Genomic DNA, 70,761 nt, shown 5'->3' on the forward strand with positions numbered 1-70,761 from the left:
GAATTCACTTTACTGGCAAACTATTCACTCTACCACAGGAGCACAGTAGCCACACTGTGTACCATCTACAAGATGGTCTGCGGAAAAATGTCAAATTCCTTGGACAGCACCTTCCAACGTTGTGATCTCTACCACCTAGAAGGGCAAAGGCAACAGACTCATGGGAACACCACCACCCGCAGGTTCCCCTCCAAGCCACACACCATCCTGACTTGGAACTTTATCACTATTCCTTCACTTCTCTGGGTCAAGATACTCGAACTCCTTCCCTAACAGCACTGTTGGTGTACCAACACCATGTGGACTGCAGCAGTTCAAGAAGGCAGCTCACCACCACCTTCTTAAGGGGAAAAAGGGATGGACAATAAATGCTGGCCTTATCTGGAATGCCCACATCCTGAGAATGAATAAATAAAAATAAACTCAAGTCTTTCTTCAAACTAGTTTCTCACCCTTAGAATCCTCCTGGTGAATCTACACTACACGCTCTCTATGGTCTTAATGTCCTATATATAATGGGCGCCTGAAAGTGTACATAGTGCCTTAACTGTGCTCTAACTATTGTCTTGTGAAATTTTACCATCTCTATTTACCCTTACTGTTTGTAACTCAGTGTCTTTAGGAGAGGAGCAAAAAAGGAAGAAAAAGTTATGAATTGATTATTCAAATAAGCTCTTAAAATGTGTGAGAGTAACTTTCAGCCTATTTGGAGGTGAACAACTGGTGGTATCAGACTGAATGCCCATTATATATTGTTGAAATGAATAGAAACTAATTCTGGCAAGGTGTGTAACAGGAGGCCGTTTAATAATGGCAGATTACTCCACTATCCAAGTTTAACCTTACCCACTATAACAAAACTGGAGTTACCAACACTTGTAAAATCACCATCATTGTCATGTGGTATTTTATTGATGAAGAATTAAAATGCCCCATCTGTCCAATGTAAGCAGTTGCATATGGAAAAATCTAACAGGTGGCAAGATACTAACCGCATAAGATGTAGATGGCATCGTCGTTCATGAAAAGTAAAGCTCATGTGGTTTGTTTTTGTTTTGAGACAGCTTTTTTTCCCTCCTCTCCTAAGTTAATTCTCTAACTGATAGGCACCAGAGGGACTGGAACTCATTGCTTGACACAGAAAATGATATGATTTAATTTGATCCGTTTCCTTTGGTTTCATTTATAATTTGATGTTTATTGTTGGTGCCACTTTTAAAAGGGATGCTTTTATTAGATTAATTTGACAGATGACACCTGGTGCAACCCAGTGACATTCTGCTTAGTTAATAAGAAGTCCTCTCCCTGCACTCCTCTAATTCTGGCCTCTTGCACATCCCTGATTTTAATTGCTCCACCATTGGCAGCTGTTGTCTTCAGTTGCGTAGACTCCAAGCTCTGGAATTCCCTCCTTAAATCTCTCCCATGCCTCTCTCACGTAAAAGATCCCAATGCATTAATTTGAGGAAGAACAGGGTAATTCACTTCAGTGTCTTAGGCCAAGAATTATTGCTCAATCAACATTACAAAAACAGATTATCTTGTCATTATAGCATTGCTGTTTGTAAGAGCTTTCTGTGCACAAATTGGATGCCACATTTCCTACAACAGTGCTTACACTTCAGAAGTGCTAACCAATACATTTGACCCAGCTTTCAGCCACCAGTCCAAATGTCTCTTTGTTTGCCTCAGTGTAAATTTTTTTTGATAATGCTCCTGTAAAGAGTCTTGGGACATTTTATATGCAGTTGTTTGGTAGTACAGAACTTTAATATTGCTGAAAAGAGGGACATGTTGGTCTTGCAAGAATGCCAAATTTTAAACAATCATAACAATATATGCTACAAGAAAAAAAGAGTGCTGATTGATTGGCAAGTATACTCTGATTGGCTCATAACCTGGCTCATTTACACTTGCTAGAAGTGACATGCATTCATACGCAAGGACCTGTTCTTTGCAAAAAAAAGGAATATGTTCAAGCCTGATGCCTTTTTTGAATTATGGGGGAGTTTGGAGAGCCAACAGTTTCCTGATGCTTTCTTCATGGCCACACCTCAGCCAATCAGAGTCAACTTGCTAACAAATCAACACCATTTTCTCCTGTCGTATAAATTGTTGTGATCATTGGAAATTTGGCATTCTTGTGTTTGTCTTGATGAGAGCAAAGCAAGAAGCTTCGGCAATAGCACACAACGCTGTGGGTGTACCCATGCCACATGGACTGCAGCGGTTCGAAAAGGTGGCTCACCACCACCTTCTCAAGGGCAATTAGGGATGGGCAATAAATGCTGGCCTAGCTGGTGACGCTCATATCCTGTGAAAAAAATTCAAAAGTCTCTCTTTTCAGCAATATTTGATTGTGCTGAAGGTGCTATACAAATAATGTAAGTTGCTGTTGAGGGGGGAATCGGTGAACTACAATCTCCAGAATGCATAGCGTGGTACGCATGCGTTGTTGTTGATCTGGCAAAGCGGTTTACTATTGGATGAGGTGCTGGGGCAGAATGGCCAATGAAGCGGCGAGATGCTGGAGGGTGGGTGCGCGGGCCTGCGCCGTTCAGCTGGAGCCTGAGGAGAGTCGTGGGAGAGGATGAGCTTCTTGAGGGCGGCGGTGCGGGGCTGCAGGTACCCGGGGGAACCAGGGCGGGAGGGATGTCCCCCAGGAGCCCGGGAATTTACCCCTCTCTCTGGGGCGGGTCTGTCTCCGGGGGCCGCAAACCCCGAGCGCCCTCCACTTTCACTCATCTCTGGGGTCTCTGAACCTGCCCGAGGCTCGTGGACAGCGAACGACCTCTGACTCTTCGACTCTGAGGGGCATCGTAGCCCAGCACTCCCACATTCCCCGCGCAGTCGGACAGGGGGCCGCTGCAACCACCTCTTACCGCCCCCTACTGGTCAGAGTCTGCAGTAGTGGGCGTGATGCCACCCACAGTTGAAGAGTCAGCCTGCACTCTGCCTGAACTGATACAATGGGGGGGAAGTGGGGTTGGGGGGGGCGGGGTTAGTGTCTAGTGATGGAAAATGGCAATCATGGGAGAATCGATGCTAGAGGGCAATTGGCCACCTGTTGTCAGCATAGGAGGTAATTAGGAATATTCTTCATGGTTGGGAGGGGGAATCGGTTATCCTGGAATGGTTATGGCACAGGAGGAGGCCATTTGGCCTGACGTGTTTGTGCAGGCTCTCTGCGAGAGCAACTCACCCAGCTCTCTTTTGAAAGCTATGATTGAACCTGCCTTCACCACACTCAGGCAGTGCATTCCAGATCCTAACCACTCACTGCATAAAATACTTTTTCCTCATGCTGCCATTGGTTCTTTTGCTAGTTGCCTTAAATCAATGTCCTGTGGCTCTGGATCCTTCTGTCAATGGGAACAGTTTTTCCCTATCTACCCTGTCCAGACCTCTCATGATTTTGAATACCTCTATCAAATCTCCTCTCAACCTTCTCTAACGAGAATATCCCCAACTTCCCTAGTCCATCCAGGAAACTGAAGTCCCTCATCCCTGGAGCCATTCTTATAAATGTTATGCACCCTCTCTAAAGTCTTCACATTCTTCCTAAGGAATTGTGCCTAGAACTGAATGCAATACCCCAATTGCTGAACCAATGTTTTATAAAGATTCATCATAACATATTTGCTTTTGTACTGTGTGCCTCTATTTATAAATCCCAGGATCCCATATGCTTTTTTAAAACTACTTTCTGAATCTGCCCTGTCACATTGTGCACTTTGTTGTGTAGAAATTGAAACACAGGAACAGACCATTTAGCCCAACTAGTCTATGGTGGGGTTTATGCTCCATAGGTGTTTCTGGAAGGGCAGGTCACTACAGCTGGATGTAAAAAAATTAAATAGTAAATTCTTTGAACAAAAAAATTGTTCTGAACCTTTTTTCTCCTTTTTTTTAATGCTGTGCTAATTAACACATTTGATAAATGATGTTGATAAACAACTGGTCAGGAACTAAATTAGGAGTTATTAGGATGGATAAAAAAAAAGAATGAAAGGGATAAGATAGATAGCAGAGATCTACTTCTGTCGCCATGTAGGAGTCATATGTTTCTCTCCCTATGTTTATATCTTGATGTTATAAATTCCAAATTTATAATGAAGCTTCCTATGTAAACTTGTCATGCTGTAATTACACCTCCCACCAGTGTGGGTGTAGTATAATTTATATAGGAAGTTTCCATTATATATATATATATATATGTGTGTGTCTCTTGCCAGCACAATATGGCCGTCTGTGTATGCGCATGGTCCGCGTAGACGTCACTGCTGCACCCAGCCTGCCAATTATTCTGTAAAAGTGCTCCCAAAACATGGGGTTTGTAGGCAGGAAATGTATGCAGATCTTAAGTTTTTTAATATTTTATAATTTCAGATGAATGGCAGAAAAATGATTAAATAATTACATTTCCACTAACAATGTTCAAACAGCACGGGCACCAAACAATAGCTGCACTGAAGCGGCTCCCACTCCTAATATTTTAATTATGTTGAATAATTGTCAAGAGCCATCATTAACAATTCACAAAAGAGGCAAGAAAAATATTGCTGACGCTTCAACTCGAAACAGAAAACTCTGGAGACATTCAACGCAAGATGCTGCCTCAGTGTCTCCAAGATTTTCTGCCCGTTAATTTGCTGCTTTAAATTATCGACTTTACTTCTGCATTAAAATGGTGCAAACCTTTTTTTCTTTGACACTGAATGGATTTCAATCTAGCAGTGTCAGGTCTGTGAAATCCTGTTCTGCTGCTAGTCTGATACAGTGTGCCAGTCTCAAAGATGGCTGCATGAGCCTGTCAGACAATAAGCATGGCGGAGAAACACCAGAACTGCACATGTGCGGTGTTGGCAGTAAACGCAGCCTTATATATATACAGGTACACTCTCTCAAAACCTGCAGCCTCGGGACTGAGGCCGCGCAAGATTTTGGATTTGCTGGATTTCGGTTCACGCGCTTTGGGCAACGGGCGGTTCAGGCCAGTGTGGGTCAGGTGGGGGCAAGGGTTGCTTGGAGCACGGGAGTAGACCAGCGCGCAAGCGGTGAAGCCGGTAACAAGTCCAATGCCATGCCACGCCGTGACGAATTGTCCAGGTAAGTTAATCTAATTGAGTAAAATAGAACAAAATGCATGGCACATTCTAAAATTGTCCGGTTGCTCGGCCAACTCCAGTTTTTAGACAGCTGGATTGGTAAAACCTGGCACCAAATAGATACGGATGTAGAAATTTTAATATATGTAAAGTTAGTGAGACATTTGAGTGTAATGCCTGATTTATTTCTGGGGTCATGAGCATATAGAAACTTTTGCAGAAAACACTAGAAATGAAGTGGAACAAAAGCAAAATACTGTGGGAGCTGGAAATCCAAAATAAAAACAGTTTTTTTAAAATTCTTCCATGGGATGTGGGCATTGCTGGCTGGGCCAGCATTTATTGCCCACCCCCAACTGCCCTTGAGAAGGTGATGGTGAGTTGCCTTCTTGAACCGCTGCAATTTATGTGGTGTAGGTACACCCACAGTGCTGTTAGGGAGGGAGTTCCAGGATTTTGACCCAGTGACAGTGAAGGAACAGTGATATATTTCCAAGTCAGGATGGTGAGTGACTTGGAGGGGAACTTCCAGGTGGTGGTGTTCCCATCCATCTACTGTCCTTGTCCTTCTGGTAGTGGTCATAGGTTTGGAAGGTGCTGTCTAAGGAGCTTTGGTGAGTTTCTGCAGCGCATCTTGTAGATGGTACATACTGCCACTGTTTGTCAGTGGTGGAGGGAGTGAATGTTTGTGGATGGGGTGTCAATCAAGTGGGCTGCTTTGTCCTGGATAGTGTCAGGCTTCTTGAGCATTGTGGGAGCTGCACTCAGGCAGGCAAGTGGGGAGTATTCCATCACACTCCTGAATTGTGCCTAGTAGATGGTGGACAGGCTTTGTGGAGTCAGGAGGTGAGTTACTCTCCGCAGGATTCCCAGCCTCTGACTTGCTCTTGTAGCCACAATATTTATATGGCTCGTCTAGTTCAGTTTCTGATCAGTGGTAACCCCCAGGATGTTGATTATGTTGGAAATACTCAGCAGGTCAGGCAGCATCTGTGGAGGGAGAAGTAGAAACCTTTCATGAGAGGGCATCTACCTGAAACTCTGTTTCATACTCCACAGACATTGCCAGAAATGAAATGGGTCAGTTGGAAGTCAGCGATAGACTGATTGTGCCTGTTTTGCTCCCTTTTGGTCTCTTTCCGAATGAGATTGCTAAACGGGCTTACAATCAAAAAATAAATTAGACTGGAGACTGTATCCAAATGGAGTTGAGACAGAGTCTTCCAGCTGGCAGGACAGAAAGTGAGAGACAGTCTTGTTCCATTTGGAGTTGAACTTGGCAAGCAGCCAGGCTAGTTTTTATATGCCCATGTATTAATGGGCTGAGCACTGCAGGTTTCAGTTAAAAAGCCTAGTGGCAGTTAAAGTGCTGTTATCTAAGAGGATGAATATAGGCAGAAGAGGGAATGCTGCTGGGGAGTGAAATGCCATTAAAAAAAATTAAATAGAATGGTACAGTATTTACAGCACAGAATTAGGCCATTCAGCCCAACAGTTCTATGCAGTATGTATGCTCCACACGAGCTTCCTCCCACCCTTCCATTTACAACCCCATCAGCATAACTTTCTATTGCTTTCTTCCCCAGGTACCTATCTGGCTTCCTCTTAAATACATCTATGTATTCCGCCTCAGCCACTCTTCAGCTTCTCAACACCCTCTAGAGTAAAGAGGTTCCTCCTGAATTCCCTATTGGATTTATTAGCAACTATCTTATATTCATGGCCCCTAGTTCTGGTCTCCTCCGCAAGTGAAAACATCTTGCTCCTGAGCTTCAGTTTGATTCTTTTATCAATTATCTTAAATCTGTGTCATCTGATTACCCTCACACTCCCTGCCAGTGGAAGCAGTTTCTCCTCATTTACTCCTATCAAACACCCTAATCTCCCCTCCCCTCACACTCCTGCCTCAGATATTGAAATGAATCAGTGTTACTGATGTGCTACCACAGTGGGACAGTAGAGGAAACACAGTGGTGTTTGCCACAGAAGGCTGTGGAGGCCAGGTCATTGAGTGTATTTAAGACCGAGATAGATAGGTTCTTGATTGGTAAGGAAATCAAAGGTTACAGGGAGAAGGTGGGAGAATGGGGTTGAGAAACTTATCAGCCACGATTGAATGGCGGAGCAGACTCGATGGGCCAAATGGCCTAATTTCTGCTCCTATATCTTATGGTCTTATGGTGCACCACCAACAATTCAGTGATCATTGTATGATCCTAATGCAGGAGAGAGTTGAAAATAGTTTGACAATGTACTTTAACATATAAAAATGGACCAAGTGACCATCTCCTAATCCAGCTACTTTATTTTATACATATTAAAAAGCCCTACACCTGCACACAACTTCTATCATTATAAATAGCTTTTGCTATGTTTTTAACGGGAACTGCCTATATACATTATACAGCAGCCCCACTGGTGGGAGGATGTAATTGCTGTGACAAGTTTACATTGAAGCTTCTATTATAAACGTACATACAAAATAGGAGCAGAAGGAGGCCATTTGGCTTCTTGAACTTGCTCCGCTATTCAATAAGATCATGGCTGATCACTTTATGTTTTGAATTCCACACTCCTGTATACCCCCAATAACCATAGATTCTTGTTAGGCAAGGGAATCAATCTACCTCTGCCTTAAAAGTATTCAATGACCCCAGCCTCCACCGCCCTCTGAAGCAGAGAGCAGGGTATAAAAATAAGTCTGTGAAACACTCTTCCCCAGAGAATGGTAGAGGCAGGGTCACTGAATATTTTTAAGGCAGAGGTAGATAGATTATTGACTAACAAAGGAATCAAAGAGTATAGGGGTAGGTGGGATGTGGAGTTGAGGCCACAATTAGATCAGCCATGATCTTATTGAATAGCAGAGCAGGCTTGAGGGGCCAAGTGACCTCCTCCTGCTCCAAATTCACATGTTCATGTAAGGAGAGAAATATATGACTCCCAGATGGGGACTGAAGTAGATCTCTACTATCCACCTCTTTCTCTCTCTCTCTCTTTCCCTCAATCCTAATAACCCTTAATTTAATTCCTGACCAGATGTTTATCAACATCCTTTACCAAATGTATTCATTAGCAAGGCATTAAGGAAGGGGCAGAGAAGGTCGGCATATTTTTTGTTCAAATAAATCCCAAATGTTTACATTGAAACTAAAGCTCTCTAATGCATCCTCTGTCATCTTTGTTGCTTCCTGCAGGTGGCAGCCAGCGCAGTTCTTGGCGCCTGTTGTGCCTTCGAGCTCCAGCCTGTGCAAGTTCTGCAGCTCCCTCCTGTCACGGCCCAGTGGCCTCCTGATCCCGAGCTCCTTGGCGGGGCGGGCGGAAACCGGTGGCCTGAGCTCCCGGTTTTTCCCTTGGAGCCAGGGGCAGGTCCGGACGAAGAAGCGCGGCACTGAGTACCAACCAAAGACTATCAAGAGGATACGGACTCACGGCTGGCAGAAGCGCATCAGCACAAGGGGTGGCATCGAGGTGATACTGCGCAGGATGCTCAAGGGTCGGAAATCATTGACTCATTGAGTGTCATGTAACTCTTGTAGACGTGAACCAACTAGGAACAGACGAGCTGAGAGATTATACTGCACTCTGAATATCTTTGTACATATTGTATTAAACTCTTTGGGCTTATAGGATGTCTGTTGTTCTTTTTTGGGGCATTATCATTCAGGAATAGGGGAACCCAGACATTGCCATTAGTTACACTTTTTTTCCTTTCAGAAGGAAGTAGCTTTGCCCTGGATGTTGCAAGGACACTGGGGCCTCTGAATGACTGGCGAATGGTTACCCTCGCACTCCCTGAAGTGGAAACAGTGAATGTGACCTATGCGATTTAAAGACCAAGAAGGAAATAGGCTGAAATAGAATCAAATCAGGTAGAGAAAGGGAGGGAATGAAAGATTGGATGACCGGTAAGACCGAGAGGGAAAAGCAAGAGAAAGAACAGAAAAGTAAGAATTACCTACCTGAAGAATGAGACTCGACAGTTCAAATTGTTCCTTTTCTGAGCCAGAGAGGTTGATCAGCATGGTATCAACATACATACGTATGAATTAGGAATTGACCATTCAGCCCCTCGAGCCTGCTCCGCCATTTGATAAGATCATTGCTGATCTGACTGTGGCCTCAACTCTACCCTTTGATTCTGTTGTTAATCAAGAATTTATCTAACTTAGCTTTAAAAATGTTCAATGACCCTGCCTCTACTCTCTGGAGAAGAGAAATCCACAGACTCCCAACGCTCTGAGAGAAGAAAATCCTCCTCATCTCCTCTCTTATTTTTAAACTGTGTCCCTTAGTCCTAGTCTCTCCCACAAGGAGAAACATCCTTTCAGCATCCACCCTCAGGATCTTATATGTTTCAATAAGATCACATTATTACATTTTAGAAGGGTATTTACACTTCCGTTCCAACCCTAACTTTCTGCAGCAAATTTAACAGACGATTAGTGTGGAAACAAAGAAAGCTCATAAAAATAGTAGAGGGGCTGAGGGTGAAATGTTGTTTTTGCTAAGAAGATAGAGGAACAGCTTGGATCATCTGGAAAGTTCTTCAGATTCGCAACCCCCAGCACATCTCTTAATATTTATTCATCCAGCAAGATTTGGGCAATTACAATTTGCCTTGCCTCAACTGGGATGAAGGGAAGGGGGAGAAAATCATCTGATCTCTATGTGGCTCTCATTGGCGACACGTGAATATCGTGTAGTTGTGAGCTTTGCTGTGATGCCCCAACAGCCGAGTAGTTCATTGACATATTGCCCAGGCTCATATATGCAGAATGGTCACTTAGAAGGCCTACACTCAAGAGATTATTGTCAAGCGTAAGTTATGTTGAGTGATTTTTATAACTGCCCTTAAGCAAAACTTTGAGTGAATCAGGACAAATAATTTTAATGCTTCTGAATGAAACCTTTTGCATTTTTTGAGACTCAATCTCAGCAGTGAACGCTCCCAGATATGAATGCATGTCAAGATAAATTATACGAGGCCCTGCTCCATTCCAGGGGCCTCACATGCAGCTGTTGGCTGATTTCTTTTCCAATCATTAATTATTCAGCATATAGCCGCTATGTGGTAGGTTGGCAGGGGGGCTTGCAAAATTTGCCATGTCCCCAATAATGGGCTCTGCTTCCAACCCTCAGGAAAAGAAATCCCTCATCTGTATTTAATGTGACAGTTTTGTTGGTCACACCAGCCAACTTTGTGAAATTTTAGGCACTAGTTTTTTAGTCCCAAAGCCATGCCATATTGCTTGTGGCGCGACTGGCCAGACTCGTGTCTGACAGCAGTGTTATCAAACAAATTAGCCACGAGCCACTTGTGGGATTCCAGATGTTTTTTTGATTTAGTAAATTTTTGATTAGTAAGTAAAAGAATGAGCAATAGCCTCCATTGTTTAGCCTGTGATCTCGATACTTGCATTTGTATAGTGTATGCGTGTGTACTTACACCTTTCTTGTGTCTTTTTTTTGTATAGAGGAAAAGCAGTGAGTGTCTTTTTCTTGGTTATCTATTGAAGTGGGGTGCAATACGGGTCAGACTTCAACAACATGGAAAGACCAACCATGTTGGTCCTAGGCCCAAGCATCTTCAGCTGCTACATCAATGACCTTCCTTCCATCATAAGGTCAGAAGTGGGGATGTTCACTGATGATCGACAATGTTCAGCACCATTCATGACTCCGCAGATACTGAAGCAGTCCATGTCCAAATGCAGCAAGACCTGGATAATATCCAGACTTGGGCTGACAAGTGTCAGGCAATGACCATCTCCAACAAGAGAGAATCCAACCATTGCCCCTTGATGTTCAATGGCACTGCCACTGCTGAATCCCCCACTATCAACATCCTGGGGGTTACCATTAACCAGAAACTGAACTGGGCTAGCCATATAAATACTGTGGCTATAAGAGCAGATCAGAGGCTAGGAATCGTGCAACGAGTAACTCACCTCCTGACTCCCCAAAGCCTGTCCACCATCTACAAGGCACAAGTCAGGAATGTGATGTAATACTCCCCACTTGCCTGGATGAGTGCAGCTCCTACAACACTGAAGAAGCTGGACACCGTCCAGGACAAAGCAGTCCGCTTGATTGGCACCACTTCCACGAACATTCACTCCCTCCATCACTGACGCACAGTAGCAGCAGTGTGTACCATCTACAAGATGCACTGCAGGAATTCACCAAGGCTCCTTAGGCAGCACCTTCCAAACCCAAGACCACTACCACCTAGAAGGACAAGGGCAACAGATACATGGGAACACCACTACCTGGAAGTTCCCCTCCAAGTCACTCACCATCCTGACTTGGAAATATATCGCCGTTCCTTCACTGTCACTGGGTCTAAACCCTGGAACCCCCTTCCTAACAGCACTGAGGGTGTACCTACACCACACGGATTGCAGTGGTTCAAGAAGGCAGCTCACCACCACCTTCTGTAGGGCAACTAGGGATGGGCAATAAATGCTGGCCTAGCCAGTGAAGCCCACATCCCAGGAATACATTTTTAAAAATGTTGTATGGGGAGGGCTCTGCCATTGTGTTTGGCTCGTCCTGTTAGAATAAAACTATGGGACAGGAGAATATAGGAAGCCCATCCAATAAGAGCACCTCCAACAGTGCATGTCATGACAACAGGCAAGCAGGGTTCTACAGGGCGGAGAGAGAGAGAGGGAAGGGGTATGGATGGAGAGAAAGGGGAAGGGGTTCTGGATGGATTGAGCAAGGAGGGAGGGGTGATCTGAGTTGTAGGGGAACGAGTCTGTGGTTCAAAGCCTGTGGAGTTGTCCTAAAACATTGGAGTTGGATGAAAGCCAGCTCTACAGTGATTCTCTGTCAGACAGTAAGTTAAACCTGGCGACAGTGGTTTGGCATCAAAGGTAGCTTGTTTCTGAATAGAATCAATCTGTCCTTCACTCACTCTTGTTAAAAGGTCACCGTGAATGAAATATACTTTGGTGCCTCCTTTCACAAGGGTCGCAATGGATGCTGAAGACCCTTCAATCCATTTCTTCTCACCCTGCTGGCATAACAATCATACTGTCTCCCCATTACAGCACTGGCTGTTTCTTAAATGCACCCAGTGCCAATAAATCTTACAGCACAGGAAGAGGCCATTCTGCCCATCGTGCCTGTGCCAGCTCTTTGGATGAGCTATCCAATTAATCCTACTCCACCGCTCTTTCCTTATAGCCCTACAATTTTTTTTCCTGGCCACAGTCACTGTGGACCCTGTCACCAGCTGTCAATCACCCATTTACTGATGCCTTTCTTAAACTTGCCCTTCGTAGCCCAAACCCCGTGCCCTCCTATCCTGCACCCTTGGGAGTCTCTAAAGAAACTTCCAGTTTTACCTTTTCTTTCCCATAGGGTATGTTCCTAGTAGTTGTGTTTTCCAGGCAGCATACCTGTAGCTGGGATTTAGCGATGTTGCTTTCTTATGCCCTGCCTCTCGCTCTAGATGCCGCCTTATCTGATTGCTTTCTTGTTCTTAGCACTGGCATCTTATCCTTGCCAGCCATGGCTCAGTGGGTAGCTCTTTCTTGCCCCTCAGTTAGAAAGTTGTGGGTTCAAGGCCCACTCCAAAGACTTCAGCACAAGATGTAGACTGACACTCCCAGTGCAGTACAGTGGGAGTACTGCACTGACAAGTGTCGTCTTTTGAATGCGATATTAAGTCAAGGACCCAAATGCCCTGTTGGCTAGATGCAAGACAGAAATCCCAAGGTTTGATTTTGAGGAAGAGGAGTTATCTCTGGTATCCTAACCAATATTTATACCTCAATCAGCATCACTAAAAACAAATTAGCTAATCATTATCACATTGTTGTTTGGGAGCTTGCTGTGCGCAATTTGGCTGCTGTGTTTCCTCCATAACGAAAGTGACTACACTTCAAAAAAGTGCATCCTTGGCTGTAAAGAACTTTGGGAAATCCTGAGGTTGTCAAATGCGCTATAGAGAATGAACTCTTTCTTTTCCCTTTATACTTTCCCCATAGAGGACAGAATTAAGGGCCTCTTAATGGGCAACACCTTCCACCTTAAACACCCACTCCTTCCACCACTGTGGCTGCAGTGTGTGCTATCTAAATGATGCACTGCAGCAACTCACCAACCTTCCAAACCTGCGACCTCCATCACCTGGAAGGCAGAGGGCAGTGGGTACATGGAAAGTCATCACCTCCAAGTTCCGCTGTAAGCCATTCTGACTTAGAAATACATCGCCATTTTTTCACTGTCATTAGTTCAAAATCCTGGAACTCCTCATCTAACATTGCTATTGTAGCACTTTCATCCCACAGTCTGCAGCGGTTCAAGAAAATGGCTTAACACCACCTTCTCAAGGGTAACAAAGGATGGGCATTAAATGCTAGCCTTGAAAACGATGCTCACATAGGAACATTGAAGGAGGAGTAGGCCATTCAGCCCCTCAAGCCTGCTCTGCCATTTAACTTGATCAAGGCTGATCTTCTACCTCAACAACATCTTCCCACATGATCCCCGTATGTCTTAATGTGATTAATATCTAGAAATCTATCGACCTCTGTTTTGAATATACTCAATGACTGAGCCTTCACAGCCCTCTCAGGTAGAGAATTCCAAAGATTCACTACCCTCAGTCTCAGAATAAGAGGTAGGACATTTAGGACCGAGATGAGGAGGAATTTCTTCAGTCAGTGTCCCCTGGTTCTAGACCCCCCCAACCAGGGGAAACACCCTTCCTGCATCCACCTTGTCGAGCCCTGTTAAAATTTTGTACATTTCAATGAGATCACCTCTTATTATTCTAAACTCTAGGGAATACAGGCCCAGTCTCCTCAATCTTTCCTTGTAGAACAACCCCGCCATCTCGGAGATTAGTCTGGTGAACCTTCAATGCCCTTTCTCAATGGCCAGTATATCCTTCCTTAGGTATGGAAGAATGAATTCTAAACAATGTTCCTAACCCCCACAGTGAGGTGCACCTCACCTCTGCATCAGCTAAGAAATTCTTCCCAGCTCTCTACATGCTCATCTCTATCGATTAGTGTCATTCAGCTATGTGATATTTAATTCTGTAGCTTATAATATCCTAATAGGCTTGTGCCTGGTCCAAAGGTGGATAGAGGGTGGAACTGAAACTTGGGCTCTGAGGTTTGAATAATAATGTACCCACAGCAGGTGCAAGAGTGATGAAAAACAGACTTCCCATTTTACAAATCTTTCTGTCTCCATCCATGATCGCCTATTTCCACCTCTATCACTTGCCTCTGCCCCACCTCAGCTCATCTGCTGATGAAACTCTCACCCATGCTTTTACTGCCTCTAGTCTTGACTATTCCAATGCAATTCTGGCTGTCATCTCACCTTCCATCCTCTGTAAACTTGAGCTCATCCAAAATCCTGCACCCTTTATGCTAACTCACATCAACTCCTGTTCACCAATCATTCCTGTTACTTGTTGGTTTACATTGGCTCCTTGTCAAGCAATACCTCAATTTTAAAATTCTCATTCTTGTTTTCAAATCCCTTCAAGGCTTCGCCCCTCCCAATCTCTGTAACCTCCTCCAGCCCTACAGCCCTCCGAAACCTCTGCGTTTTGGCTTCTTGAACATTCCCAGTTTTAATTGTTCCCCCATTGGTCACCATTTTTCAGCTGCCTAGTCTCTAAATTCTTGAATTCTCTTTTAAAACTTCTCCACATTTCTCTCTTTTGGTGCTCCTTAAAATCTACTTCCGTAGCCAAGCTTTGGATATCTCCTTATGTGACTCGATGTCAAATTTTGTTCAATGTTCCTGTGAAGTGCCTTGGGGGCAGTTTATTACATTAAGGGTGCCGTACAAAGGCAAGTTACTGTTATCTGCTTTGAATTTCATAAACTTCTGGATGCTCTCAAAATTTAACAGTCCAGACCAAGACTAGACAGATGGTGACACTGGTCGCAGTTGGGCAGAGGGAATGGAGAGGGATGTTGAGGGACAGTAGCAGCCTCCAGAACAGAAGGGAAACAGGCTAACTTCGCTCAGCATTATTCCATAGAGAAACCTTGGACCGTGTCTCTGCTGATTTCATTTCCTCCTTCAATAAACAATTTGGAGATGTGATAAGAGAGAGGGGATGTAAAGTTAGCTCTTGGAGCTTATGCATTCAGGTCTACTGGGTGCAGGCAGCTGAACAGTCAATCCCAGCCTTTGGGTTATGTTTGCTTCCAAGTGGAATGAATTGACCATCTGAAAACAAGCCTGATCTCACTTTCCTTCAAAGACTCAAGCCTATTACCTAAAATTCCATATAATGGAAGGGGAAGAAATGGAATTGAACAGAGAGGAAGGCAGACCAATCATGAAGGTTTCTTTTTTTTTTTGGTTAATCTCTAGCTGACACATTTTGACCTTGCTGTGTCCAGCATTGATAGAGGTACAGAATATCCCTCACACAAATTAACAGCAGTGACCTGCGATGCGCAATTAGTGGGAGCCAATGTATAAACCACCTCCTAAGCATCAAATTAAACTGCTGCTGGCCATGGGCCAACAATAGGCCATTAAATCTCTCATAGGAGGGGAGACTAGATATCACCTCCATTAATAATGCAAGAAGATAACTATAAAGGAAATTACATAAACTATCAATGGAGCCTTGGGTTATGGAGCTGATGCATAGGGAGAGGAGGAAGGTCCAGGTTTAATTCCTACTCTGTGCTGTGTTAACAGGTCTCAGCAGTACAGTGGTGCAGCGGTTAATGTTACTGATTTTTTTTTTTTGAAAAATATACTTTATTCATAAAATATCTGAAAGAACATTACAAAACATTTCTAAATGGCCATCACAAAACGTGCAATCAGATTCAACTTTTACTCATGGTTCACGAGGTGCTTCAGTACAATCAATGAATATTACAATCATTTCAATTTGGTCATTACAGACAGTCAGACAGTGCAATGGAATTGGAGTTATCAACATACATCATGTTGCACCCTGAGGTGCTTCAATACAATTATAATACAATTAGGATTCAATGCATACATTCATTGTGAGCTGTACAGCCCGAGGGGTCTATACCTTTCCCAGCCCCTTGGTGCACAATGGCAGAAAGGTCTTAGACAGCGACCTTTCCTGATGTTACTGATGAGTAATGCAGAGCTCTGGATGAATGCAGTAATTCAAGGAACGTGTGCATACAGTTGCAGAATTTTGAGCATTGGAGTTCATTTTAAAGAAAATCTAATGGCTGTGAAGCTCTGGGATTGTTGTAAAATCCCAAATGGTTAATTAATACAACAATGAATACAACAAAAACTTATGTTTCACCCTTAACGTGATAAAACATCTAAAGGTGCTTCACATGAGCATTACAAAACAAAGTTTGACACTGAGCCATGTAAGGACATAGTAAGTCCGATGGCCAAAAGCTTGTCAAAGGGGTTGGTTTTAAGGTGTAGTCAGGGAATTCCAGAGCTTAGGGCCCAGGCAACTCAAGACATGGCTGCTAATGGTAGAGGAATTAAAGTTGTGGATGTTCAAGAGGCTGGAATTAGAGGAACACAGATACCTCAGAGGGTTGTAGGAGATTACAGGGTTCTGAGGGGGGGTGGTGAGGCACTGGAGGGATTGCAAAACGAGGATGAGAATTTTAAAATCAACAGGTTGCTTGACTTGGAGCCAATATAGGCCAGCAAGCACAGAGGTGACAGGACTTGGTGCAAGTTAAGAGAGGGGCAGACAGTTTTGGATGAGCTCAAGTTTATGGTGGGCAGAATGTGGGTGAGCAGCCAGGGCTACATTGGAATAGTCAAGTCTAGAGGTAACAAAGGCATGGATGAGGGTTTCAGCAGCAGATGAGCTGAGACAGGGGTGAAGTTGTGCGATGTTACGGGGGTGGAAATAGGAGCTCTGAGTGATGGCGCGAATATAAGGTCATAAGGCCATCTTGCAGGGTCAAATGTGACACCGAGGTCGTGAACAGGCTGATTTACTCTCAGACTGTTGCCAGGTCAGGAGCTGAGGAAAGGAGTTTGGAGCAGAAACTGAAAACAATGGTTTCAGTCTTCCCAGCAGTTAACTAGAGGGAATTTCTGCTTATCCAACACTGGATATCCTTTAGGGAAGGAAACCAGCCATGACCTGGCTAACATGTTGACTGACCTCTGAAATGGCCAGTCAAGACAACTAGTGATGGGCAATACATGCTAGCCTTGCCACTGATGCCCATATTCCAAGAGAATTAATTAACTAAACAAAGTGATTATTGACATCAGTGTGCCAGCCAGTGAGTTGGAAGTGGGGTGGGATTTATGGCAGCTTATCTTTCAGCAGGCAGCCTATTTACTCAACACTTCTGAAAACGAAGGCAATTTTGAGCGCAATTTGAATCCCGGTCACCAGCTGTGGCCAAAGTAGCAAATAGGCCTGTATTTTAAAAATTAAAACACACAGTCTCCACTGGACGTTGATGGCCCTTTAAGCCAAGCCGAGCAAGGGTAATTTTATTTTGCATGTCAGAACAGATTGCAAAGCTTCAACAGAAACAGGAGAGTAACAGGCTGCAAAAAAAAAAATGCTCCCAAAAGGTCTGTCGGAGAGTGCAGGAGCTGCAAGGAATCTGACCTAATTTCCAGGCTATTTCATTTGTAAATAGGCAGAGCCCAGGGTTGTGATTTTAATACAATGTATGTGTGTGTGTGTACGTTCTTTAGGAACAGCTCTGTTGCTGGGTATGAAAGGCTAGAAGTGGGTTAGAGGCACCCAATTATTATACAGAGCAAGCACAAGATAATGAGGATGTGCTGTTGTGGCTGTTTTCTTTGGTCTCTCTGAGGTTGGGGTTGGGAGAGTGGTGTGGGGGGGCAGTCTCGGCTTTGTGAAGTGTTTAGGTTTGTACCGTGCAGTCTCAGAGGTTTATGTGTAAAGTTTAAATCTGAGTATTGCCGAAGAAAGAGACATGTTGAAGCTTTTTGTTTTGTACTCCTCAAGACACTACACAAGGATACCAATATAGGGGAAAACAATAATCTATACTGTATGAGAAGAGAGTGCTGATTGATTGGAAAGTGGACTCTAATTGGTAGAGGCGTTGCCATGGAGAATGCACCAATTGAATTTCTCATACACTATAAATTGTTGTTTTCCCCTTATATTGGTATTCTCGCTTAGTGTCCTGGTGAGTGCAAGATGACATGTCTCTTTTTTCAGCAATACTCAAGCTCTGCATTACTAAACGACTAAAGTTTAGATCCTCATTCCCATTAATGTGCTCTCAGGTTGCTGACATTACCAGGGGCGACAGGAGGAAACTTTTTTAATGCAGTGGGTGGTTACGATCGGTGGTCCTTGTGGCGCAGGGACGTTGTCCCTGCCTCTGAGCCAGAAGCTTCCGGTTTGAATCTCATCCCGGGACTTGATGGCCAAGGGAGCTGTGTTCATAACGTGGCCAAACAGGTTGATTAACAACCTGCAAATCCTTCCCATGGCAGGCGACAAGGGCGGGAGAGTCTCCTGGTCAGTCATGCTTGATGTGGCATGGCATGCTTCAAGCTATAGACCCTGGTTCCAGGCTGGTGACCTGTTCCAGGAAAAATGAGCAATGGAAACAGAGGTAATCGTGTGCTTGGTCCGCCTCACACACATCTCCAGAAGAAAAAGAGTTGTGATCTGGAAAACACTGCCTGAAAGGGCAGTGGAAGTAAATTCAATAGTAACTTTCAAAAGGGAACTGGACAAATACTTGAAGGGAAAAAATTCACAGGATTGTGGGGAAAGTGATTAGAGAGTGGGACCAATCTGGATAGCTCTACCATAGAGTCAGCATGGTCACGAGGGGCTGAGTGGCCTCCTTCTGTACCATTCTATGATTCTGATTTAGAATTTATCCACCAATCAGAAAAGCCCTTCTCCAATCTTCAGACTTATAAAATGTGAACAGCAACATGCATTTGCATAGCACCTTTATCTGAAAGTATCCCAAGGTACCTCACAGGTGCACTATCAGATAAAAATCTGACACCGAAACAAGGTGGGAGATTTTAAGGAGGAGGAGAGGAATTCTAGGTCTTAGGGCATAGACAGCTGTCAGTGGTGGGATAAGGGAGTGTGAGATGTACCAAGGCCAGAGTTGGAGGAAAGCAGAGTTTTTGGAGATAAGTGAAGTGGGGGAGAAAATCAGCCTGGATTTTTATAATATTCATTCTGTGAATGTGAGCATCACCGGCAAGGTCGGCATTTAATGTTCACCCCTAGTTGCCCTTGATAAGGTCAGAAGTGGGGATGTTTGTCGCTGATTGCACAATGTTCAGCACCATTCGCAACTCCTCAGATACTGAGGCAGTCCATATACATATGCAGCAAGACCTAGACAATATTCAGGCTTGGGCTGTTAAGTGGCAAGTAACATCCACGCCACACAAGTACCAGTCAATGACCATCTCCAACAGAAGAGAATCTAACCATCTCCCTTGACATTCAATGCATTGCCATCACTGAATCCCCCACAAAATCCTGGGGGTTACCATTTACCAGGAACTGAACTGGACCAGCTAAATAAGTAGTGCAAAAAAAAGCGCAGGTCAGAGGCTGGGAATTCCAAGGAGAGTAACTCACCTCCTGACTCCCAAACCCTGTCCACATCTACAAGGCACAATCAGGAGTGTGATGGAATACTCTCCACTTGCCTGGATGAGTGCAGCTCCAACAACACTCAAGATGTTTAACATCATCCAGGACAAAGCAGCCTGCTTGATTGGTACCCCATCCACCACCTTCAACATCTACTCCCTCCACCACTGACGCACAGTTGCAGCACTGTGTACCATCTACAAGATGCACTGCAACAACTCACCAAGGCTCCTTAATTGCACCTTCCAAACCTGTGACCACTACCACCTAGAAGGACAAGGACAGCAGATACATGGGAACACCACCACCTGGAAGTTCCCTGCCAAGTCACTCACCATCCTGACCTGGAAATATATCGCCGTTCCTTCACTGTCGCTGGGTCAAAGTCCTGGAACTCCCTCCCTAACAGCACTGTGGGTGTACCTACACCACATGGACTGCAGCGGTTCAAGAAGGCAGCTCACCACCACCTTCTCAAGGGCAATTAGGGATGGGCAATAAATGCTGGCCCAGCCAGTGGCATCCACATCCTGCGAAAGAATTTAAAAAAAGGTAGTGAACCGCTGCAGTCCTTGTGGTGAAGTTGCTCCCACAGTGCTGTTAGAGAGCCAAAGGATTTTGATCCAGAGGTGAGAAAGGAAAAACGATATTTGTCCAAGCCGGGATGGTGCGTGACTCGGAGAGGAACTTAGAGGTGGTGGTGTTTCCATGTGCCTCCTGTCCGTGTCCTAAATGGTGGAGTTTGCAGTTTGGGAGGTGCTGTCGAAGGATCCTTGGTGCGTTGCTACAGTGCATCTTGTAGATGGTACACACACTGCTGCTACTGTGAGCCAGTGATGGGGGAAGGAGTGAATGTCTAAGGTGGTGAGTGGACTGCTGATCAAGTTGCTTCTCCTGCTGAAATTTCTGATGAGCCCTAATAGAAAGTGTCTGTGGGGTGACGGCACGATGGAGTTCAGCTGCAATGATGTCCTGTGATAATGTACTGGCACAGGAATCATGTCCCTGCATGTGTCAGCACCTTCAGCAGAAAGGGTGAGAAATGGAGGGAGAGATATAAGAGACTCTAGAAAAACGAGTCCTGTGAAAATATACCCCAGTGACATGCAGACAGCAGGCTGGCAGACTGGCATCCTGCTCTTGTACAGTACTGGCAGGAACTGCCACTTTGTGTCATTAATATTCAGCTGAAGCCTGTTGCAGAGTGCTGGCCTACTCATGCACAGGGCTCATTCAATCAACCCAGCAGGACATTCTGAAAGCTATATCATTAAAACAAGCTATTATTTCATTTTAGATGTTTTGAGGTCGCATGGTTTGTGGGGGAGGGGGCAGGATGCAATTTGTGCAGAGTTGATTCTCTGACTTTATATAATTATTGCTCCCTCCTGTTTTCTGCCTTCCTGTAGTGAAGGTGCTGACCCTCCCTGAGGGCCGGGTCATCCCATGGGTGTTGATTCTCCCTGGGAAACAGGTCCCCCTGTGGTGCTGACTTTGCTGGGGTGGGTGGTCAGATCCACCTGAAGGGACCAGCTTGACTCTGCTTGGGAGAAAGTTTCTGCAGTTGTCTGAATTTCCACCAATGCCCAAGCAATTTGTCATTGTTCACCTATGGGAGCTGAGGCAACAAATAGGCAATGAGCTGCTTGACTGGGTAAGGCATCACAGTCAAACTCAATTCTGTGCTCACATGATGTTCCCACCTATGTGGCTTCAGACAGGCACCACTGATGGAGTGAGAAGCCTGACTGATTGTTTAACTGCTGCCTCCCAGTGGGGAATCATCTATCTCAGTACAGGTGGAGACTGAAGTTGCCAGAAGGAATTGACTCATTCTGGGATCTATTGCATAGTTGTCAGGAGCCCTTTTGTAGCTCATCTGCGAGTGTGGAGAGGTGTGTGTCGGAATGCTGTTCCACCATGGGGGCTTTCGCAGTTGAATCTGAATCAATCCTCACTCACTTATAAATATATACTCATTGCCCGCAGGGGGCAGTGGAGAGCAACCAGCAGCTCAAACTCAGGCTGGTTAACTCCTCCCACACCCAGAAGACGGGCTTCACACAGGCAAGGGATTCAGCCTGGAACCTGTTGTGCCAAGCTGTGGCCTTTTCATACTCAAGTGTGGAACCTGCTGTCATTTGATATAAAATTCCAATGACACAGAAACAGGAGGAGGCCGTTCAGCCCCTCGAGTCTGCTCCACCATTCAACTAGATCATGTCTAATAGGTAACTCAACCCCATTTACTCGCCTTTGCTCTATGTCCCTTGATATCCTCACCCAACAAAAAACTATTGACCTCAGTCTTGAAATTTTCAATTGACCGCCTGCATCCACAGCCATTTGGGGAAGAGAGTTCTAGATTCCTGCTACCCTTTGTGTAAGAATAGCTCCAGATTTCCCTCCTGAATAGCTGAGATCTAATTTTAATATTATGTCCCCTTGTTCTGGACTTTCCACAACAAAGGATTGTCCTTCCCTATCTCTACCGCTTCCTCCGACATTACACAGAAGCCTAGCAACAGGAGGAAGGTATTCAGCCCCTCAAGCACAGTCTGCCATTGAATCAGATTAACCCGCTCAAAGTCTGACACTAGCCTCCTGCACATGGAAAAACCAGTAAAACTCGAAATGGCTGGAATCAGCGGGTCTGACAGCATCTGCGGAGAGGAACACAGTTAACGTTTCGAGTCTGTTCACTGTGTTCCTCTCCGCAGATGCTGTCAGACCTGCTGAGTTTTTCCAGCTATTTTTTGTTTTTGTTTCAGATTTCCAGCATCCGCAGCATTTTGCTTTTATATTGAAATGACTGGTAGTGGTCCGAACTGGAGTTCCATTTTAAGGTACAGAAGACCAGTTCAGACCTGTACCTGACATTTCCAAGTTTTACTGGTTTTTCCTTCTGGTTTTGGCGGCTATGCTTTCAGTTGTCTGGCCTCCATATTTTGCAATTTCCTCCCAAAGCACCTCTATCTCTTCAAGACCCTCCTTAAAATCCACCTCTTTGACCAATGTTTTGGTCATCCCTCTTCATATCCCCTTACCTAGTAGTCCATGTTTCTCGATCACCCCTCTGTGAAGCACCTTGGGAGGTTCTTCTGTGGTACAGGTGCTACTTAAATGCAAATTGATGTTGTAACTTCAACGCGGTACAGCAGAATGGCCTCCATATGGATATCAAGTGGGAAACAGATTGCGCTTGGGGGTGATGCCCCCTGTGGTCAAATAGCTGACCCACACACAATGTACTGACTCACGTGAATAGAGATACACCGGCAGGTTTGCCATTGTTGGTTGGATGTATTCTTGGAGTTGTAATCCCAAGGCTTTCCATCGCCAACTGCCTGCACCACCCCCCCCGCCCCAGTGCCTCCCCCCAAACCCTCCTATCATCAGTTGCCCAACACGTGTATCCGGGCAGTGCCCTCCAAATTCCCCCACTGGCCACTTGAAAGCTAAACAGACTCTCCATTGCTTGATTGGATGATGCTTGATGGTTAGTGTAACAGCCTATTTCTTCCCCACTCCAATATTTATTTAACTAGTGAATAAAAGTGTTCAAAACTTTTTTTAAAAAAATTAAACGCTCCTATCAGTTTGCTCTTAGATGTGTCCTGGAGATTAATCTTTCATCCTTGGAGAGTCCAGGACAATCCTGGAAGGTTGCCAACTCCAGTTGTGCTATTGGGACACAATAGGAAGGCACCACAGCAAATGAGTTTTGATTTTAGTCCCCTTTTGCAACGCAAGGGGAAGTTATTAAAAGAAAATTCTCCACAAAATAATAAACCATGAACTGGGGGGGGGGAAAAAAATAACTTAAATAAATAAAAGAACAGAGGGGGAGGGTGGAACTGTTGTTGATGGTGTTAGTTTTCCAGAGGGGAAGGTAGGATGGGTGAGCATTTCCTGGGGATGGGGCAGGAAGTGGCTGCAGTTTGAAGATGGAGGAACAGGAGATGCACCTGAAAGTTAAGAAGGGTGAGAGCTTCCGATGTACATTTTTACACAGACCTCCCCCCCACCTAAAAACCCTCAGGAGGGGTTGTGAGCAGCCAGAGATGGAATTAAAGGGGCAGGAAATGGGAATCGAAAGAACTGGCTCCAAAAACAGAATAAGAAGGAAAGAGCTTGCCTTTATATAGCGCCTTTCAAATGCTCAGCACATCCCCCAAAAGCGTTTTAAAGCCAGTTAAGTACTTTTTTTTTTGAAGTGGAGTCACTGTTGTGATGTAGGAAACGCGTCGGCTAATTGACGCACAGCAAGCTCCCACAAATAGCGATGTGACCACGATCAAGATATTCTGCTCCTGCGATGTTGGTTGAGGGACAAATATTGGTCAGGTCACCAGGGAGAACCCCTCTGCTCCTCTTTGAAATAACGCCATGGGATCTTTTACATCCACCTAGGAGGGTTGATAGGGCCTCGGTTTAATGTCTCGTTCAGGCAGCACCTACCGACGGTGCAGCTCTGGGAGTGTGATTGCTGTTTGTGGCATCTTGCTGTGCAGAAATTGGCTGCTGTGTTTCCTTCATTGCTACAGTGACTACACTTCAAAAGTATTTCATTGGGTGTAAAGCGCATTTAGATGTCCTGAGGTCATGAAAGGTGCTATATAAATAGAAGTCTGTATTTTTTTTTTAAATTGCTACTGGAGAGAGGGGAGAAAACAAAATGCTGTTTGATTTGGATCGTATGATTGGAGGTCAAATGACAAAACCTCCTGGAATTGTGTCCAGCCAGAGTTGACAATCCCTAGGGATAGAGAGTTCCGTGTCTGTGGTCAGGCAGTGAGGACAGAGGGGAGTCCAAGAAAGAGATGGACTGAGTGACCTCCTCTTGTACTCAAATTGTCCATGACGTTCACTCTAGATTCAACGCCACAGAGTTCACTTAGCTTATGATGTTGAATGTTTGTTTATTCCCCAGCACCTCAGTTACCATTTTGTTTATGTTGCTGTATTCCAATTGCTCAATAATTTCCTGCCAGGAAGATGAATTTGAGTTAACATGGGGCGGTAGACTGTTAATCACATTGGGCTGTGGTTTTACATTGATGCTCTGAGAGAGGGAAGGTGATATTGAAAATGTCTTCGAGAGAAAAATGTACGTGAAGAAGTCTGCTCTGCTGATTTTAATTTTTTTGTGCCTTTTTAAAGAATATCAGTTGGAGCATTTAAAAGTGAACAGGTAGTCTTAAATTGAAGTTAAATAAATAAACTTGCCTCAGGATGTCCCAAAAAGCTTTACAGCCACAACCTGTATTTATAAAGCATCTTTAATATAATAAAGTGTCTCAAAGTACTTCACAGGAGGGTTAACAAAAACAATTTGACACTGAGCTGCATGAGGTGTTAGGAAGGTGGCCAGAAGCCTGGACAAAGAAGTAGGTTTTAAAGAGTCTCTTAAAGGTGGAAAGAGAGGGAGGGAATTCCAGAGCTTGGGCCCAGGCATCTGAAGGCATGGCCGCCAATGCTAGAACGATGGAAATGGGGAAGGGTTAGGAGGCCAGAATTGGAGGAGCGCAGATATCTCGCAGGATTGTGGGGATGGAGGACATTACAGAGATAAGGAGGGGTGAGGCCACGGAGGGATTTGAAAACAAGGATGAGAATTTTAAAATTGAGGTGTTGCTTAACCAGAGCGCTTCAGGATTTTTTACTACTTGAGCGGCGCTATACAAATACAATTTTGTTTCAATAAAATGTGCCGGATAAATCATGCGCTGTGGCTGCCTGAGAGAGGGCAGCTCCGTAAGTCACACATGGTCTAATTTCTGGGCTCTCATCCAGTTACAGATAAATTCACAGAAAGTATGTACTTCTTGGCCAACGAGCCATCGGTGGCTCTGTACCGACTGCAAGAGCACGTGCGCCGATCCCTCCCAGAGCTGGTGCAGCACAAGGTGAGGGGAGGGCGAATGAGTGACGGGGAATTGCTGCCTTGCATTTGAATTATATCTGCTCCAATTGTGTCCATTTTCATTGTCCATTGCTGACAGGAAATAACCAGGCAGATCTCCCCCTCTTCCCACCCTTCCTCCCCCAGCCCTCTTCCTCTTCCTACTGCCTCATCAGCAATATTAGATATCTGCTGTCTACAGAAGCTAGTTGACTGCAGGAACCATTGTGGCCAACTGTTCTCAACACAATTGTGAGCTTTCCTGCTAGACTTCCTGGGTAGTATCCTCAAGCAGGCTTGTTTCTGTTTTTTATCATCCTCTCCCTCCACTCCCACCCCACCCCAAATATTCCTACCTCGAAGGTACCAAAATTCCGTCACACTGACCTGGGTGTTACCCCTGGCCAGGATCAGCCAGATTAATACAGGTTGAAGTCCAGATTTCCTATTTTGCACTGGACAGGCATCATATAGCCACTGAGCTATCAGGGACTGTCTCAGTTTCTCCTGCTGTGTGGACGTTGACCCTGCTGATCTCTCACTTCTTCACCCTGTGTTTGTGACTGGGGAACAGGAGAATAACGGGGGTGAGGTGTGCAGTGGTGCTTTCTCCTCTTCCACTAATTCACCACCGACGCCGGCCAGGGAGGGGGAACTACACCGACGGGGCTGACTGCAGTCCTCATGTGTAACAGCACCTTTTACAGAGCAAACACACAGGGAACAGAACTCATACAATCACACGTGGGTTCACATTCACATGCAGCTAACAGAGCATGCTCTCTTTTACAAGCAAAGGAAACAGCACCTGCACTATCACCTATGGAAGTAACACAGTCACTTGTGGGTAAACTGCCCTCACACAGCCACATGCACACACCGATTTCTTTTTGTGTCGATAACCTATGTATCAGCCCCATGGAACCCATCCCATGGTGTCGATGGTACAGGGAGCCCGAGTGCATTGCTGACGCAGGTTTGCTCGGTCTAGCTTTATGAAAGGAAGGATTCCCTTATCCTGAAAATAAAATGCTGTGATTTGATCAGCAGGATTGGTCTGTTAAATTTCCCTCCTTTTGTTTCCCCCACAGACAGACATGCAAGGAGTGGAGGAGCAGTGCCAAGGTGCGATATATACTGTCGAATACGCCTGCAGGTGAGACTGTCCTCAGAAAGATGAAGGAAATGCTTTCAATCAGTGCTGAGTGTAAGGTGCCAGCATCAACCCTGCTCTGTGTTATGTGAGCTAATTGAAGTAGCGTTGACGAATGGAGATACTGTAATGATCTTGGCTCCTCATGAGGCAGGATTTCCCCTCCTAATGACTGTGTAGTGATCCCAGCTGGAGAATCCTTCCATATACAGGCAGCGGACCAAAGCAGCATTATACTGGCACGTGAAGCTCCCATTGTCAGATAGCCAGCTGGCATTTACTGACTGGATGCCTAGGTGGGATATTGATGTGCTGCCCAGGTTGGTAGAACCTGTACTCACATGGACAGTGCCGTCGACGGTGCTATCGAGCGGCACTTACTCAGCAATAACCTGCTCAATGACGCTCAGTTTGGGTTCCACCAGGGTCACTCAGCTCCTGACCTCATTACAGCCTTGGTTCAAACATGGACGAAAGAGCTGAAATCAAAAGGTGAGATAAGAATTACTGCCCTTAACATCAGGGCAGCATTTGGCCATGTGTGGCATCACGTATCCCTAGCAAAACTGAAGTCAATGGGAATCAGGGGAAACTCCACTGGTTGGAGTCATACCTAGCGCAAAGGAAGATGTTTGTGCTTGTTGGAGGCCAATCACCTCAGTCTCACAACATTGCTGCAGGAGTTGCTCAGGGTGGTGTCCTAGCCCAACCATCTGCAGCTGCTTCATCATTGACCTTCCTTCCATCATAAGTGGTAGTGTTTAATGGGACAGTGTAGAGGGAGCTTTACTCTGTGTCTAACCCCGTACCTGCCCTGGAAGTGTTTGATGGGAGCAGTGCAGAGGGAGCTTAGTCTGTATATACCCATGTTGTAACTAAAATGAGAGTGCGTAATGCTGTATGATCCCATGATTGAATAAAATTTAATGCTCAATGTGGGCAATTGTTCCATCTGCAGCATGCTCTCTGTATATGGATTGACTAGAAGGTGTTACAGATGTTTCTCTCTCCCTCCATTGAAGGTGGTGCTCCCTGCTGGAGTTCCTTTTTCAGCTCCTCCTACACTGTCCCCATCAAACACCCCCAGGACAGGGACAGCACAGGGTTTGATACAGTGTAAAGCTCCCTCTACACTGTCCCCATCAAACACTCCCAGGACAGGTACAGCACAGGGTTAGATACAGAGTAAAGCTCCCTTGACACTGTCCCATCAAACACTCCCAGGACATGTACAGCACGGGGTTAGATGCAGAGTAAAGCTCCCTCTACACTGTCCCCATCAAACACTCCCAGGACAGGTACAGCACAGGGTTAGATGCAGAGTAAAGCTCCCTTGACACTGTCCCATCAAACACTCCCAGGACATGTACAGCACGGGGTTAGATGCAGAGTAAAGCTCCCTCTACACTGTCCCCATCAAACACTCCCAGGACAGGTACAGCACGGAGTTAGATACAGAATAAAGCTCTCAACACCGTGTCTCTGAATTACGCCGTTTTGGCATTTTTCCATTTACCACGCCAACTCTCCTGGCCCATGGTCTCCCTCTGAGTGACATTGACAGTTGGTGCCAGTTTTACGCTGGGTGTCCATGTCCACTAGGACCTCAGTTGAAACCCAAACTTATTTAACATTGCAGCATTCTTGTGGCCAATAGACAAGAGTAGACTTTCCTCCCAGCTGTCAGGCCTGGCATTGACTCCAGTATCAAGTGAAAGGTCAGAGCCTGACTATTTCACTGAAGCAAAATTTCTTCAACTGGGGAAATACAACCATTTTAGAAAGAAGAAAAGTAACCTTGCATTTCTGCAGTGCCTTTCACAACCTCAGCACGTGCCAAACCACTTTACAATCAATGAAATACTTCTCTGAAGTGTCGTCACTGTTGTGGTGTAGGAGACAGAGCTGCTGATTTGTGCTCAGCAAGGTGACTCTGAAGAGCAATGTGCACCTTTTATAGATGTTAGTTGATGGATAATTATTTTGCAAAATACCAGAGAAACATCTGCTTCTCCTCTTCAAATTGTGCTTTGGGATCTTCTACCACTTGAGAGATGCAGATGGAGCCTTGCTTTAATGTCACATCCACAAGATCTCCAGCAGTGCAGCACCCTGTCAGTACTGCATGGGGAGTATCAGCCTGGATTGTGCGCTCCAGTCTCTGGAGTGGGGACTTGAACCCACAGCCCTTTTGGTTCCAAACCAAGGTGCTTCTGACTAAGCCATTGCTGGTATCTACCCTGAAGGGATTAACTCTGCCTCTTTTTTTTTTCTCCCTCACTCCCTGTATAGTGCTGTTAAAAGTATGTCCAACAGTGGGGCATACTTCAAGAACATTGAGGGGCTGCTCCGACAAGCCATCAGCATCAAGAACCAGATGAGCTCTCTGCAGAGCCGCAGGTACTGTGAGGGTCATGGGTTCTGCTTGGTATGCCTCTAGTTTCCAGTCTCCCAGTTTTAATCATTCCGCTGTCAGCTTGGGTGTGTGTCAGGGGGAATCATTACAAGCAGCACCTCAGGCCTGGGTAGCCATGGAGCCTTTGTGTATTGAGGTGAAGTTAGAATTTGCATAAGCTAAAGCTGGCTGACTTGCCTAGAATGACCTGACAACTTCAGCGGGTAGGGGAAAACAAATCGTGTCACAGTACCACTTAGTGGCCAGAGCCTACAGTGTGACAGATGACATAGGAAAATTGAATGGGAAATGTTGACATAGCAATTTGCAATGGTACACGTCACTTATTTTTGGTCACACCTTTCAACAATTGAAAATGAGTTCTTAACAGGAAGTGTGACATCTGCACTAGATTTTTAATGAGATAGAGAGAAAAAGACAACAAATATGATGGCGATGAAGTGCTGATTTAATGAAACCTCCTGGGGGATTATATCGTTTGATGTTTGGTTTGACTTATTTTCATTGTAGCTGTTTTAAGTTCTGTGAGTACTGAGTGTCTATTATGGCATCAAGTGACATTTTTATATTGTCTCTCTTCCCCCTTATGCCTCTTCCTATGTCCTGTGCCTCCATCAGCATCATGATGCAGTCCTGCATCAAGTTATTTAGCTGGGCTGGAGGGTGTGGGTGGGAAACCTTGATAAGCCCTTCTCTGTGCAGGGACTGTTCGATTGTGTCAAACCATCCGCACTTTCATGCTCCCCAGGCAGGGCAAACCTTTTGCTCAGTGAAAGGCTTTCTTCAGTGATGGAAGACAATGGGACTGCTGTCTGCAGCCAGTGTGACATTGATGGTCCGTCTACCTGGGAGGTCTCAGAAACTCTTTAATTGCAGGTTTGAAGAAATGAAGGCTTTACCCTGCTCCTACTCCAACAGCGTCACCCAACTTCTTCCGAACAAGCCCTATTTTGCTGGGGTCCTGCTCCATGGAAACTGCCCCTGTTCACTTATACCTCACTACAAGTAGCCATTCTCTATAAGCGAGCCTTGAGTGTGTGTCAGGAAGTTATTCAACTGCAGGAGGCATTGCACCGGAGAGCCATCCTGTCTTCCCGCTATGTCCATCTGCACTTTACAACAGAGGATCACTGAATGGTGATGGTGCAGAAGTTCTGGCTGGTGATAATGGGAGTCACTGACTAATCATGGCAATTAGTCTGTTTTTAATCAGTCTACAACAGACCCAAAGATTGAGAAGAATGGGAATACATTTTATGAAGGTTAGAAGAATAAAAGGTGATTTTATTGAAAAGCATAAAATTCTTTGAGGGCTTGACAGGGTAGAGGCTGTTTTCCTTCTGGCTAGATAGCCTGGAACTGGGAGGTCATAGTCTCAAGATAAGGGGTTGGCCATTTTGGACTGAGATGAGGAGAAATCTCTTCACTCAGAGGGTTGTGAATCTTTGGAAATTTCTGTCCCGGAGAGCCATGGATGCTTGGTCACTGAGTATTATTCAATACTGCGATCGATACATAGGTTTTCGGACATTAAGGGAATCAAGGGATATGGGGATAGAGCAGGAAAGGGGAGTTCATGATTATATTGAATGGCTCATGGGGCTGTATGAGCTATTCCTGCTCCTATTCATATGTCTGTTATGACATGAGGCAGGGAGATCCCTTGGTGGTGGAGAGCTTAGAAAACCATTGGTGCAATCAGCTTTTTCTTACCAAGCGCGGTACACTCATCACACCTCATGTCTCAAATTATTCCACTGTATCATAAAATGTTATTTTCTGAAAGAAATCCATCTATCTACCTCAACCCTCAGTATTTGTGAGATGATAAGATTTGCTGGAATCTGAAAGGCTGACTAGATTGTGATATGTGGCAGGGTCAAGTCTGTGCCCTGCTTGTAACGTGATTTAAATTGCACATTATTAAAATGCACCCTCAGTACTCCAGTGTTTATGTTGCATTTGCATTTTATTTTCTTTTTACCCATCGCTGCATGCAGCTTTAGTGATGTGAGTGTCTGTTACAGTTCCATTGTTACACAGGCAGTTCCTGAACCTCCCTCCTTCTCTTCTTCCTGAGTGCAGAGCCAAGCGTGCACCCCTCCCTTTCCAGGTTAGTATTGCTGAAATCTGGGGCAAAACCAAAATCTAATGCCAGGCTTGGGGCCTACGCAGCCTCAAGTACAGTTGAATCTTGAATACTTGACCAACGTGGACCTTCCAACTCGCCACATTTTTTTTGAGCAATCTCCTAAAATGTTTTAATTGTTATATGTTTGGTTATTGCTTTGCTTATATTTTGTATCAGACCATAAAGTGGCAGTCTGAAGCTTCTCTGGGCCGAAAGCAATGTTTGAATCCTTAGTCAATTTGGTTATACCTCAACCTTTGGCATTTGGCTCTGTTACCACTCTAATGAAATTTACCTCAAGGTTGGAAGGTCTGCTAAAGTGCCAAGAGTTATATTTTTCTTTCAAATTTCCTCCTCCCACAGGCTGTTCAACGACCCCCACGCTCCTCTGGTCAGTAGGTTGGGTGTGTGGGTACAAAAGCAAGAACAGAGCAGCCCAACTGACCACCTAACGGGATTGTCGAGGCATTTCGACATCGTGAGCAAGCGAGCCCGGCACCATTTGTATTATGTTAATTTGTGCAGCAATCGGTCAAGCAGTGCAGGAAAGGTCAACAGGAGTTGAGGAGAAGACGAGGCAAATCGAGAAGTAGTGAGACCAAGCTCGGGTTTCGAAAGGCCACAGATAGGAAGAGGAACAGAAGATCATAAGAATTAGGAGCAGGAGTAGGCCATTCAGCCCATTGAGCCTGCCCCGCCATTCGATAAGGTCATGGCTGATCTGATTGTGGCCTTAACTCCACTCTCTTGCCAGGCCCCCGTAACCCTTGACTCCCTTGTCAATCAAAAATCTGTCTAACTCAACCTTGAATATATTCGGTGCTGGTGAAGAGAATTCCAAAGGCTAATGACCTTCTGAGAGAAGAAATTCCTCCTCATCTCCACCTTAAATGGGAGACCCCCTATTTTGAAACTCTGCTGCCCAGTTAGACCAGTTCGAGGTTTCCCCACGAAGGGAAACACCCTCTCAGCACCTACCCTGTCAAGCCCCCTCAGGAGCTTATATGCTACAATAAGATCACCTCTCATTCTTCTAAGCTAAGGGGTACAGGCCCAACCTGCTCAACCTCTCCTCAAAAGGAGGAAGGGAAGACTGAGGAAGGAGAGAGAGTCTGAATTTTTGAGGTCTCGAGACAGAATGTGTTGAGAGCAATGATTCTCCATTGGAATTTGAGGTGAGCTTAGGGTTACCAACTCTGATTGAATTTCATGGATGTGAATGTTATTGCCCATCCCTGACTGACGTCGAGAAGGTTGTGGTGAATCATTTCCTGACAACCGAGTGGGCCATTTCATAGGGCTTTTAAAAGTCAACTACATTGCCCTGGATCTGGAGTCTCTTATAGGCCAAGCCGGGGCAAGGATGGCAGATTTCCTTCTCTGAAAGGCATTAATGAACCAGATGGGATTTTTTTTACAACATCCTGGTAGTTTTATAGTTACCATTACTGAAACTAGCTTTTTATTCCAGATTTATTTAATTTCTCGGTTGCTGGGTTGGTGGGATTTGAACTCATGTGACTGATCATTAGTCTAGGCCTCTGGATTACTAGTCCAGTAACATAACCACTATGCTACAGTTCCTAGAGGTTTCATGTTATGTCCTGCCTTCTCCCGCCTCACACTGCTGACATTGGTCGCACAACATTTCCATCCTATGGCACCTGCCTTTCCCTGGCCAACTGGTAAGTGTACAAGTTTTCAATGACCACAAATCCTTTTTAACTCATCTTCCGATTATTTTTATAACGAATAAACGTTCAAAGAAAATGTGGGGGGTCGGGTTGGGGGGGGGGAGGGAATTCACAATTTTTTTTTAATAAATGCCCCGTGATTATTCTGTAGTTGTTCACAGCAGAGCCCTGGAGATTAAATTTTTAATTCCTGGAGATTCCAGGGTAATCCCAAAGGATTGGCAGCCCCTGCGGGCACTGTGTGGGATGCAGCAATTTGAACTTGGCAGAGGAAGTTCATCTTGCAATAGCGGTAGGCAATAAAACGAGGAATACAAAGAATTGTTGTGACCGAGGGAGGCATCGGACAGCAGGGGGAGCTAATCTGAACGGCCCTCCAGCTAGTAGCTGGGATCCTTGAAGCAGCCCGAGATTCTCAGTGGTGAAGGTGATACATACCAATCACCCTATATCGCTCTAACAGAATTGAAGGAGACTGAGCAATGATGAGCCACTGGTAAATGAGGGGGGGGAGTGAGGAGCACCTCAGGGCGATGGCAGTGGAGCTGATCCATGACTTCAAAAGGAAATTGGATGGGTACTTGAGTGGAATAGACTTGCAGGGCCACGAGGATAGAGCAAGGGGTGGGACTGACTGGATTGCTCTACAGGAAGCTGGCATGGACTCGATGGACTGAATGTCCTCCTTCTGTGCCATAATGATTCTATGGCGAGTGGTTACAGTTTGGTGATTCAAGCACTAAACAGACATCAAGCTTTTTGAAAAGCTCTGTTACAGTTGAGAAGTTGAAGGTAAAAACAAAAAGCTACTGCGGATGCTGGAAATCCAAAACAAAAACAGAATTACCTGGAAAAACTCAGCAGGTCTGGCAGCATCGGCGGAGAAGAAATCAGTTAACGTTTCGAGTCCTCATGAGCCTTCAGCTGCTGAAGGGTCATGAGGACTCGAAACGTCAACTCTTTTCTTCTCTGCCGATGCTGCCAGACCTGCTGAGTTTTTCCAGGTAATTCTGTTTTTGTTTTGAGAAGTTGAAGGTTCCTGGCTAACTGGATCAGTGCCCAACAGATCCAACCCATCACTGCCCAAGACTTGCTGACTGGTCAAGTGGTCAGTCTCTCTCATTTTGATGTCTGTAGCTACTTTCTGTATTGGGAAAACATCAATATAAGGGCATTTCCGACAGGGAAGAAATTTAAACTATGCGCATGCATGGTGTTTTTTCTCTGATTGGACAACAGTTACCAAGCTATTTTGTTTTTTTTTTTGTCCATCGCAGGAAGTGATGTAAAGAATGTCCTGAGCTTGGTTTGAAGAGAATGAGTCGTGTGAGCATCATTCTCATCTTCAAAAAGCCAGGTGAGCTACAGGCGACCTTTTGTTTGTCATTAAACCTTCCCAATACCTCCCCCCCACCCACTTCACCTCCAAAGCACCTGATTTTCACTTGACCAGATAAGCAAGGTTGGGAGTTCATTGACCCAAGTGCCCTCTTGTGTGTCGATTTGGGAATTAATCTCTTCCTTTGGATTCACAGCATCTCAGCTCGTGAGCCCACCACCTGCCACAGTACTGAGCTAGATTGACAAGGAAGTTTCACAGCCCTGCATCAATGGATAGGCTTAGCGAAGGGGAGGGTATCAGTTAGATCAGTACGTTTGGACTCTGAGCTAATGCCAAATGCTGTTGGTGTGACCTGCAAACCCCACCCCTTACTGGAAGGTGTGCGTATCTATTGTTCAGGGAAGGAGAGGATTGAGCAGGATTGTGATGCCACGAGAGAATTAAGCAGGGTTGTGATGCCCCATGAGGTAGGATAGCCCACCCAAGTGTCTATGAACCGGCTTTCAGCTTTGGCGAATATTGGTGGGCTGTTCGACCATAGAGGGCTTCGCAGCCGGGCATAATCCTTCCCCTTTGTCTGTTCTGGGAGTGTCAAGTTACAAACCTGTAACATCCAGCTCACCGCCCTGACCTAGCATAACTGACTCGGCACGATTCTGCATTTAGTGGCGATCTGTCGAGGAATACTTCCCAAAGATCTGCCTTACGTATCAGTTGGCGGCACTCTGGGAAACAGGAATGTTTCTGCATGTTGGCGATTAAGTGCATTTTATGCTTTAACCTATTGGGCTTGTTACTCTTCCTGCAACAGGTGAAACCATCATTGTACCAATTGTTACCTCTGCCGTTTGATAACAGAATCGGAGAATTGTTCAGTGTAATGAACTGTGAGGGGCTGAGAATTTGTCCTTCTGAAGCGGAGTACAAAAATGTAAATCCCCTTCCCAAACCACCCAGCTCGAATCTGCATTGTTTGAAAACATAAATACCCTCGCGTAAACCTTGGTGAAAAATTAGTTCTTTTCCTTCCATCCTCTGTATGGCTGCAGGGGCTGCCTCTCACTCTGACCCCCAGTCTGTTTACAGTTAGCTGAGATGATGGGCAGGGTGAATCACTTTAATTGGCCTCAGCATCTCAGGGGTTCAGTTCACCACCCTGACCTAGCATAACTAACTCAGCACGGGAAAGTTTGTGTGTGTGTCTGTGTGTGTGTTGCAGAGTTGTGGCGAGGGGGATTCTGCTCTTAATCACTATTTAGTGATTGCTCCTGGAAAATATGCATGTCTCTATGTATGTGTGGAAACTGGAAGAAAAGTATGGAGCTCCGATGCGATGCCTTCCAAGGCCAAATAGCCGTTAAATGCTTATGTTCCCCAGCAGTCCAAGTCCCAAGCCCTGAGGGGGAAGAGGAAATTGGAATTCTAACCAAACCCAGCTTGAAATAAACCCAAACTTATTACAAGCCACCACTTGACATGACATAAAGCTGTGCAGGGTGTGCAAAGGTGTACTGAGGTGGAATGCTGACTGAAGTTAGGACAGCAGGCACAGAGACATCCCAAGTTTCAAACCAAGTTTGTGCTGAGTTAGTTCATCTCGTCCAGGGAAAGTGATGGGGAAGCTCCTATAGGATCAGCCTCATCTCCCCCTGGGTGAAGATGGAAAATCAGTCAAAGGTTCCACCGGCGGCAGGAAAAGGGCTCAGGTTCGGGTGTGACTCCCTCCAAAGTTGAGCAGCCTGTTGACATCTCCCAAGATTTGAACATAGAGGGTTGTGGAGGGAAGCTGGCACCTTTACATTAATGACTGCAACATGGCAAAGGGAATAGGGACTTGGGAGTCCTAGTCCAGGATTCTCTTAAGGTTAACTTGCAGGTTGAGCCGGTAGTTAGGAAGGCAAATGCAATGTTGGCATTTATTTCGAGAGGACTAGAATATAAAAGCAGGGATGTGCTGCTGAGGCTTTATAAGGCTCTGGACAGACCATATTTAGAATATTGTGAGCAATTTTGGGCCCCGTATCTCAGGAAAGATGTGCTGGCCCTGGAGAGGGTCCAGAGGAGGTTCACGAGAACGATCCCAAGAATGAAAGGCTTAACATATGAGGAACGTTTGAGGACTCTGGGTCTATACTCGATGGAGTTTAGAAGGATGAGGGGGGATCTGATTGAAACTTACAGAATACTGAAAGGCCTGGATAGAGTGGACGTGGGGAAGATGTTTCCATTAGTAGGAGAGACTAGGACCCGAGGGCACAGCTTCAGAGTAAAGGGAAGACCTTTTAGAACAGAGATGAGGAGAAACTTCTTTAGCCAGAGAGTGGTGAATCTATGGAATTTATTGCCACAGAAGGTTGTGGAGGCCAGGTCATTGAGTGTATTTAAGACCGAGATAGATAGGTTCTTGATTGGTAAGGGGATCAAAGGTTACGGGGAGAAGGCGGGAGAATGGGGTTGAGAAACTTATCAGCCATGGTTGAATGGCGGAGCAGACTCGATGGGCCGAATGGCCTAATTTCTGCTCCTATGTCTTATGGTCTTATGGTCTAGTCAAAAATATATATCTGCAAAAGGAGTCTGTTTTCTTAGGTTAAAAAGTAGCAGCACTAAGACATTCTTGTCCTCATTCAATTAATTCAACTTTTTGCCCTTGTTTTAAGTTTTAAAAAAAGATTGCCCCAGTCAGTAATCAAATGTGGTAAATTTCTTCACCTGCACTTGGTGCTCAGTGGTGGCTTTCACTCCTAATGAAGATGAGACTCCCACTTCTGAAGAAATTGGAACAGACTTTGCTGCCAAAATAATGGCGAGTTTCATGAGGCTCGCGTTTGTCAAAGTGGAAATTGCCCCAGCAACTTGAGGCGAGGAAGAGAGACCCCCGTGAATTGCTGATCGCCACGAGTTGCTGGTCAGTTTGCACCGCTCCGGCATCAGTGATGTGTAAACGTCAGCTCACCCTCAATTTTCCCGCGAGTTTAGTGAAATTGCTGCATTTTGTGCGTTAATTAAACTCTCTGCAGAAAGTTAGGACTGCGAGATAACAGTGTAAGTAACTTTTAATGAGGAAATTTACGTTCCTGCTCAACTTCTCCGGCCCTGAAAGGGAATAATTGAAACTGCAATCTCATTCCTGTAGGTAGTAAATTGTTAGAGATTTTTAAAATTGAATATTTTTCTTACTTTTCATTTGTCTATATTTTTCAATCTTTTAATCCAGTCTTTCTTCCCCTTTTTTTCTATCTGATCTTGACTTTTAACTTTACCAACTTGCTTCTCCGTTGCTCTGTGTTCCTTTCTCGATACTTGGTTCATTCAGAAGGTTGGTCCTGTCGATTTACCTGTTGTTGCCCCATTGCCTATGCCGTGCTGACCCTGCAACTCACAGACCAAAATCTTTCTCCGAGCAGAAGGGTGAGGCAGGGACGGTGGTGGGGGGAGGAGGGTGGGGGGGAGGAGGTACGAAAAGTCTTCACTAACGGGGTCACGCATGCGCCTGTGGAATCTCTGCCAATATTGCCAGCTGCTGCACCAGTCTGGTCACTGCTGACGACACCGGGCTCAGACCAGCGTTGAGTCCTTCCTGCAGATGGTTCCCTTGCGTGCCAGGACCCGCCTCATTTCATGCGTCACCCCATCCCACGGCCCGGCACACGGCATACTACGTTCTGCCGACAGCGCCCGTGAACGCCCGTACCCATCACGCCCTGCAAGGCCAGCACGGCTCGCCGAAGTGGCCACGTAAAAGGCCTTCTGCTCCCGGTAGCGTTCGTAGGCGGTCTCTCTGCGGAAAGCGGGCAAGTGCGACTCTTCCTCCTCTTCCTCCCTGTGATCCGACCGCTCTGGCTCCGGCCAGCCGCCTCTCGGGGTGGGGTTGTTCTCAAACAGGGTGGTGCCACGCTCTGGGAGTCTGGCCCTGTCCGCGCACCAAGCCTTCACCAGGGCATGGATGACGATGATGAAGAGCACCAGTACCCCAGCAGCGAGGACACTGGCGCTTGCCATTGCGCTCTCATTTTCGAACTCCAACAGCACATAAATGCAGAGAGCTGGAAGAAAAGTACATGGATCTCTGTAAAATCCCACAGAGCTGATAATAATTCATGATAAAAAATCTCCCAAGCATCAGTACCACAACTGGGAAAATGCCAGAAGCTGTTACTTTCAATTCATTTTTTTTTGTGTGTCTATCAAATGTCGGCATCAGATACACCGTGACCAGTTGTAGCACAGGTTAGATACAGGAAAAAAACACCCCCTACATTGTTCGTCAAACACTCCCAGGGCAGCTACAGCACTGGGTTAGATACAGAGTAAAGCTCCCTCTACACTGTCCCCATCAAACACTCCCAGGACAGGTACAGCACTGGGTTAGATACAGAGTAAAGCTCCCTCTATACTGCCCCAGCCTCTGTTCCAAAGAGACATTTTTCTTTTTTCCATACCTGCCATCTAAGAGTAAAGCTCTCTACACTGAGTGGGACAGAGGTACATGTGCGCTACATTTAATTTTGGGCATTAAACTTCCTGATGGATGTATTGTTCTCGGACGGTTTGCACTTCAGATTCATCAGAATGTAACTGGGGTGAAAATGGTTAAATTATGCAGATAGGTTGCATAGACTAGTCTTGTATTTTCTTGAGTATGGTGGATTATGGGGTAATCTAATTGAGGTGCTTAAGATGATTAAAGGAGTTGATAAGGCAGATAGAGATAAACTATTTCCTCTGGTGGGAAGAGTCTGGAACAAGGGGACATAACCTTATGATTAGAGCCAGGACATTCAGGGATAATATCTGGAAGCAATTCACACACAGGCTTGTGAAAATCTGGAACACTCTCTGCCAAAAAGCTGTAGATGCTGGGAACCAATTGAAAGTTCAAAATTGAGATTGAACTATTTTTGTTAGGTAAAGATATTAATGATTACAGTACTAAGGCAGGTAGATGGAGTTTAGCAACAGATCAGCCATGAGCTAATTGAATAGCAGAACAGGCTCGAGGGGCTGAATGGCCTCCTCCTGTTCCCACGTCTGCATTCCAGATAAAGAGGAACTAGTCTGAGGCTGGAAAACCCTTTTTTTCTCAGGAAGCTTAACTATATTTTTGGTTTCAAAAACATTCCCAGATATTAGCTACTGATTAGGCCTCTGAGGATCTCAAACTTCGCTCCTTTCAGATGTCGTTGACCGAAGGGATCGCTTTCGGACTTAACTATTGTTTTCTTGTCTCTGCCCGAGGTGGGAAGATCAGTTTTTGTTTCAGACCTCTTCAGAATTGCTGTTTTCCCTCAGACATTCCCACAACACCACATCCAATCATCACAGAATGCCATTTCAAAGCGTTGGTCACTTAGAGGTATCAGCTGTGACTCTTCAGCACTCTGACTCAGAAGATTGTGGGTTCAACACGCCACAGACTTGAGTCCATGAAGGTCAAAGCTGATGCACCCCAGCGAGGGAGTGCTGCACTGTCAGAGGTGCTGACTTTAGGCTGAGACGTTAAACTGAGATCCTGTTTGCCCTGTGAGCCGCAAGTTATTTTCCTTTTCAAGTATTTATCAAATTTGCTTTTGAAAGTTATCATTGCTACTTTTTCTGGATTCTACATCACAACAGATCTAGGAGTAGGAACCATCCCCCACTCCTACCCCCCAGTTGACCCCCTCCTCCTCAGCACACAGGTATTGAGGCTAATTGTAATGTTCAAACTGGTGTCCTGGGCGAGATCAGGAATCAGACCTAGGGACATTTCATCTTTATGGGTCAGTATCTACCCAGCAAGACGTTTACCCATCGAGTCTAACACTAATGGGGCTGACGTACGGTTTGGTTTCTCCGCAGTGTTGGATGGTGTATTCAGTGAACAATGGTCGCAAGGCTCGTTCCGGACAGCGCGAAGAAAAGGGATCAGATGGGATAAGGTTCTGAAGGAGATGGACAGTTATTGGCACTGGTGTATTTTACACGTGCGTGTCTTTGTATGTGTGTTTTCACAAGCATAAAAAAAAAACCTCTTTACTTTGCCGAACGCAGCTTTTACAAGGAAACAGCTTCGAATTCTTCCCATCAGAACTTTACAATGGCACGGAAGCAGCTATTTCAGAAAAGTTAAGTCACGTGCAGATGAATTGTACCTATCCCAGTAGTCTGCCCCTGCATCCCCCAAAAAACTTGCACTATTGTATAAGAGGGCGGAGAACTCATTTGTCTGCTCTGTGTTTGAGTTTATGTACAAAAGAAATTGGCTTACTTTACCTTCCTAGCCATCTACACCCTTTCCATGGTGTCCTAAAGACACAGGTTTGTTTTCTGTACAAGACTTTATGGTTCCTTTGTTTGAAAATCCTCACTCCTGATCTCGGGATACAGAGACTGCTGAGAAAAGGGGCTGACCTCGGGAGAATACTTGACACTACTTCTGTGGGTTTGCATTAACCATAACACCTTGTGCATGAGTATTGTAATAAATAAATGGATGGAGAGAACAGACTGCCTTGATAACAAGATGCTTTTCTATCTTTAGTACAGGTGACCCCATCCCACACACTAGAGAACTTGTCACCAGGTCTCCCTTGCCATCACCCATCTCTAATTTTGAAGTTCAGCACACTGAATTACATCGGATTTTACAGAAACAGGCTGTTCAGTGCAACAGGCCTCTGCTAATGTTTATGCTCCACACAAGTCTTCTCCCACTTCTATCACTATCACCCTATACTATCCCTTTCACCCTCACGTGTTTATCTGGCTTCCCCTTAAATGTATCTGTCCTATTCATCTCAACTATCCACTTTGGTACTACATCCTCTGGGTACAGAAGGTTCCCCTGAATTTCTGGTTGGATTTATTGGTGATTCTCTTGTATTTATGACCTCCTAGTTCTGGGTTTCCCGTCAAGCGGAAACATCTTCTCTACATCTACCCTATTAGGTTACTTCTCAGCCTTTTCTTTTAGACTCCTAGACGTTTACAGCACAGAAGGAGACAATTCGGCCCTTCGTGTCTGTGCCAGTCAACAAAGATCTGACTACACTAATCCCATTTTCCAGCGCTTGGCCCATAGCCCTGGAGGCTATGACAACGCAAGTGAATATCTAAATAATTCTTAAATGTAACGAGAGTTTCTGACTCAACCACCCTTTCAGGCAGCAAGTTCTAGACTCCCACCACCCTCTGGGTGAAATCATTTCTCCTCAACTCCCCTCTTAGCTTAAATCTATGCCTCTGCTTATTGACCCCTCTACTAATGGAAAAAGTGCCTTCCTATCCACCCTATCTATGCCCCTCATAATCTTATACACCTCTATCAGGTCCCCTCCCAACCTTCGTTGCTCCAAGGAAAACAACCCCAGACTATCCAATATCTTTCCTCATAGCTCAGACCCTCCAGCCCAGGCAACATCCTGGTAAATCTCCTCTGCACCCTCTCCAGTGCAATCACATCCTTCTATAATGTGGTGACCAGAACTGCACGCAGTACTCCAGTTATGGCCTAACCAGCATTTTATACAGCTCCAGCATAACCTCCCTGCTCTTGAATTCTGTGCCTCGGCTAATAAAGACAAGTATCCTACATGCCTTCTTAACCACCTTATCTACCTGTCCTGCTACCTTCTAGAGGAAAGAGTCCCAGCCTGTTTCAAGTCTTTCAGGATAATGATTTTATCAAAGTGTGTCACAGAGTGACAGACTGTGGGTCTGTTCCTACAGTCTGTTTCCTGCGCCTGTTAAGGTCCTGATTTCATTGCTAAGTGCCGAGGCCAACAATAATGGGAGGCTATTACCATGAAGGTCCCAGGTGTGATTGGCAGCCTGAGTAGAAGTGCTATCGTTGGGCTCAGCATCCTAAGGTTGCTCCTGTGCATTTCCCGGTGGTTGCCTTCAGATTAACCTTGGTAAGGAACTAGGAAAGGGGTGAAGGCCACTGGATTTGGGCATAGGGTGAAGAAGGTCAAAGGTCCTCTGCTAGTTTACTGGGCAAACCCACCTTTGTTCTCCAGGTCTGGCTGACACTGTGAATCCTGTTCCTGATCACTAACCAACAACTCATGCATGTGTGCATGTCTGTTAAGCACAGGACTGAGGTTGACTTGATCCCCTTCCCCACCCCACCGCATTCCCCCCCGCCCCACCCTGCCATTCCACAATCACAGCCTGCTGACACTCAAAAGTCCAGGCTAATACATGACGAATGGCCAGTTGGACGAGGTATCGGAACAATTGACGTGGTTGAATGTAGGGAAAAGGAAAGAGCTTGCGTTTATGTCATATTTTTGGATGTGCCAACGTGTTGAACAGCTAATGATTTACTTCTGAACTGTAGCCACCGCTGTATTGGAAATGTGACAGGAAATGTGCACATGGTAAGGTACCACACAATATCAATGAACAGTTCATATGTGGTTTTGATGGTGGCAAATGAGGGATGAGTATTGTCCAGGGGACCAGGAAGGTGCTCTGTTCTTCAAAAATAGTGCCACGGGATCTATTATGTCCATCCACACAGGGAGATGGAGGATCAGTTTAACGTCCCATCCAAACGGCGGCACCTCGGAGAGTGCAGTGCTCCTTCCGTACTGCACTGCGGAGTGTCACCTGGATTAGTGCTGAAGTTTCGGGAGCGGGACTGACTTACTGACTTCGAAATGAGAGCGCAACCCTCTCAAGAAGAAAGACTTACATTTTGTGACCGTAGGACATCCCAAAGCGCATTACAGACAATGAAGGACTTTTTGAAGTGTAGTCACCATTGTAATGTAGGAAATGCAGGAGCCAATTTGCGCACTGCCATCTCTCTCAACAGCGGGATAATGACCAGATAATCTGATTTAGCGATGCTAATCGAGGGATAAATATTGGCCAGGGACACCAGGGAGAACACCTCTGCTCGTCTTCAAAATAATGCCATGGGATCTTTTATGTCCACTTGAGAGCACCTTGGTTTAGTGTCTCATCTGAAAGAGATCCAAACTGACGTTTCAGTTGTTGCCTACAGGAGGGTGTGGAAGATCTTATCCCTGCTGTTTCACGACTTACCAGCCAGATACACGATGACACCCAGACAGAACGCGCTGAGGGCCACATGGCGGGAAGATCGACTATTCAGAAGAATCCAACCAGTTCTGGAACAGGAGAGAAAGCAGAAATGGACCCAGGGTGAGAATCCTGGCTACCTCACTGAGATTAATTTTCTATAACTTATCATTTTACAAAAGCAACAGTTATAATAGTGTGGGCGATCAAACAAGGTTCCTGAACTGGTTTTTAAAATTTTAATCCTTGTTTTCAAATCCCTCCGGGGCCTCTCTTGCCCCTCCTTAGCTCTGTAATCCCTTCAAACCCCACAACCCTCTGAGATATCTTCTCTTCCCCTGATTCTGGCCACATGTGTGTCACGGAGCTAAGATGCCACACTGTTTTTATGAACTATGTATATAATATATATATATATCAATGTGGCTACTCCTAAATTTAAAAAAAAACTGGACAAAGACTTTAAAAAGACTGAAGCTATGTCTGCCTGTAATCCTGACCAAAAGGAACTTTCTGGCAATATCTGCGAAGCTGACACCTCACTATCTCTGAAGAGATCAAATTTAAAGGGAATTATACAAAGGTCATCTGCATTTCCTAAGCCAGGCCTGGCCAACAGAGATTACCCGTCTGCTAGGATAAAGGACCCTGCAACTTCCTTTGAAATTCTTAATGGTTGGTACATTAACGATCTCAAGAATCCGGACAAAGGAATATACATCCCTTGTCAATGCCAAAGTGGACGGGTGGGAGTCATGTGACAAACCCCCACCCCCAGCTGGAAGAACCAATTACAGTGCCTTGCTGCACTGCCAATCAGTCTGCCATTTTCCATCTATCACATAGCAACTTCGAAAAAGGGCTCTTTCCAGATTTGAATACCTGCCCACCACCACCACCACCCCCCGCTCCCTCCCACTGTTTCTACTACAACCTCTGTACCAGCGTCTACAAGACTAATTAATCTCTGTGTGCCTATTCCACTGTGGAACTCATCTTTACTGGAAAATTGAAGTATTTAACATCAGTCTTCAACCTGCCAACTTCTGAAAAAATACATCATTGGACTTTGATTCTAGACTCTGAATTCATGTGAAACAATAATTCTTTGCTCTGGTCTTTGCCAAGTAACCCTTTCTTACTCTATCCTGCTGCTTTTATTCCAGGGGGCACCCCCCCCCCCCCCCCCCATCATTTTGAGTGTGTGCAAATAAACTAACCCTCTGAGTATACCTATCTCGAGTTTGCTGTGGGGTTATTACTAAAAATTGGATCACACCTGAAACTGAAGGATTGGGAAAAACACCACTTGTTTATACAGGGGGACGTCAGAAAAACAAAAAAAAACACATCTCTGTTTACGGACGGGTGGTGAGAGGAGGAATCAGGGCTGTTTAAATTAAACCCCTTCCTGTCCATGACAGAAATTGGGAACTCAAGTCTGGGATCCCATTTGAATTTGACCAGAGTCCAAGTTAAGAGACGAGCCAAATCTGATACAAAAGAGTCAACTGGAAGCCAAAAAGGCGAAAACTCGGCTGGAACAAATTTTAAAAAACAAGTAACTTACCACAGCAAAGTTCTTTTCCCTAACACTTAAGAAAATGGCAACTTTTGATGCGCAGATGTGGATCAAACAGGGGATTTGAATGGCGAAGTTTTGCCAGCCGTTAGCACAGAACAATTGAATGTTTTAGCTAGGTGGGGGTGGGGTACAGTTAAAATTGCCCAGTAAAATGAAAAGAAGTGAACTGATCCAGCTAATGGTAGAGCATTTGGATCTCACGTTACCAATAGAGCAGCTAGATGTAGGGCTCAACTGTGACTCTGAAACACCTCGCCTAGCTAATTTTGAGCTGGGAAATTGGGAATGGAGCTAGCAACTCCAAGTGATAGAGACCCTAGACAATTGGAAGCTGCAAGGGAGAATCTCCCTCTGACTGGTAGCACCCCCTATCTCTCTAACCCTGAACCACTCTCTGAGGCCCTCAAGTTTGCTAGGTTTGTTCCCAAATTCGAAGAGAATGTTGTGGCGTAATTTTTTGCCACTTTTGAGAAAATAGCAGGACAGCTAAAACGGCCATCGGGCATCTGGACATTTTGAATTCAAGGGCAGCTGTCAGGGAGAGCCGACTCCATGCAGACTCCTGACATGTCCCTGAATTATGAGCAGACCGATGCTGCCATCCTAAGTGCCTACGAGTTATCCCTGAAGGCATATCGCCAGCAATTCCAGAACACTCGTAAGAAACCCACCCAAACCTACATCGAATTTGAACAGCTGAAGCAAATCGCATTTGACCGATAGATAAGACCTGTTAAGAATCCCACGTACCTACGAGGGGCTGTGTGAGTTGGTATTGTTGGAGGAATTTAAAAATTGTTTACCCTCCAACCTGCGAATACACTTGGAGGAGCAGAGAATCCTCACAGCCCCGGACTCAGCAGTCATAGCAGACATCTATGATCTCACCCTTAGGCCTGGAAACTCGGGCAGACTCTTTCCAAACTATTCCCACGAGCACTGGAAAGACAAGCAGGGTGATCTAGATAGAAGAGGCCCCCCACCCAGAAAAGGAAACACAAAAGAGGGTTCTAGAACAAAACAAAAACAGAATTACCTGGAAAAACTCAGCAAGTCTGGCAGCATCGGCGGAGAAGAAATCAGTCAACGTTTCGAGCCTCCATGGCCCTTCGGCAGAACTGCAGCATAGTTTCAACAAGGGAGAAATATAAATTGGTTTAAGGTGGGTGGGGGGCGGGGGGGGAAGAGACACATTGAGGGTGTGGTGTGAGCAGATAATCAAAAGATGTCACAGACAAAAGGGTCAAAGAGGTGTTGAAGGTGGTGGTCTTTGTCTGAGAAAAGTGCTAATTAAGAATGGAATACAGGATATTCAAAGTACAGCTCTAGTGGGGGTGGGGTGGAAAGACTAAAGGTTTTAGTTTTAGATTTAAAAATAATGGAAATAGGTGGGGACAGAAGAATCTATATAAATTATTGAAAAAAAAGCGGGTGGGGGGGGGAAAAGAAACGGGGTGGGGATGGGGGGAGGGGGAGTTTAAGATCTAAAGTTGTTGAATTCAATATTCAGCCCAGAGGGCTGTAAAGTGCCTAGTCGGAAGATGAGGTGCTGTTCCTCCAGTTTGCGTTGGGCTTCACTGGAACAATGCAGCAAGCCAAGGACAGACATGTTGGCAAGAGAACAGGGTGGAGTGTTAAAATGGCAAGCGACAGGGAGGTTTGGGTCTTTCTTGCGGACAGACCGCAGGTGTTCCGCAAAACGGTCGCCCAGTTTGCGTTTGGTCTCTCCAATGTAGAGGAGACCGCATTGGGAGCAACGAATGCAGTAGACTAAGTTAGGGGAAATGCAAGTGAAATGCTGCTTCACTTGAAAGGAGTGTTTGGGCCCTTGGACGGTGAGGAGAGAGGAAGTGAAGGGGCAGGTGTTGCATCTTCTGCGTGGGCATGGGGAGGTGCCATAAGTGGGGGTTGAGGAGTAGGGGGTGATGGAGGAGTGGACCATGGTGTCCCGGAGGGAACGATCCCTACGGAATGCCGTCAAGGGGGGTGAAGGGAAGATGTGTTTGGTGGTGGCATCATGCTGGAGTTGGCGGAAATGGCGGAGGATGATCCTTTGAATGCGGAGGCTGGTGGGGTGATAAGTGAGGACAAGGGGGACCCTATCATGTTTCTGGGAAGGAGGAGAAGGCGTGAGGGAGGATGCGCGGGATATGGGCCGGACACGGTTGAGGGCCCTGTCAACGACCGTGGATGGAAAACCTCGGTTAAGGAAGAAGGAGGACATGTCAGAGGAGCTGTTTTTGAAGATAGCGTCATCAGAACAGATGCGACGGAGGCGAAGGAACTGAGAGAATGGGATGGAGTCTTTACAGGAAGCAGGGTGTGAGGAGCTGTAGTCGAGGTAGCTGTGGGAGTCGGTAGGCTTGTAATGGATATTGGTGGACAGTCTATCATCAGAAATTGAGACAGAGAGGTCAAGAAAGGGAAGAGAAGTGTCAGAGATGGACCATGTGAAGATGATGGAGGGGTGGAGATTGGAAGCAAAATTAATAAATTTTTCCAGGTCCCGACGAGAGCATGAAGCAGCACCGAAGTAATCATCGATGTACCGGAGAAAGAGTTGTGGGAGGGGGCCGGAGTAGGACTGGAACAAGGAATGTTCCACATACCCCATAAAGAGACAGGCATAGCTGGGGCCCATGCGGGTACCCATAGCCACACCTTTTATTTGGAGGAAGTGAGAGGAGTTAAAGGAGAAATTGTTCAGTGTGAGAACAAGTTCAGCCAGACGGAGGAGAGTAGTGGTGGATGGGGATTGTTGGGGCCTCTGTTCAAGGAAGAAGCTAAGGGCCCTCAGACCATCCTGGTGGGGGATGGAGGTGTAGAGGGATTGGACATCCATGGTGAAGAGGAAGCGGTTGGGGCCAGGGAACTGGAAATTGTTGATGTGACGTAAGGTGTCAGAGGAATCACGGATGTAGGTGGGAAGGGACTGGACAAGGGGAGAGAGAAGGGAGTCAAGATAACGAGAAATGAGTTCCGTGGGGCAGGAACAGGCTGACACGATCGGTCTGCCAGGACAGTTCTGTTTGTGGATTTTGGGGAGGAGGTAGAAGCGGGCCATACGAGGTTGGGCGACTATCAAGTTGGAAGCTGTGGGAGGAAGATCTCCAGAGGAGATGAGGTCAGTGACAGTCCTGGAAACAATGGCTTGATGTTCTGTGGTGGGGTCATGGTCCAGGGAGAGGTAGGAGGAAGTGTCTGCGAGTTGACGCTCAGCCTCCGCGAGGTAGAGGTCAATGCGCCAGACAACAACAGTACCACCCTTGTCAGCGGGTTTGATGACAATGTTGGGGTTGGACCTGAGAGAACGGAGTGCAGTAAGTTCAGAGAGAGACAGATTAGAATGGGTGAGAGGAGCAGAGAAATTGAGACGGCTAATGTCACGCCGACAGTTCTCAATGAAAAGATCAAGAGAAGGTAAGAATCCAGAGGGAGGGGTCCAAGTGGAGGGAGAATATTGGAGGTGGGTAAAAGGATCCGTTGAACGGGGAGAGGACTCCTGCCCAAAGAAGTGAGCACGGAGACGAAGACGGCGGAAGAAGAGTTCAGCATCATGCCGAGCCCGAAATTCATTGAGATGAGGGCGTAAGGGTATGAAACTAAGTCCTTTGCTGAGCACTGAACGTTCAGCATCGGAGAGGGGAAGGTCAGGGGGTATAGTGAATACGCGGCTGGGGCTGGGATTGGAAGATGGGGTGAGGACGGAGGGACAAGCAGGGGTGGAGGGTCCCAGATGGGTGTTGGAGTCGATGAGTTGTTGGAGCTCGCGTTCCTTAGCACTTGAGAGAAAGAGAAAAAGTTTCTTGTTGAGGCGACGGATGAGGCGAAGAATAAAATGAAACTGGGGGCACGCGCAGCTTTGAAAAAGGGTGCGGCGGTGCTGCTGGAGGGAGAGGTCGAGTGTGTTCATATGGCGGCGCATGGCACTGAGTGTGGATCTCAGAATGCGACGGGAACAGCAGTCCGAGAAACGTTTTATGTCCCGGAGATACCTGTAATCCTGGGTGGGTTCGAAACAAGAGGGATGGAATTTCAGTTGAAATCCACGTGGGGTGAGTCGGAGACGGAGACAGTCACTGAGAAAGGAGATATGGCTGTGAAAGCGGGTTCTAGAAGCCCATCTCAACCTGAAAGGAGAACCTCCAGAGACCGGTGTGTTCTCATTGCAATCAAATAGACCATTCCAAACGCAAATGCATTAAAAGCCTATTGGTCTAATAGGGCGCCATAAGAGTAGGTCCCTGAAAGACGCCCCAATGGGTAGTGCAGCAGAGCAGGCAGAGGCTCTCGCTACAGAAACTTACCCTTTGGTGGGCATGGCAACATGTGTGTCTGAGCCAGACAAACTCCCAGACAGCTTCAAGAGTTTTGTCCTGTCAGGAACAGTGTGCCCCCACCCCTCCCAACATGTGAGCAAGTCCATTGAACTGCTCTGGGACACATGGGCTGCTCAGTCCTTAATGTTGGAGGGAAACTTAAACTTAAACCTATTCCCCCCGCCATCCTGGTCCTTCCTGAAGGCCAAAGCCGTGACCAGTGGAGTGGGAGGAGGATCTGTGCTTGCGCCCCTCCATAAGGTCCACCTAGACTGTGACCTTGTTTCAGGACCTATTACACTAGGAATTGTCCCTGAACTACCAGTAGTGGGAATCGATTTCCTTCTTGGGAATGATTTGGCAGCAAGGTGTTAGCCAGCGAAAGAGAAGAGGCCCCAAAAGGTGAAATAGCCATGAACCTTGAGTGAAAGCTGCTCGAAACCAGGCCAGTAAAGTCAAAAGAGGTCCAGGAAAGTCCACAGAGTATCCCAGAATTAAATAGGGACCGGAGAAGTGCCAGAGCAGGGAAATAAATGGTGAGGGAGATGTCCCACATCGCTGAAGAGCCTGAAGGAAGACAGGTTATTAAGCCCAGGAAGGAAAAAGGTAAGGACTTGCCCGAAGTATGACCAACAGAAACCTTCTTTCCGACATTAAATAGGGACAAAGGGAGTACTCAAACCGATGAGTAGATAGGGAGTGTGATGCCTCAAGTGGAGCTGCACCACCATTTGAGGACAGTGGTGTTCCAGGGGACATGGAACAAGTTAGGAAAGCGCCCCCTCCAAAGCCAAAGGCCCCAGCCAGGAAGCCATTGATTGGCCCAGCCAGTAGTTTTATGGCAAATTGAAATGTGGACCAGAAAAGTTCCCAAAGTGGCCCAGAAAGAGTGAGGGTGATGCCCCACTTAGTTGAAAAGCCACCAGGAGGTACAGCAAGATCTGACCATCCACCAGGGGGTAGTAGTGTCCCAAAAGACACAAGGCTTACCACCCAACTGACCAGCAGAGGGACCCCAACCAGATTGGAACCCCATGCTCACCCACCTTAAATGTCCTCCTTAAACATCTGCCTCCTTACCTTTTTCCTGCTTTTAAGATACTTCTTAAGGCCTACTCTACCTGTCCTCCTCATTATCTTATGTGGCTTGGTGCCAGATTTGTCAGGTAATGTTCTTGTGAAGTGCCTTGGGACGTTTCACCATGTTAGGTGCAAGTTGATCCTGTGTGTGCTTTCTAAGGAAAGTGCAGTTCACAGCCTCCCCACATAGACGGTGTAACTTATATTCCTCCCTCCAGGCCTGTGGTCCTCACATCGCCCACATACTTCTGGGATCAAAAACGCAGGGAACGTTAACAAAATTCCTTATCCCGTTTTGTTGAAGCAGGCGTCCACGCTGAGTCCAGAGTGGGACATGCTGCCACCCACAACAATGAAAGAAGTCTGACTCTGCCTGAGTCCGGAGCCTGAATCTTCCGTTCGTCCCCGCAGGCCGACGCGTCAAGTGACACGCGCTGATGTCGGGCGTGTGCTCCGACGTCACCGTGCCTCATTCAGATCTTCAGTTCAGCGGGCGAGCACCGGAGTCATCTGCGCGCCCGCCAAACTGTCAAAGGCCTGCTAAGGCCATTAATCAACTACTTGAGGCACTTGTCAGGGCTGCCCGTCCAACCTTAAGGCTGACAGACAGGCGAAGAGCCCAGGCGGCCTTCACATTTTTCATGGAACCTCATCCACGGGCGAGATGAGGCTTCATGAAGGGTTTATAAGTTTAATAAAGATTGTCCCAGCTCACGTGACACTGTCACATGAAGGGACATGTCTGAATAAGTTTAAAAATTCTTTATTTCAAGTTTTCACAATCAGATTAATCTCCCTGAGGCACGGAGCTGCCTCAAGGGGATTTCTGCGCTCTTTCGCGCGCATGCGGGGAGAAAACTCCAGAGTTACTGCATTTACATCATACCTTTCACAATCTCATGACATCCCAAGATGCTTAACAGCCAATTAAGTACTTTTTAAAGTGTAACCACTTGTAATTTTGGAAACCAGACAGCCAAGCTGTAAATGCAATGGGATAATGATCAGATAATCTGTTTATGTGGTGTTTATTGAGGGATAAATGTTTACCAGGACTTCGGGGAGAACTCCCTTGCTCTTCTTTGGAATAGGGCTATTGGATTTTAATACCTGACTGGGCAGATGGTTTCATGTCTCTATCTCTCCCTGCTCCTTTAAGTTATTCCTTAAAATTTAGCTCAGACTAAGCTTTGACCACCCATCTTAATATTTGCTTATGTGCTAACCATGACTCAGAGATAAAAACAAAAAGCTAAAAGCTACTGTGGATGCTGGAAATCCAAAATAAAAACAGAATTACCTGGAAAAACTCAGCAGGTCTGGCAGCATCGGTGGAGAAGAAAACAGTTGACGTTTCGAGTCCTCACGACCCTTCGGCAGAACTGAAGTATAGTTAAGAGAGAGGTGAAATATAAGCTGGTCTAAGGTGGGGGGCGGGGGGGAGAGAGAAGTTGAGGGTGGGTTCGTTGTAGGGATAAGCAAGCAGTGATAGGAGCAGATAATCAAAACATGTCACAGACAAAAGGATCAAAGAGGTGTTGAAGGTGGTGATATTATCTAAGAAAAGTGCTAATTAAGAATGGATGCCAGGACACTCAAGGTACAGCTCTAGTGGGGGTGGGGTGGACAGACTAACAAAGTATTAGTTGTAGATTTAAAAATAATGGAAAAAGGTGGGAAAAGAAGAATCTATATAAATTATTGAAAAAAAAGGGGGAGGGGGAAGAAACGGGGTGGGGATGGGGGGAGGGAGTTTAAGATCTAAAGTTGTTGAATTCAATATTCAGTCCGGAAGGCTGTAAAGTGCCTAGTCGGAAGATGAGGTGCTGTTCCTCCAGTTTGCGTTGGGCTTCACTGGAACAATGCAGCAAGCCAAGGACAGACATGTGGGCAAGAGAACAGGGTGGAGTGTTAAAATGGCAAGCGACAGGGAGGTTTGGGTCTTTCTTGCAGACAGACCGCAGGTGTTCTGCAAAGCGGTCGCCCAGTTTGCGTTTGGTCTCTCCAATGTAGAGGAGACCGCATTGGGAGCAACGAATGCAGTAGACTAAGTTAGGGGAAATGCAAGTGAAATGCTGCTTCACTTGAAAGGAGTGTTTGGGACCTTGGACGGTGAGGAGAGAGGAAGTGAAGGGGCAGGTGTTGCATCTTCTGCGTGGGCATGGGGAGGTGCCATAGGTGGGAGTTGAGGAGTAGGGGGTGATGGAGGAGTGGACCAGGGTATCCCGGAGGGAACGATCCCTACGGAATGCCACTAGGGGGGGTGAAGGGAAGATGTGTTTGGTGGTGGCATCATGCTGGAGTTGGCGGAAATGGCGAAGGATGATCCTTTGAATGCGGAGGCTGGTGGGGTGATAAGTGAGGACAAGGGGGACCCTATCATGTTTCTGGGAAGGAGGAGAAGGCGTGAGGGCGGATGCGCGGGATATGGGCCGGACACGGTTGAGGGTTCTGTCAACGACCATGGGTGGAAAACCTCGGTTAAGGAAGAAGGAGGACATGTCAGAGGAGCTGTTTTTGAAGGTAGCGTCATCAGAACAGATGCGACGGAGGCGAAGGAACTGAGAGAATGGGATGGAGTCCTTACAGGAAGTGGGGTGTGAGGAGCTGTAGTCGAGGTAGCTGTGGGAGTCGGTAGGCTTGTAATGGATATTGGTGGACAGTCTATCATCAGAAATTGAGACAGAGAGGTCAAGGAAGGGAAGAGAAGTACTCTCTTTCACCCCTCTCCTAACTATACATCAGTTCTGCCGAAGGGTCGTGAGGACTCGAAACGTCAACTGTTTTCTTCTCCACCGATGCTGCCGGACCTGCTGAGTTTTTCCAGGTAATTCTGTTTTTATTTTTACTAACCATGACTCAGATGGTTATACTCTTACCTCTGAATCACAAGGTTCCAGGTTCAAATCCCACTCCGGGGCTTGAGCACAAAAATTAAGGCTGACGCTCCAGTGCAGTACTGAGGGAGTGCTCCACAGTTGGAGGTGCTGTCTTTCAGATGAGATTTTAAACCCAGGCCTGATCTGCCTACTCAGGCAGATGCAGAAGATCCCACGGCACTATTGCAAAAAGCAGCACAGTAGTTCTCCCCAGTGTCCTGGCAAATATTTACCCCTCATTCAACATCACAAAATTAGATTATCTGGTCATTATTATGTTACTGTTTGTGGGAGCTTGGCTCCCGAGTTTCCTGCATTACAATAGTGACTACATTTTAAAAGCACTTCATTGGCTGTAAAGTGCTTTGAGACATCAGTGGTTGTGAAAAGCACGGTATAAAAGGAGAGTTTTCTTTTTAATGGCTTCATTGTCAAATTTTGTCTGATAACACACCCCTAAAGTGCATTGGGACATTTTACTGTGTTGAAGGCACTGTGTAAGTGTGTGTCGATGCTGCAGGACATTGTTTATAGAAATACTCAGGACGAGAAGCTTACCAAGTATTCTCACAGCGTCGCTTTACACTGTGACCTGACGAGTCCTTTCACCCAAATACCTTCCCCTTCTTCCGTCCCTTCTCAGCCCCCGGTAAAACTGCTATTCGGATTGAATTCCCGTCAAACAGAGTCCGTGGGAAAGCAGCGATGGATGGAAGCAACTTCGCACGTACTGATATTCCGTTTAAAAAGAGTTAATTCAAACCGGTGCTGGCTGCAGAATGGGCAGGTTTAAGGTGGCACGTTCACTCTGATCTGGGCCAACCTGGCTCCCTGCGAAAGGGGCCTGTCCTGGAGGGGGGGGTGTGGGGGGGGTGGCCTTTCTATTGAAAAAGGGCTCACACAAAGACTGTGGTTCATTAAACTCACTGCTCACGCAATTGAATGCTTTCCCCCCACGTTGCGACTGATTATAGAATCAGGTCTTGGTCAAAGCCACAAAGCTTTTCATTCTTTAACAACTTTACTTTTTTTCCCTGCTGCCTCAGTTGATAGATGCGCTTTCCACTGCGGTCAAGGGAGACACCAACAAGCTGGTAATTGAGGCACCGCACTTCAGTAGAGGCAATGCTGCACCGTCAAAGGGTGCCATCTGTCAGTTGAGACATCAAAGCTAGACCCTGCCTGCTGTCAAAGGCGGACATAAAAGATCCCATGGTCAACTATTTCTAAGAAGAGTGGTAGAGCTCTCCCTGGTGAACTGGACAATATTTTCCCCTCAGCCAACATCACTTAAAAAAAGTTATCTGGTTATTATCATCTTGTCGTTTATGAAAGCTTGCTGTGCAAAAATTGGGGGTCATGCTTCCTGCATTATTCCTTAAAGCCCTTTCAAAAATACTGGAGTGACTATGAACTCTGTTAGGACAGAACTGAAGACGAAATTGATGGAAATGAAAATCGAGCAGCTTCTGTAATGGCCGGGCAACACAAGACCAGCTGGGCAGACTCGGACATCCAGCCCATCGTCTCTCAGAATTCAAGCTGGTCTCGTTGCGCTGAATTACTGCATTATTCCAACTGTCCAGCACTGTAGCTGCAGAGCGTAGTTCCCCAGTGGATACCACCCGACTTGGGACTGTGACTTGCTCCAGCAGGAGCTGACCCCATGTTACATGGTTCACATTGAAGTTATACTCCACATGGTGCCAAGCTCACCTCAGCCTCCTAGGGGTGACTTCACACAGCTTGGCAATAATCAGTTATGGACTGAATAGGAGTTATGCTCCAGGGACTTCAATTTATCCTAATATTGACTAGGCTAATGAATTGGTTAAGCACCCTAAAGAGAAAGGGGCAGTGGGATCAGCTGAGTTGGTCTTGCAGAGAGTTGGCATGGATAAGATGGGCCGAATGACCTCCTTCTCAGGTTTCCCAGGTTTAACAATTCCCAGGTTTAACAATTCCAGGGAATTTGCTTCATTATTGCCAGGAACTCGGACCAACATTGTGGCACGTGGGCCAGATTTTAGCTAACCACCCATTTCTAGTCAACCAGAGTGGTGTGGGACTGGAGTCACACGGCAGACTTGGTAAGGAGAGCTAGTTTTCTTCCCTGAAGTTCATTACTGAACCTGTTCACCAGTGCAACAGGTTCATGGTCCAGCTTTTCATTTTTAAATTGCCTTCAAATTCTCACACCGTCACTGCCATAGCAAAAATGGAGTCAATGGGAATCAGGGGGGAAACTCTCTGCTGGTTGGAGTCACACCTAGCACCAAGAAAGATGATTGTGGTTGTTGGAGGTCAGTCATCTCAGCTCCAGGATATCACTGCGGGAGTTCCTCAGGGTAGTGTCCTTGGCCCAACCATCTTCAGCTGCTTCAATGACCATCCTTCCATCACAAGGTCAGAAATGGGGATGTTCACTGATGACTGCACAATGTTCAGCACCATTCGCGACTCCTCAGATACTGAAGCAGTCCATGTCCAAATGCAGCAAGACCTGGACAATATCCAGGCTTGGGCTGACAAGTGGCAAATAACATTTGTGCCAGGCAATGACCATCTCCAACAAGAGAGAATCTAACCATCATACCTTTTCGTTCAATGGCATTACCATCACTGATTCCCCCACTATCAACATCCTGGTGGGTGCCATTGACCAGAAACTGAACTGGACTAGCCATATAAATATAATGGCTTGAAATCCTGCGACGAGTAACTCACCTCCTGACTCCCCAAAGCCTGCCCACCATCGACAAAGGCTCAAGTCAGGAGGGTGATGAAATACTTCCCACTTGCCTGGATGAGTGCAGCTCCCACAACACTCAAGAAGCTTGACACCGTCCAGGACAAGGTAGCCCACTTGACTGGCACCACATCCACAAACTTTCACTCCCTCCACCATTGACGCACAGTAGCAGCAGGTGTGTACCATCTACAAGATGCATTGCAGGAACTCACCTAGGCTCCTTTGACAGCACCTTCCAAACCCACGACCACTACCATCTAGAAGGACAAGGGCAGCAGATAGATGGGAACACCACCACCTGGAAGTTCCCCTCCAAGTCACTCGCCATCCTGACTTGGAAATATATCACTGTTCCTTCACTGTCACTGGGTCAAAATCCTGGAACTCCCTTGCTAACAGCACTGTGGGTGTACGTACACTGCATGGACTGAAGCTGTTCAAGAAAGCAGCTCACCATCACCTTCTCAAGGGCAACTAGGGATGGGCAATAAATGCTGGCCCAGCCAGCAAAGCCCGCAACCCATGAATGAATAACAAAAAGGTTTAAATTCACATCCCCTGGATTATCAGTCTAGGTCTCTGCATTACTGGAATTAAACCATGAAACCATTGTCGATTGTTGTAAAAACCCATCTGGTTCACTAATGTCCTTTAGGGAAGGAAATCTGCCGTCCTTACCTGGCCTGGCCTACATGTGATTCCAAACCCACAGCAATGTGGTTGACTCTTAAATGCCCCCTGAAATGGCCCAGCAAACCACTAAGTTCTCAAGGGCAATTAAGGATGGGCAACAAATGCTGGCCTAGCCAGTGATGCCCCCATGCTGCGAACGACTAAAAAAACTAGTAGCATAACTATATAACCCTGTGCATAACACCATAAAACCAGGACAGGGACAATTTTGCACTCGTATCGCTACCTTGGTTATATTTAACCCTGAGATGAGCTTCTGTGCCATCATTAAGACCACCTATTTTCACCTCCTGAACATTGCCCAACTCTGCCCCTGTTTCAGCTCATCAGCTGCTGAAACCCTCATCTCTGCTCTTGTTACCTTTTGACTTGACTACTGCAACACCCCCACCACCCCGCCACCGGTTTCCTACGTTCTATCCTCCATAAACTGAAACACTCAAAACTCTGCTGCCCGTGTCCTGTACAAACCATCACCTGCTTGCTCACCTACACTGACTCCCAGTCAAACAACACCTCGTTTTACAAATTCAAATCCTTGCTTTCAAATCCCTCCAGGGCCTTGCCCCTCCCTAACTCTGCAGTCTCCAGCCCTTACGATCCTCCGGGATCTCTGTCTTCTCCAAACCTGGCCTCTTAATCACTCTGCCATTGGAGCCAAGCTGAAGCCTTAAGCTTTGGCATTCCCTCCGTACACTTCTCTGCCTCCCTACCTCCCTCTCCTCCTTTCGTACGCTTCGAGAACCTATCTCTTTGACCCAGCTTTTGGTCACCTGCCCTTATGTGGCTTGGGGTCAAATTTTGTTGATAACCCTCCCCACTCCTGTGAAGCAACTTGGGACGTTTGACTGCGTTAAAGGCGCTACAGAAATGCAACCCGTTGGGCGCCAATTGGGTAGCCCTTTCAAAGAGCGAGCACGGGTCTGATGGGCTGAACGGCTGCCTCCTGGGGAACTATTCTGATTGCAAACGGTTTGCATCCGTGAAAGCGAGTTGAACTTGGGTTCAATAACCATTAAAGCCAGCACCCCCCCACCCCCAAACAACAACAACAACAACAACAACACATCAATGTCTCCGCCCTCTCGACAACGAAAGAAAGCAGAATTTTTTTTTTGGGGGGGGGGGGTCCTTTTTTTACCTGTCGGCTTCTCCTCCGCAGACCTCAGCGGCCAGGTAGCCTTGCAGCAGAGCCAGGAGCAGGCAGCCCAGGTGCAGGGTGACCGAGAGGGAGGCCAGCCCCTGGGAGACGGAGCGCAGCAGCCGCCGAGGCAGCGCCCCGGGGACCGGCGACAGGCTCTCGCCCGGCTGCCACCGCAGGTGGAGCAAGAGGGTGGCCGAAAGGAGGGACATGAGGGCGGCCAGGCCGGCCAGCAGGAGCAGGGCGGCCAGGCAGCGGCCCGGGGACAGGTATCCGGAGCCCGGAGCTTCCGCCTCAGCCGCCCGCCTGGCCGCTGGCTGCATGACTGCACCGCGGTGCAAAACTTAGCACCAACTTTTTTCCAAAGCTCCTGCACCACTTTAAAGCTGTCATTTCCGGTCAGTTATTGCACTTTAAACTCTTTCGAGTTATCTACAGTCACAGGTTGTAACTCTTTCGAGTACAATCACAGTTCTTGGTTTCCGGGAAACTCTTTTCGAGTTACCAACAGTCACAGATTGAAACTTCTTTCGAGTGCAATCACAGTTCTTGGTTTTCCGGGAGTGGGACATGAACCCACAACCCTCTGATTCAAAGGCGAGGGTGCTATGAACTGAGCCACAGCTGACACCTCTTTCTTTTGAGTACAATCACAGTTCTTGGTTTTTCCAGGAGTGGGACACGAACCCACAACCCTCTGATGCAAAGGCGAGGGTGCTATGAACTGAGCCACAGCTGACACCTCCAAAAGAATTGTCTTGGGTGTATCACTCAGCTTAACCTGGGGGTAACTCTTTTGAGTACATTCACAGTTCTTGGTTTCCGGGAGTGGGAAATGAACCCACAACCTTCTGATTCAAAGGCAAGGGTGCTATGAACTGAGCCACAGCTGACACCTCTTATTGCATTTTAAAGTGTACAGCATTTATACAGAGTAAAACTGGCAACTTAGAATATAGGCACTGAACATTTAAGATTGTGAAGTACTCGGATTTATTTAGCGCCTCCACCTGCACCAAAGGTCACATTGGACTCGAAACGTTAACTCTTGTTCCTCTCTCCACAGATGCTGCCAGACCTGCTGAGTTTTTTTTTCCCCCAGCACTTTCTGTTTTTATTGCAGTCGGTGGCTGTAATGTAGGAGACACAAGCAGTCAGTTTCCACACAGCAGCTCGGACAGACAGCAGCACGGGCCAGAGTTTTACATCTGGAGGCAAAAACAAAAACAGAATTACCTGGAAAAACTCAGCAGGTCTGGCAGCATCGTCCACTGACGCTGCCAGACCTGCTGAGTTTTTCCAGGTAATTCTGTTTTTGTTTTGGATTTCCAGCATCCGCAGTAGTTTTTTTGTTTTTACATCTGGGGGTCCGGCACGTGCTCTCGACCCGACCGGGCGTAAAATATCGTCAAGTGACGTCGGGCGTGCTTCCCGACATCATGGCGCAGGCGCTCAATTTCGCGGTGGGTGGGTGGGTGGGTGCGTGAATCGGATCAGCGCCCGTCGGCACTTAAAGGGCCAAATTAAGGCCATTAACAAGCCAATAAGCAGCGATTTTACTGCCCTGTGCGATTTTAGCTCATCGCATGGGCTAAACGGGTGGGCGGAAATCACCTTTTAATCATTTCCTCTTCCATGGGTGGGATAAAAGGCCCCGGGAGCAGCAGCACTTTCTCTGTCATTGCCGCTCCTTTGCTGTGCGAGTGCAGAGCTGACCCGGAGTTTCTTTGTATCTCGTTTGATTGTCAAGCTGGCCTTTCAGCTTCTCAGGTCCTCACCTTCCCGGGAAGGTTCCCCTGAGTATTGCAGCACAGTCGCTCCTTCATTTTCAAGGCACTGCCCCTCTGCGTCCCATCTAACGGGGATAGGGTATTCTGCTGGTGGAACCTCCTCTGAAGAGGAAGAGAGGGGCAGGAGGGAGAGGAGGCCAGGTGGGTGTGGGCAGCACCCCAGGGATAGACCTTCAAGAGGAGAGACAGGGGCTCAGTTGGTGCAGGGCCAGCAGGGAGGCCAAGGCGGGAGGACATGTCAAAGACGCCATTACCCAGCGGCTAGAGTGTTCAGGCAGCGCTCCAACTACCTCCAGATGTCCGAGGTCCAGTGCCGCAGGAGATTCTGTATCTTCAGGGATGCAGTGACAGCAATATGTCACATGATAGCTCCAGAAATCACCTCCAACTGTGTAGGCGGACACCCCATGCCGGTGGCTTTGAAGGTCGCAGTGGCCCTCAACTTCTAAGCCTCCGGTTCTTTACTGGGCTCAGTGGGGGGTCTGTGTGGCATTTCTCAATTAGCTGCACACGTTTGTGTCAAGCTCGTGACTGATTCTATCTTTAGACATGTCCGCACGTTCATCCACTTCCAGACAGACAAGGCAAGCCAGGCGGAGAGAGCGTGAGGCTTCGCTGCGATGGCTGGGTTCCCTGTGTCTGGGGTGTAATAGCTTGCTGCACTCACGTGGCCATCAAGACACCAGCCGGTGAGCCGGGAGCTTTCGTAAACAGAAAGAGGTTCCACTCAATGAATGCTCAGTATGTCTGTAACCACAGGACACAGATTCTCCAAGTTTGTGCCCGTTACCCTGGGAGCTCACATGATGCTTACGTCTTGCGGGACTCACAGGTACCAAGACTGTTTGTAACTCCGGCACGAGAGGATGGATGGCCTCTGGGTGACAAGAGGTGGCTGATGACCCCACTCTGTCACCCAAGAACTGAGGCCAAGGAGAGATACAACAGGAGTCATGCCTCCACAAGGGCGGTGGTGAAGAGGACCATCGGGATGCTGAAGATGCGCTTCAGATGCCTGGACCGGTCAGGGGGAGCATTGCAGTATCCTCCAGAGCCTGTCTCTCTCATAGTCGTTGCATGCTGCGCCCTGCACAACCTGGCTCTAGCAAGGGGGGACCACTGGAGGTTGAGGAAAGCGAGGCAGCTCCACAGGCCATGGAGGGTGACACAAGTGATAGCTCAGAGGAAGAGCCTGGAGAGGGGCAGGGTGAGGACCTCGAGGCAGAGGACAGGAACCCTCATGGAGGCAGAGACACCAGGGATGCTTTGATGCAGCGAACCTTCAGCTAGGCATCAATGCCTCATCAAGCCAATGGCACTGTCTCCTTTGCTAACAATCAATAAATGAGAACCCAACCCAGTGCACCAGCACCACACAACACCATACTTTTACAAGCCTGTGCTACATCTGGCACCTATTCATACCATCCAACCAACTCAGCCCATTTAAGTCAAATAAATGTTTATGTTAATTCACATGAATAAACAAAGAACAAACAAAGTGTCCATCCTGAACACAAATGGCAAAATAACTTATGCAAATAATGTCACCCGTGACACACCCCTGTTGTGCTCAAGGTGCCTTCAACATACACCTGCAGGTGCTGCATCTTTGTGCCCCCTCACCCCTCGCTGACAGTGGTGTTGGAGGCAGCTACTGACTCTGCTGTCCTGGTGACCCTGATGACCTTGGCGCTAGTCCTCTGGCTACCGGAGCCTGAGGAGGCTCCGCCTGGGAGGGTGCATCCAGCCCCATGGCTGGGCAATCCTCAGTCATCACAGCATCATCAGCTGCAGAGGCCACTGGCAGAGGGGCAGAGGAGCTGGTGCCCTCGTCCAGAGCACCCTGAAAGGAGCCCACAGAGACGACAGGCAATTCGCCCAGCAGCGTGAGGTGCGTTTGCGCCTCCCTGCTCAACATTGATGGATAAGCATCTAGCAGGGAGACTAGGTGCCTCATCCATCTGTCACACTGGCAGTGAGTTCCTGAGGCCAGTGCCTGTGTGAGGCCTTGCAGGTCCGAGTGCAACCCAGGGAACCCCTGAGTCTGCTCCTGAGGCTGTCTCTCCATGAGAGTCGCCACTCTCTCAATGGAGGAAGCTGTTCACTTGGTGCTAAGGGGCAATGCAGAATTCATGCTCCGCATTGGACAGAGACCATGGCATACAGACCCTCATGGATCTCCGCCAGTTCTCCCCGCGCATCCTGTTGGACATCCAGCATCTGCCACCTGATGGACAACTCCAGAGGCCTGTCATCTGCCTCGGGCGCAGCATGGTCCTAGTCTCCAGCTGTGTTCCCACTGTCAGCTCCCTGGGACCTCTCTGCCCCCGCTAGCTCCTCATGCGAGTGTGATGTGCCTTCGCCACTGTGCGCTACCCGCAGAGCCGAAGAACTAGCACCCACCGATGTGTGAGTATCTGCGCTGGTGCCTGGTTCAGAGAGACAGTGTGATGCTGGTACAGGTGTGATGTCTTCCTCGGAGCTCAGTGGTGGTCCTTGGGGTTGCCGGCGGCTCCTGTGGATGGTGCATCTGTGGGAGGAAGACAAAAGATTAGTACATTTAATCACCATAGTCACTGTGCATGCTAGGCGGGCTGAGGAAGCAGTGGTGCCGTCTGCATTGGAGCTTCAATGGGCTCTCTGGCTATGACAGTTCAGTTTCTGATGAGAGGAGCCCATTATGTTTCCAATACTCACCACACACGCATCTGTCACCAGCACTCTTACCTTCCTCCGACACCCCCGCCTCACCGTGACCGGCGGAGTGAGCTGGCCGGGGGCATTTCAGCTTCAGTGCATCGCTCTCGTGCTTCCTGAGGATGCACAGACTTGTCACTCCTCCACCCGTTCTGCTGCGCTCTGCAGTGTTATGACTGCTCTTCTGACAGGGAAAAATAAATAGTCTTATCATTGCTCTGTCTCCCTGAAGGTCCTTTCCTGATTTCCCACCAACCTCCCCTGCCCGGGCATTAGGGGGGGAGCCATGCCACTGTGGCATCTCTCACCCTGCAATGCACTGAGGCCAGTCATGCTGACATCCCTTAGCAACCTTGGCAGGGCAGGCTCTGGTTCCAGTTGGCATACACATTCTTAGACCCCTGTACGTTCCGAGCAATGGGAACCTGATTAAAGTTCTCCGCACAGGTCCATGCCATCTCTGCCCTCACCCTTGCTGACCGCAGAAGATCATTGAACCTTTTGTGGCATTGAAGCCACGTGCGGCGCACCACATTGTGTCCACTGACCTGGCCTTCTTGGTCAGGTCAGGTGGCCTTCTCTCGCCGTCCCTGGGCATTAGGACATGCTGCCTGGCACTGACCTCTTTGACCAGCACTCCCAGGCACTCATCTGAGAAATGGGAGGCAGAGTTGCCCTCCCCTGCCTCCCATGACCACCAGGTGCTGAGGCCCAGTCTGCACACCAGGACGCTTCCTGAACAGCTTCCAGACAGCTCCCACAGCTTCAACCCACATCTCCTGGCAGCCTTCAGGGAGCTGCCTCTTCCGTTTTTGAACACCCCGCCGGGTCGCTATTGAACCCGGCGCCCGGCACGTTCCCGCTCTGCACACGAAGAAACCAATTGGCAGTCGCGTTTCACGCTGGGGCTGGCCCTAATGGACCACCCAGCGTAACAGCGCAGTCTCAGCCAGGAGAGGGCTTTACATCCGCTTCTGGCGCACCCCAAGGGTAAAATTCAGGCCATGGCTTTTTAAAAAAAATTCGGCCATGGGAATGTGAGAATCATTGGCAAATCCAGCGTTTATTGCCGATCCCGGATTTTCCTTGAGAAAGGCGAGTCAGCCTTGATTTTTGTGTAGAAGTGGGACTCGGACCACAATCTCCTGTCGTGGGGAAAAGAGCACAGCCACTGAGCCATTGACTGACAGGACGTAATTAGCAGCTGAATGTCAATCAGTTACTGTGGAGAAGGCATTCTCAAATACAGTTTCAAAACACAACAGGGATGAGGGAATTTGGTTGTGTGAAGTCCATAGAAGCTGTTTTTTAAAATTTATTTGTGCATGGAAATGCTGGCTAGGCCAGCATTTATTGGCCATCCCTAATTGCCCTAGAGAAAGTGATGGTGATCCACCTTCTTGACCCACTGCAGTCCATGTGGTGTAGGTACGCCCACAGTGCTGTTGGGACGGAGCTCCAGGATTTTGACCCAGCGACAGTGAAATAATGGAGATATAGTTCCAAGTCAGGATGGTATGTGGCTTGGAGGGGAACTTGCAGGTGGTGGTGTTCCCATGCATCTGCTGCCCTTGTCCTTCTAGGTGGTCGAGGTCATGGGTTCAGAAGGTGCGGTCAAAGGAACCTTGGTGAGTTGCTGCATTGCATCTTATTGATGGTACACACTGCTGCCAGTGGTGGTGGGAGTGAATGTTGAAGGTGGTGGATGGGGTGGCAATCAAGTGGGCTGCTTTGTCCTGGATGGTGTTGAGTTTGTCGAGTGTTGTTGGACCTGCGTGTTGTATAAGGGTCTGGCACATATAGATTTAATGTGGGACTGAGTACAATACCGCCTACATAGTGATATAACAAAACACATGACTCACACCTAGGGGTCAGTCTAGTGTTGGACAGAGCCGTGTGCACAAGTAAGCATGGAAACAGCTCCTAGATTGAACCCTTGACTGTATATATGCACATAGTTCTTGTAGTTAATAAATACATCCAGTTAACCTATTAAGAATATACTGAACGGTATCCAACACCCTACAACGTGGTGGCAGCGAATGGAAAAACCCAAGACTTTTCGAAAAATGCAGAGAAATACTAAAATCCTGCCAGACGAAAGAAAAACTCAAAGAAGCATTCTGACCTGAAGAAAAGCTGAACAAGCAGATGCGCAGAGGAAAATTGCCAGGTACAAATTCCAAAGAAAGGCTTGGAAGCTGAAGGCAGAAATTGAAAACTCCTCACTGCAGCAGAAGACTCCATACAACCTCTTAGCATTCCAGCTTCAATTCCCAGAGTGCAGAGTCAGCAGACTTAGCAGGGACGAGCTAAAACTTTTAAATTCCAGGATACAGCAAGTCCTGAGAAACTTTTAAATAGTTCAGTGGTCAGAAATTTCCATTTAAAAACTCAGTTGGAAAAACCAGATTCCCAAGTCGGTGCCTGAACGGACGCACCTGAGCACTCGAGCTTGCTCCGAAAAGAAAAAAAAATTAATTTGGAAGAATCATGACCAAAGAATCATCTTTAAAGGCCAGGATTCGATGCTTTCGCGACCCTAAAGCATAGTGCTGAAATGGAGAAGTCAGCAGCTACTCGACCCAAGCAGCCATTGTTTAAATTTTTTTCAAGGCTTTGCCGAAGGATCCCGCCAAAACCGGCAAGCGCGGGTAAACCCTTTGTCTTCAAACGAATGGTGGCGCCATCTTGAATTTCAGCAACTTCTTAAAGCTGAACCTACACTTTAAAATGTTTTAATCAGATCAGTTTGGACTTATCCAAGGCCCAGGTCAATCACGTAATTGGGGACTTTGGAGAAGGAGATTCCTTGGATACATGATTGCTTCAGGCCTGAATAAAATGACAGAAGTTCAACAAGTTAACACACTGAAACAAAAACAAAAATAGCTGGAAAAACTCAGCAGGTCTGACAGCATCTGTGGAGAGGAATACAGGTGACGTTTTGAGTCCATATGACTCTTCATCAGAACTAAGGAAATAGAGAAATGAGGTGAAATATAAGCTGGTAGAGAGGGGTGGGACAGGCAGAACTAGATAGAGGGCCAGTGATATGTGGAGGCAAAGAAGAGATTGCCAAAGATGTCATAGACAAAAGGACAAAGGGGTGTTGACGGTGGTGATATTATCTAAGGAATGTGCTAATGGGGACTTTAAGGGTAGCAAGCAGGACAAGCTAGTGGCAGATGGCCCTAGTGGGGGTGGGGTGGGGGGAAGGGATAAAAATGGGCTAAAAGGTGGAGATAAAACAATAGATCAAAATAAATTAAAAAATAGGTGGGAAAAGAAAAATATATATTTTTCCTCCAGTTTGCGTTGAGCTTCACTGGAACATTGCAGCAGGCCAAGGACAAAGATGTGGGCATGAGAGCAGGGTGGTGTGTTGAAATGGCAAGCGACAGGGAGGTCTGGAGGAACAGCACCTCATCTTCCGACTAGGCACTTTACAGCCTTCCGGACTTAATATTGAGTTCAACAATTTCAGATCATGAACTGTCTCCCCCATCCCCACCCCCTTTCCGATCCCCCTTTTTCCAATAATTTATAATTTAAAAAAATTTTTTTTTCTTTTCCCACCTATTTTTAAATTTATTTCGATCTATTGTTTTATCTCCACCTTTTAGCCCATTTCGATCCCTTCCCCCCACCCCACCTCCACTAGGGCCATCAGCCACTAGCTTGTCCTGCTTTCTACCCTTAATGTCCCCATTAGCACATTCCTTAGCTAATATCACCACCGTCAACACCCCTTTGTCCTTTTGTCTATGACATCTTTGGCAATCTCTTCTTTGCCTCCACCTAGCACTGGCCCTCTATCCAGCTCTACTTGTCCCACCCCCCTCTACCAGCTTATATTTCACCTCATTTCTATATTTCTTTAGTTCTGATGAAGAGTCATACGGACTCGAAACGTCAACTGTCTTCCTCTCCACAGATGCTGTCAGACCTGCTGAGTTTTTCCAGCTGTTATTGTTTTTGTTTCATATTTCCAGCATCCGCAGTATTTTGCTTTTATTTTAAGTTAACACGCTGCTTTATTCGGTAGGCCCTTTAGCGGACAACATTATTGCTGGACAAGAAATCAGTGAATCTTCTGCTAAATGTGAAGTACTAAAATCATTCCATGTTTATTTTAACCTAAGAAGTAACAAAATCCTTGAAAGGGCTAAGTTTAATAAGCATGGTCAGCGGCTGGGAGAACCTGTCGACTCATTCATTAATAATCTGTACAGGATGGCTGACGGCTGCGAATACGGAGACCTGAAATCAGAGAGAGAATATTTGTAGCAGTAGTGGACGATGCACTCTCAGTCATGCCGCAAGTGAAGGGAGATCTAACCCTCGAGAAGGCTATCCAGATTGTTAGACAGCCTGATCTCCATGTGAAGCACAGGTCCATTTTAAGAGGAGAAAGCAAACCGTGATACAAAGGAAACCCCACAATCCAGTTAGTGAAGCAACACAGAAACAGGGACACTCCAGGCCAAGGGAAGCAATACCCTAATTGACCAGTAGTGCAACCATGCCAGTGCTGTGGAGCAAAGCGCCCCCACAGGTGAGATCAGTGTCTTACAGTTTCAGCCCAATAATTTCAATATGACAGAATTGGACACTTTGACAAACTGTCCGAGGCCAAAATGTCTAAACACACAGAAGACCCAAAGATGATTCATGAGGATTGAGACAGCACACCAAGGGGACACACAGCCGGGCTTCTTGGGTGAGGTCAAAGATCCAGGATTTCCGTGTTGGAATGCAAACATTTCAGTTAATGGCCGTCTCACAAACCTTAAAATGGACATGGGAGGCAGTGTTATGGTCTTATTGGACAAAGAACCATGGCTGAGTGACCTCTGGCTTCGAACAACAGACACATCACTTTATGGGCTGGAGGAATCCATCTTTTGGTCATAGGTATGATTCTGGAACCATTAAGGTATAGCGGAAACAAATCTTCGAGCTGCTGTACATCATCTGTAACCAGTCTTTTTCTCTCTTGAGCAGGGATGCCTGTGTGGCCCTGAATCTCCTCAAAATGGCAGAAGATGTCAAGACAATCAATGTCATAAATTATATAGAACTGTATATAGTTCCTAAGAGCTCAAACAAGAAAGAGTATCCTTACTGGGACTTCACCTTGGAACTATCTTCTCTTTTTGCAGAGCAAGTTTATCCATTTTCATTACAGATGCTGGAAAGCCCTCATTGGTCAGACCAGCCAACAACTGAGATGGTTACCGTGATGCCTCCAGCAGAGGATAGACAAGAGAACAACCAACCACAACAAGAGCCTCAACCTCCAGCTCCGCTGACTGTTGATGAAGTTAACACTGTGACCACAGAACAAATGCTGCAATTCCAGGCCCACCTGACAGTGCCTCAAACGATGCGGGAACCAAGTAGCACCCGCCCGTTGCCCACAGTACATCACACAGCCAAAAGCAAAGGTGAGCTTACTAAAAAACCACATTCTCATAACATGAATGGCCATCTTGCAACACAGAGGACATTGAGATGACCCACATGACAAAGGAAGAAGAGGAAAAAATGACATGGAGACAAGCACGACGTCCGTCCACCCCACAGGAAACAGAATGGAACAACAACCACCCATCACCACAACAACCAAATCGACAAAGAGCGGTTCAATACCAAGGATTCGACTTGGCATCTGTGATGCTGGGGACCTCAGGGGAAGGCTGAGATGGATCGTTCATTCAGTACTTCTGGCTGATGATGGTTGCAAATGCTTCAGCCTTGTCTTTTGCACTGATGTGCAATCATTGAGGATGGGGGTATTTGCGTAGCCTCCTCCAGTGAGTTGTTTAATTGTCCACCACCATTCACAACTGGATGTGGCAGGACTGCAGAGCTTAGATCTGATCCGTTGGGCTGTGGGATTGCTTAGCTCTGTTTATTACATGCTGCTTCTGCTGTTTGATACGCAAGTAATCCTGTGTTGTAGCTGCACCAGGTTGACACCTCATTTTTATATATGCCCGGTGCTGTCCCTGGCATGCTCTCCAACAATCTTCATTGAAACAGGGTTGATCCCCTGGCTTGGTGATAATGATCGAGTGGGGGATATGCCGGGCCAGGAGGTTACAGATTGTGGTTGAGTACAATTCTGCTGCTGCTGATGGCCCACAGTGCCTCATGGATGCCCAGTTTTGAGTTGCTAGATCTTTTTGGAATCTATCCCATTTAGCATGGTGGTAGTGGGATACAGTACGATGGTGGGTATCCTCAATATGAAGACAGGAGTTTGCCTCCACAGGACTGTGCAGTGATCACTCCTACCAATAATGCCATGGACAGATGCATCTGTGGCAGGCAGGTTAGTGAGGAGGAGGTCAAACAGATTTTTCCCTCTTGTTGGTTCCCTTACCACCTGCTGCAGACCCAGTCTAGGGCTATGTCATTTAGGACTTGGCCAGCTTGGTCAGTAGTGGGTGCTCCTGAACCACTGTTGGTGATGAACATCGAAGTCCCCCACCCAGAGTATATTCTGTGCCCTTGCCACCCTCAGTGCTTCCTCCAAGTGGTGTTCAACCTGGAGGAGCATTGATTCATCAGCTGAGGGGGTGGGTGGTGGTAGGTGATAATCAGCAAGAGGTTTCCTTGCCCATGTTTGACCTGATGCCATGAGACTTCCTGGGTCTGGAGTCAATGTTGAGGGCTCCCAGGACAATTCCCCCCCAAGTGTATACCGCAGGGTCTGTCCTGTCGGTTGGACAGGACGTACCCAGGGGTGGTGATGGTGTTGCCTGGGACATTGTCTGCAAGTTATGATTCCATGAGTTTGACTATTTCAGGCTGTTGCTTGACTAGTCTGTGAGACAGCTCTCCCAATTTTGGCACAAATTCCCAGATGTTGGTAAGGAGGACTTTGCAGGCTTGACAGGGCTGAGTTTGCCCTCGTCATTTCCGGTATCTAGATTGATGCAGGGTGGTCCATCCAGTTTCATTCCTTTTAGACTTTGTAGCAGTTTGATACAATGAGTGCCATGTCAAAGTCAACCACATTGCTATGGATCTGGATCTGGATATGCAGGCCAGCAAATCTCCTTCCCTAAAGGACATCAATGAACCAGATGGGGTTTTACACCTATTGACAATGGTTTCATGGTTACCTTTAGACTAGCTTTTGATTCCAGATTTATTAATTAGATTCAAATTCTGGCAGCTGCCAAGGTGGAATTTGAACCCATGTCCCCAGACCACTATCCTGGGCCTCTGGATTACCACTCCAGTGACAATACTACTATCCCACTACCTCCCCTTCTCCTTAAAGGAACAACAATGACAGAGGAAAAGTGTCCTAACATGATTCACAGGAGTATTGTCAAATAATATTTGAACCATATAATGAACTATTAGGACAGGGGACCAAAGGCTTGACCAAAGAGGTTTTATAAAGCATACATAGATACATAGAAACTAGGAGCAGGAGTAGGCCATTCAGCCCTTTGAGCCTGCTCCGCCATTCAATATGATCATGGCTGATCCGCTATCTCAACGCCACTTTCTCTCCATACCCCTTGATGCCCCTAATATCCAAAAATTTATCAATTTCTATCTTGAATATACTCAGTGACCCGGCCTCCACAACTTTCTGTGGTAGAGAATTCCACAGGTTGACCATCCTCTGAGTGAAGAAATATTTCCTCATCTCAGTCCTAAGTGGCCTGCCCCGTATCCTGAGACTGTGGCCCCTGGTTCTAGACTCCCCAACCAGGGGAAACATCCTCCCTGCATCGAGTCTGTCTAGTCCTGTTAGAATGTCAATCAGGTCTCCTCTCATTCTTCTAAACTCTAGTGAATACAGGCCCAGTTGAACCAATCTCTCCTCATATGACAGTCCTGCCATCCCCGGTATCAGCCTAGTGAGCCTTCACTGCACTCCCTCTATGGCAAGTATATCCTTTCTTAGGTAGGGAGACCAAAACTGCAAGCAATACTCCAGGTGTGGTCTCACCAAGGCTTTATATAACTGCATTAAGACACCCTTACTTCTGAACTCAAATCCTCTTGCATTGAAGGCCACCAACATACCGTTTGCCTTCCTAATTGCTTGCTGCACCTGCCTGTTTACTTTCATTGACTGGTGTACAAGGATACCCAGATCCCTTTGGACATCCACATTTCCCATTATATCACCAGCTAACTAATACTCTGCCTTTCTGTTTTTCACACCAAAGCGTATAACTTCACATTAATCCACGTTATGCTGCATCTGCCATGTGTTTGCCCACACACGCAACTTGTCTAAATGGCCCGGAAGCCTCCTGGCATCCTCCTCACAACTCACAACCCCGCCCAGTTTTGTGTCATCAGCAAACTTGGAAATATTGCATTTGGTTCCCTTATCCAAGTCATTTATATGTATCGTGAATAACTGGGGCCCAAGCACTGATCCCTGTGGGCCACCACTAGTCATT

The 70,761-nt window shown here is 46.7% G+C and overlaps 3 protein-coding genes across 18 annotated transcripts; 2 read left to right on the top strand and 1 right to left on the bottom strand.

Moving 5' to 3' along the window:
* Window positions 1-2,496: 2,496 nt before the first annotated feature.
* Window positions 2,497-8,735, top strand: mrpl34 (mitochondrial ribosomal protein L34). The gene is made up of 2 exons (XM_078556355.1): window positions 2,497-2,625; window positions 8,306-8,735. The coding sequence occupies exons 1-2, from the start codon at window positions 2,591-2,593 to the stop codon at window positions 8,625-8,627; spliced, it is 357 nt and encodes a 118-aa protein (XP_078412481.1). The 5' UTR covers window positions 2,497-2,590; the 3' UTR covers window positions 8,628-8,735.
* Window positions 8,736-23,596: 14,861 nt separating this feature from the next.
* Window positions 23,597-50,776, top strand: borcs8 (BLOC-1 related complex subunit 8). 16 transcript variants are annotated; one of them, XR_013578541.1, is made up of 7 exons: window positions 23,597-23,685; window positions 25,498-25,610; window positions 26,698-26,762; window positions 29,052-29,159; window positions 31,203-31,288; window positions 34,278-34,357; window positions 40,184-40,827. XR_013578541.1 is itself a non-coding variant. In XM_078556098.1 (6 exons), the coding sequence occupies exons 1-5, from the start codon at window positions 23,649-23,651 to the stop codon at window positions 31,252-31,254; spliced, it is 375 nt and encodes a 124-aa protein (XP_078412224.1). In that variant the 5' UTR covers window positions 23,597-23,648; the 3' UTR covers window positions 31,255-31,288; window positions 40,184-40,827. The 16 variants fall into 16 exon arrangements, 8 of the variants coding, with proteins under 8 accessions (XP_078412224.1, XP_078412220.1, XP_078412226.1 ...); XR_013578542.1 differs by lacking the exon at window positions 34,278-34,357 and adding an exon at window positions 31,670-32,481 and having other exon boundaries at window positions 40,184-40,281; XR_013578538.1 differs by having other exon boundaries at window positions 23,630-23,700.
* On the bottom strand, window positions 37,381-58,389 carry tmem221 (transmembrane protein 221). Its single transcript, XM_078556092.1, has 3 exons — window positions 57,825-58,389; window positions 43,379-43,464; window positions 37,381-38,388 (listed from the first exon to the last, which is right to left on the bottom strand). Exons 1-3 carry the CDS (start codon window positions 58,145-58,147, stop codon window positions 37,901-37,903), a joined length of 897 nt encoding a protein of 298 aa, XP_078412218.1. The 5' UTR covers window positions 58,148-58,389; the 3' UTR covers window positions 37,381-37,900.
* Window positions 58,390-70,761: the final 12,372 nt, after the last annotated feature.

Source organism: Cetorhinus maximus, chromosome 13, assembly GCF_964194155.1.
Source record: "Cetorhinus maximus chromosome 13, sCetMax3.hap1.1, whole genome shotgun sequence".
Classification (NCBI taxonomy): domain Eukaryota; kingdom Metazoa; phylum Chordata; class Chondrichthyes; order Lamniformes; family Cetorhinidae; genus Cetorhinus; species Cetorhinus maximus.

What these genes read in the sequence shown, in the direction of transcription:
- mrpl34 (XM_078556355.1), top strand. Translation starts at nt 2,591, where the DNA reads ATGAGCTTCTTGAGGGCGGCGGTGCGGGGCTGCAG. An exon ending in GCGGCGGTGCGGGGCTGCAG is followed by an intron (nt 2,626 to 8,305) that starts GTACCCGGGGGA and finishes TGCTTCCTGCAG; the next exon opens with GTGGCAGCCAGCGCAGTTCT.
- borcs8 (XM_078556093.1), top strand. Translation starts at nt 23,649, where the DNA reads ATGGAGGAACAGGAGATGCACCTGAAAGTTAAGAAGGGTGAGAGCTTC. An exon ending in CAGAGCTGGTGCAGCACAAG is followed by an intron (nt 25,611 to 26,697) that starts GTGAGGGGAGGG and finishes TTTCCCCCACAG; the next exon opens with ACAGACATGCAAGGAGTGGA. An exon ending in GTGCACCCCTCCCTTTCCAG is followed by an intron (nt 31,289 to 40,183) that starts GTTAGTATTGCT and finishes GTTTCTCCGCAG; the next exon opens with TGTTGGATGGTGTATTCAGT.
- tmem221 (XM_078556092.1), bottom strand. Translation starts at nt 58,147, where the DNA reads ATGCAGCCAGCGGCCAGGCGGGCGGCTGAGGCGGAAGCTCCGGGCTCC. An exon ending in TGCGGAGGAGAAGCCGACAG is followed by an intron (nt 43,465 to 57,824) that starts GTAAAAAAAGGA and finishes CTCCTGTTCCAG; the next exon opens with AACTGGTTGGATTCTTCTGA. An exon ending in TGTCATCGTGTATCTGGCTG is followed by an intron (nt 38,389 to 43,378) that starts GTAAGTCGTGAA and finishes CTTTTCTTCCAG; the next exon opens with CTCTCTGCATTTATGTGCTG.